The following is a 72089-nucleotide window of genomic DNA, read 5'->3' as shown; positions in this document are numbered from 1 at the left end:
CTGTGGATTCTTTCTATCTCCAATTTCCCTCTTGCTTGAGAATGTTGGAGCAGTTTTATTGGATGATTTCCTGTAGAATGATGTCCAGACTTTTTCTTTTGTCATGATCTTCTGGTAGTCCAAAAGTTCTTAAGTTGTCTCTCCTGGATCTATTTTCAAGGTGTGACATTTTGTCAATGAAGTGTTTCATATTTTCCTCAATTCTTTCATTCTTTTTATTTTGTTTTATTGATTCTTGTTGCCTTGGGAAGTCATTTGATTCTAGTTGTTGGATTCTAATTTTTAAAGACTGAATTTCATCCCTTGCTATTTGGTCATTCTTATCCTTCTAGTCTGATTTTCTTTGTAAGGTTTCTTTCATCTTCTTTGCCTTTTCTTCAAACTGGTCAATTCTGACTTTCAAGTCACTATTTTCTGTTTCAGGTGACATATTTTGCTTCTTAAGTTCTTTTTGCAAATGTCTTCAGCCTCTCTTAATTGTTTTTTTAATTGTTTTTTGAGTTCTTCCAAAGACTATATCCAATTCACTGGAGTTTTTATGTTTTTGCTTGGCATTCCTTGGTCCTCCTCTGTTACATTTGCTCTTTGTTCATTACCTGGATAGAAGTTGTCGATTGTAATTTCTTTTTTCTTTTTCTGTTGTATACTCATATTTTTTCCTTCTTTCCTCACTGTAATTGGCTGTGATCTTACTCTTCTGATTATTTTCTGGAACTGTGGGTTTGGGCTATTCTGTCCTAAGGGGGCTTCTTCATTGCTCTGCTGATTGACTAGGTCAGACTGATGGTATTGATAAGCCCTGCGGTCAGATCTTTCCCATTTGGCAGCAGAAGCTAAAGGTGTAGGTGAAGGGAGCTGTGCTTCCAGCCCTTTACCCTGGGATCAGAGTCAGCTAGATTCTTATAGCTGCTCTTAGTGTAGTCTATGGGGGAGGAGTATGGGAGCTAGAGCTTCCCTGCCCTCTGAAGGCTTCTTATCTGCCCCACTGATAATATTAGGCCAGGGAAGAGTTGATCTGCACAGCTGAATGTTCCTGAGGCCAAAACCTGGAGAAAAGGGTGAGGGTAGAGGGCCATTTTGGCTACATCTAAACTGCCTTCTCTGGGATTCTTCTCCAGTTGCCTCCCTGCCACCTGTGTTTAACAATCAGCATTCTGGGTGGGGGAGGGGTCCTGGGACCTTCCTTCTTCCTTTTCCTTGGACCTGAGAGTTTAAGAATTCAGGCTTTTTGGGCATACCTCTTCAGTTGAATCCAGCAGGAAGACCCCCCAGCTCTGTCCTGTTGTTAAATTTGGTTTTCTGTTCCCTCAAACCATTTTGGTTTTGATTGGTGTGGAAGGATTTTCAGAGGTCAAGACTTTTTCTGCATCTAAGCCACCATCTTGACTCTGCCTCTGCACCCACCAATTTGTGGACCCTGCTGAAGGGACTCCCTAAGAGCCTGTGCACACTAATCTCTGCTATCCAGATTCATAGAAAGTTACCCTTAAGGGGAGGGACATACTTTATTGTGTCTGTCCAAGATCAAGAGCTGGAAGGAAGCTCAGAGGTCATCTTGACCAAGGCTATCATTTAAAAAAAAAAAAAAGCCAAAAACTTCTGTCTTAGAATCAATATTGTATGCTGGTTCCAAGGCAGAAGAACAGCAAAGAGAGTTAAATGACTTGCCCAGGGACACACAGACAAGAAGTATCTAAGTCCATATTTGAACCCAGGTCCTCTCATCTCTAGGCCTCCTTCTCAATCTGCTGAGCCACCAGTAGTTGCCCCTGAATAGAGGTCACTTTGCTCCCATTTCTCTCCACCCTACATCCTCAGCCCTTGAGTGAAAATTTGAGTTTAGAGTTCTGGTCTACTTCTCTCTAGCATTTCCCCTTTATTTAACCCAATACACCCTGCTTCCTTCCATCTCTTCCCAGTTTCATTTCTTTTAAGTCTTTTGAGCTGTTCCTGGACAATATCCAAAGGGAGAGCATGGAAGAGAACTGGGAGAGGAATTATCTGGGGAGGGCAAGAGGAAGGGGCAGGTAGCCTTCCTCCTCAGGGAGAGGTGAGGTGCCTTGCTCTATTCACACCTATTCAGGGCTTTAGAAAATTGGTAAATGGAGACAATTTATATGATAAATAAGGTGAAATTACTTTTGAAGAATGAGGTTGGGGAGTCACTTGGATAATAGAGCAATGCAATGACCATCCCTAATTCTATGAAGGGCTATTACTTGTAGATTGGATATTTTCCATTTCCACTGAGGACAGAATAAAGGAGAAACAGACTCAGGAGGAAGGGAGGCTGGATCTAAGAAAACATTGTTTCATGTGGAAAGGAGTTGCAAAAAGGTGGGTCAATTTGACAATCATCTTTGGTACAGGAAACACCCACTTCTAAATATATCAAACCCTAGAAGCCCAGAATGGCAGTGCAGGAAGGATCCTAAAAGACTATCTTATGCAACCCCATCATGTTACAGATAAAGAAACTGATAGCCAGAATGGGCAGATCACACCCAGCACTGAGAACCTTGATTCTTTTCTCTTACTCTAAGAACTTAGAGAGCAAAGTGATATACTTTTAATTTGAGCAGTGTCTTCTCTTTAGGTATATAGATTATATATAGAGGACTCTAACATATACAATTCAATATTATTGTGCCTTAGAAATGACAAATGGAAAAGCCTTTGATAAAATACAACACCCATTCCTATTAAAAACACTAGAAAGCATAGGAATAGAAGGGTCATTCCTAAAAATAATAAACAGTATATATCTAAAACCAACAGCTAATATCATCTGCAATGGGGATAAACTAGATGCATTCCCAATAAGATCAGGAGTGAAACAAGGATGCCCATTATCACCTCTACTATTTGACATTGTACTAGAAACACTAGCAGTAGCAATTAGAGAAGATAAAGAAATTGAAGGCATCAAAATAGGCAAGGAGGAGACCAAGTTATCACTCTTTGCGGATGACATGATGGTCTACTTAAAGAATCCTAGAGATTCAACCAAAAAGCTAATTGAAATAATCAACAACTTTAGCAAAGTTGCAGGATACAAAATAAACCCACATAAATCATCAGCTTTTCTATATATCTCCAACACAGCTCAGCAGCAAGAACTAGAAAGAGAAATCCCATTCAAAATCACCTTAGACAAAATAAAATACCTAGGAATCTATCTCCCAAGACAAACACAGGAACTATATGAACACAACTACAAAACACTCGCCACACAACTAAAACTAGACCTGAACAAATGGAAAAACATTAACTGCTCATGGATAGGACGAGCCAATATAATAAAAATGACCATCCTACCCAAACTTATTTATCTATTTAGTGCCATACCCATTGAACTACCAAAATACTTCTTCACTGATTTAGAAAAAACCATAACAAAGTTCATTTGGAAGAACAAAAGATCAAGGATATCCAGGGAAATAATGAAAAAAAACACATACGATGGGGGCCTTGCAGTCCCTGACCTAAAACTATATTACAAAGCAGCAGTCATCAAAACAATTTGGTACTGGCTAAGAAACAGAAAGAAAGATCAGTGGAATAGACTGGGGGAAAGCGACCTCAGCAAGACAGTATACGATAAACCCAAAGATCCCAGCTTTTGGGACAAAAATCCACTATTCGATAAAAACTGCTGGGAAAATTGGAAGACAGTGTGGGAGAGACTAGGAATAGATCAACACCTCACACCCTACACCAAGATAAATTCAAAATGGGTGAGTGACTTAAACATAAAGAAGGAAACCATAAGTAAATTGGGTAAACACAGAATAGTATACATGTCAGACCGTTGGGAGGGGAAAGGCTTTAAAACCAAGCAAGATATAGAAAGAATCACAAAATGTAAAATAAATAATTTTGACTACATCAAACTAAAAAGCTTTTGTACAAACAAAACCAATATAACTAAAATCAGAAGGGAAACAACAAATTGGGAAAAAATCTTCATAGAAACCTCTGACAAAGGTTTAATTACTCATATTTATAATGAGCTAAATCAATTGTACAAAAAATCAAGCCATTCTCCAATTGATAAATGGGCAAGGGACATGGATAGGCAGTTCTCAGATAAAGAAATCAAAACTATTAACAAGCACATGAAGAAGTGCTCTACATCTCTTATAATCAGAGAGATGCAAATCAAAACAACTCTGAGGTATCACCTCACACCTAGCAGATTGGCTAACATTACAGCAAAGGAAAGTAATGAATGCTGGAGGGGATGCGGCAAAGTAGGGACATTGATTCATTGCTGGTGGAGTTGTGAATTGATCCAACCATTCTGGAGGGCAATTTGGAGCTATGCCCAAAGGGCGACAAAAGAATATCTACCCTTTGACCCAGCCATAGCACTGCTGGGTCTGTACCCCAAAGAGATAATGGACACAAAGACTTGTACAAAAATATTCATAGCTGCGCTCTTTGTGGTGGCCCAAAACTGGAAAACGAGGGGATGCCCATCAATTGGGGAATGGCTGAACAAACTGTGGTATATGTTGGTGATGGAATACTATTGTGCTAAAAGGAATAATAAAGTGGAGAAGTTCCATGGAGAGTGGAACAACCTCCAGGAAGTGATGCAGAGCGAGAGGAGCAGAACCAGGAGAACATTGTACACAGAGACTAATACACTGTGGTATAATCGAACGTAATGGACTTCTCCATTAGTGGCGGTGTAATGTCCCTGAACAACTTGCAGGGATCCAGGAGAAAAAAACACCATTCATAAGCAAAGGATAAACTATGGGAGTGGAAACACCGAGAAAAAGCAACTGCCTGAATACAGAGGTTGAGGGGACATGACAGAGGACAGACTCTAAATGAACACTCTAGTGCAAATACTATCAACAAAGCAATGGGTTCAAATCAAGAAAACATCTAATGCCCAGTGGACTTACGCGTCGGCTATGGGGGGTGGGGGGGAGGAAAAGAAAATGATCTTTAACGAATAATGCTTGGAAATGATCAAATAAAATATATTAAAAAAAAAAAAGAAATGACAAACGGGATGATTTCAGAAAGGGCTAGAAAGACCTTCACGGGTTGATTCAGAGTAAAATAAGCAGAGCCAGGAGAACTTCATACGCAGTAAGAGCAATAAGGTGGAATGATCAACTGTAATACATGTAGTTATTATTGGCAATAAAATGATCAAGGACAATTCTAAGGGACTTAGACAAAGAATGCTATCCTCTTCCAGAGAAAGAACGGATAAATGTAAAAATGCAAATGAAAGCAGACAATTTTTCACTTTAATGTATTTCAGATTTTGTTTAGGGGATTTGAATTTGATTATTCTCTTACAAAAAAATAATATGGAAATATATTTTGCATGAAAATCCATGTTTAACCCAGATTAAATTGCCTGTCAGCCCTGGGATGGAGGAGAGAAGAAGGGAGGACATGTAAAAATAAATGGCAGACTGTAAAATAACAAAGCAATTAATTTATTATTGATTATAAACTGATTTAGATACTCTGCTTGCTATGCTCATACAGTATCCTCAGCTTATATAAGTGAAGTGAAGATCATAAATGAATTTCTCTTTAGGGCCAGGCACAAAGAAACTAAGGAGACTCTTGTTATAAAAAAAAAAATAAAATATTTATTGAAAATATAAGGATAACTCTAAGGATTCTAACTCCACCCAAATAATACTCCCTGGTTCCACAAAGAACCACTTCTCCTGTTTTCACAGGCTACACTAATCCTTCCTGATCTGACTAACCCAAATTTTTACTATTCTAAATAAACTAACACAATTATCCTTAAAATTCTTAAATTCACTTCCAAGTTATAAAAATAAAGACTATCTGGTTGAGTCTCAACAAGAATCAAGTTAGGACTCTGAGCCTTAGCAGACTCAGAGTCCAAACCAAAGACCAAATCTTCTTTGGTCTTCTCAGAGTTAAAACAATCTATAAAAATAATAATACATAGTCAATAGTGTTTCACAAGTTGGAAAAAATAAACACTAAGCTCAGAGCTCTTCAGGTATTTCCCTCCTTTCTTTCTATCTCAAACAGGAGAAAGAGAGATAGGCAAAGATATTACCTCCTCAAAGCCCTCAGAAAGAGAGTCTAACTCTGCCAACTGCCAGAGATCAACTGTCCCAGAAAAACCGTTATAACTGTCAACATTTAAATTTGACACTGTCTCAGCTCTGCTTAAAACTCCAATTCTTTCTTAAGCCATCTTCTCTACTTCTTATCTCTAAACTAATATAACAAGACTTATTTTTCTAATATCATCCTTATAAGAGACAATTTGAATCATATAACTTCAGAAAACTTATACAGAAATTTATTATGTATAATTGGTAAAAAAAATAAAATATCTTTATAATAAAAATAAAATAAAATATAATATTGAGGAAAGGATTAAGAAAACTTGATCCTGAGCCAGTAGATCACTGAACACAGTAACAACAATACTGTACAATGATCAACTGGGAATAACTTAGTTATATAAAAATCCAAGACAATTCTAAAAGACCCCTGATGAAAACTGAAATCCACCTATAGAGAAAGAACTTAGAGTCTGAATGAACATCAAAGCATAAGACATTCTTGATTTTTCTTGTTTGTTTTTTGTCTGTTTTCTTTCATAACATGACTAATATGTAAATATGTTTTGCATGACTTCACATATATAATCTATATCAAATTGCTTATTGTTGTAAGGAGAAGGGAAAGGAAGGAAAGAGGGAGAAAATTTGTAATTCAAAAGTTTTTTTAATCAAATGTCATTTTAATATGAAATTGAGAAAAATAAAATACTAAAATAAAAAATTGAATTTTATACACTTAAGGAAGAATACCTGTTTCCCCTCACCATCTAATTGTAATAAAATTATTTGGTTTATTAATAATAATATTTATTTATTTGGTTGATATCAATAACAAACAATTTCTACAGTATTTTAAGATTTACATAGGATATATTCCCTCCTACCTCTGATACTCTATACTGGCCATACTCTCTAACTTGGACAGTCCTGACATCTGACCACCAAATTGATTTGGCTCCCACCTGCCAAATACTACTTGACTTACCTTCTGTACATGAGACAAAGTAATATTAAGGAAAGAATTCATAATTTTGAGTCAGAAGAGTTGAAAAAACCCAGTTCTGCCACTTCTATGACTTTAAATAACCTACTGGCCTGGATAAAGCTAAGTCACTCAGTGGATAGAGAGTCACTTGTGGAGACTGGAGGTCCTAGGATCAAGATACTTCCTAGCTGTGTGACTCTGGACAAGTCATTTAACCCCCTTTGCCTAGACCTTATCACTCTTCTGTCTTGGAACCAATAGATAGAGTTGATTCTAAAATGGAAGGTAAGGGCTTAAAAGTAATTTATTCAACCTCAATGGACCATGATACTTTCCTGGGGAAAATGGTACATTTCATTTCTGAAGTGCTCAGTTATATCCCAGGCTCAGCTATAACTACTTTATAGTTCTTTAAATGTTGCTTTATGAGTGTTCTTAAGTCTGTTTCCTGGCTTTCTCCTTTATCTCCCCCTATTAGATTCAAAGCTCAATGAATGCAAACAGTGTCTCTCCCTTCAGAGTGGGATCTTCCAAAAGGTTGACTCTTTTCCTTTTTTCCTCTAGTTTGCCCTCCTAGCAAGGAATCACACAGGGGTTCAGTGTGGGGCAATGACTGACTATTCTTCCTTTTCTCCCTGTATATGTTCTATATCACTTAGAAGGATGAGAACCTCAATGTTTTGGCAGCTGCTGTTATTACTTCTGTATTCCCATTTGAAGAGATTTTAGACAAGTTTGCTCCTGTGCCAGGAGCCTTCAAAGACCATGCTGTTTGACACAGTCCCCAAGAAGGATGGAAACACCCACTGAAACCCCACTAAGTGATTTTCATTATTAACATCCCCTTGTTATTGGAATTGCTATGGTTATTATTCTTACTTAGCCCCAGGAAAAATAGATGAGAGCAACATGCTTGCAGGGTTAATACAGATGTCCCACTCTGTCCCCCCTAGGATATTACCAGGAGAGCCCACTTACAAAATTAAACCTAAGGATTCTTATATACCCACTTAGATAGGACCTGCTTTTCTAGGTATAAAAACTTCTGACAAATCTGTGCTCTGAATTCCCTAACCTGTATCTGGATCATGTTGATTCTACCCACTGATCCTGTCCTTAACAAAAATGTTTCTTTGACTATCTCCCTAGGCTTCCTGTCTGTTGTTAGGTTCTATGGAAACATGTATGTTGAGAATTAAACTGTGTGCCAAGTATATGTGTGATCATGAGGGTATAAAATAAAGCCAGGCCTCAGCCAAAGTGGAGCAGTTTATCCTGTGAAACCTGTGCTGCGGGATGCATGCAAAAGCTGTTTCCCATCCGTCATTTCGCCAACACTCTCCCACCTCCAAGACCCCATCCCCTGTGGGAGACTGGCCAACCCCACAGAACTCCTGTTGAGAATCCTGGACACACAGGCACAAGCTAACTGAGGCAGGAAGGTGGGAAAGATGGGAATAAAGATCTCTGAGTGCCTATTAGGTTAACAAAAAAAGTTTCAAATTGAATCATCAGATAAAAATTATAACATCATCCTAAATATAGAACACCTCTGAATAGAAGTTGACTCTATATACTCATATAATATATAACAATTTCTCTGAAGTCAGTAACCTCATAGCCTTTGTGGGGCTTAAAAAAATATGTACTCTTAATAGACATAAGTGGCATTAAGATCAGTGTAGGAAGAATCAGCTAAGTGGCTCAGTGGACTGATAGCCAGGCCTGGGTTCATATCTGACCTCAGATACTTCCTAATAGTGTGACCCTGGGCAAATCACTTAACCCCCATTACCTAACCCTTACCACTCTTCTGCCCTACAACCTATACACAGTGTTTATTCTAAGATGGAAAGTAAGGATTTTTTTTTAAAGATCAATTCCAATGATACATGTATAGCCCTGGGGAATTGCTTGTCAGCTCTGGGAGGAGGGAAGAAAGGGGGTAGGGAAAATCATGAATCATGTAACCATGAAAAAATATTCTAAATAAAAAATAGATCAATTTAGGTTATTAAAATCTGATGTCATTTTGAATTTCTCTGGTGGAGAAACTGAGTCCCACCTATATTCTATGACCTTAAAGTCAGAAAGTAAAACAATTCAGTATCAGGACCAGGTTCTAGACTGGAAGTAGAAGGTAAAATAGTCCATTAGTGTGGTTCATGTCTAAAAGAACTTCTTGAAATGAAAAGAAGTCAACTCCTAGGTTGGATCCCTCCTTGGCTGCTTATTTGTTGGGTTGCTGTGGATTTCACTCTGTCCAACAGGAAGTAGAGAGAATAGCACCCCCCACACATACCTCCTAACTGCCTCATAATGCAGATAAAGGAACTAAGGCTTAAGGAAGGGTAATGATCTATCCAAGGCCACAGGTAGTGGTATCAGAGCTAGTAGCCAAATGTATGTCCTCAAACTACAGATTCAGTGGTCTTCTACTCTATCACCCAGTCTCTTAACCCTCACCCCAAATGGTCTCAGCACTAAAAACAATGGGAACTAGATCAACAGGGTTCTTCTATAGACAATTACTTCATAACCTAAGAGTTGGGTGCTTTAGGATAGGATTTTTCCCTGAAAAGTAAGACATTCCTCTTAGAGATCCCTTTGGGGTTTGGGGGGGGGGGGTTAAGTGTGTTTGCAACCATGGCCCAAGACTTTCCTCCCAGTGGCCTGCCACACTGGGCATTTGCCCATTGTGTGGAAAGGCCATCCCTCCCTGGATTTTCTTTTCCATCTGAGCCATCTCAGAGGGTAGATAGAGGTGGACAGGGAGAAGCAGGATGGAGAACTTCATTAACTCTGGGCCATCCTGACTCTCTCACATCTTCATCACATTCTTCATCACAGTATTGGGGGAGTCTGGACTTAGAGCCATCAAGAGTCAGTCATCCTCCCCCTGCCACACACACAGAGTTCTCATTTCAACTGGTCTTACTACAATTGTTTGGAGCTATTGTGTGAAGACACTGGCAATGTTGTTCTTCCTACCAAAAATCACAGGAAGCTTAACAAGCTCTCAGATGTGAAATACCTCCCAAATAAGCCTCATTAAGCTTATCAGCTGAAGGGGGAAATGAGAGAGGGAAAGAATTCAAGTGAAGGTCACCTAGATAATTCAATCCATTAAGCAATGAGATCGCCTATTGGGGCTCAGCAATTACTGTAATCAGAACCTTTGGGGAGGTGGTGGAGTCATTGTGGTTATCATTTCGCTTCTATTTTCAGAAAGATTGAGGAATTTACCAGAGTGATTCAGCCTAAGAGACAGGGTAGTGTATTGAAGTAGAAGGAGCTCTGAAATAAAAGTCAAAAGACCTGAGGAGGTGATTTGAGCAGAAACAATGGGAATCTGGGGCAGAAGAAGGAAAGGAAACAACCATGGCATCTTAAACCTTGTGATAGGAATGATAACTTGGAAATAAATTCAGAACTTCCAAGTGGTTAGAAAACCCGCTCTTTAATCAGGAAAAAGGGATAGCCTTATCATTTTGGTCATTACACAGAGTCAAAAGCTAAATACCATACAAAACCAAAGGCCTTGAGACTCTGGGAATCATATCCCTGGGAGAAGACAGAGCTCTAAGTGCCAACTCCTCTGAAAGAGAACACCCTGCTAGATGCTTTCTCCTCTGCTGGGAGAGAACACTGGGCTAAGTGTCAACTCCAAAGAGATACTGAACCTGAGGGTCTCTTTATACCTTTTGGGAAGCCTACAAAGAGTAACCACAAACTGGTGTGTAACCCTCCTTGTAGTCTACAACTATGGTATTAAGGAACAGTCAGCTGCAACAAATCAAAGGCAAAGGTCAAACTAAGAAACTGGACTTCAGGAGAGGAAAACATTCATCCAATAGAGAAACCTTTCAAAAGAAACAGGTACTTAACTTTCAAACAAAATAGGTGTGCTTGGTACTGGAGTTTCTCAAAGTGCAGAGGTAAACTGAGTCATCCAAATATTCACAGTGACAAGAGAGACTGGTCAAAGTCATACATGAAACTTGGATTTGGAGAACAGAGATTTCAGAGGGTGTGGAGAAAGGATAGCTAGGATTCCAGGGTCTAAAATTCTACAGAGGAATCTAGTAGAGATGGGAAACTCAAGAGAATAAGATTCTGAAGACACGGAGAGAAACCATTTTTGATGAAGAGGAAAAGGGGAGGTTCCAAAGAGATTCACATGGATTCACAGAAAATTCATAGGCCAACTTAAATATATTTTTAAATATATAGATGACGAGGGAATCAATAAAAAGTAACCTGGAGGTAGGAGAGCCGTGGCTTCGAAGATCACCTCTTCACTGCACTGGATGTATATGATGATACTTATTGACTTACAGGACATGTTCCATTCAACCAAGGCTCCAGGGAAGGGCAAGGTGGGTTTTGGTTCATTTCACTTTGTAATTGTCATCATTACTATTTCATTGTAGGTCCAGCATTTAATACAGTTTTATGGGGCACATGGTAAGTAGTAATAAATACAATTTGTGTATAACTGATTGACTGGGGACAAAGAAGAGACTGGACAAACGTATGATGAAGGCTGTACTCAGGTATGCCTAGTATAGCTCAGATATAGCATTTGAATGTGCCTTAGATATGATCTAATGTAAGATAAGGGGTGCTTAGGTAGCTCAACAGATAGAAAGCCAAGTCTGGAGATGAAAAGTCCTGGGTTCAAATATGGCCTCATACACTTCCTAGCTGTGCGACCCTGGAAAAGTTACTTAACCCCCATTGCCTAGCCCTTACGGCTCTTCTGCTTCAGAACCAATGCACAGTATTGAGTCTAAGTTGGAAGGTAAGGATTTAAAGAAGTTTTGTTTTGTTTTTTAAGTAAAGGAAAAGGACCCATATGTAGTTCTGAGACAGAAGGCAAGGGTTTGTTTTTTTTTTAGAGGTAAGAGAAGACTTAGAAAGACCATTGACTGACTGTTGTACAAAAGGCTTTACTGCTGCTCCCCATTCTCTGCCCCCTCCCTTTTTGGAAAGACTCCCCATATTTATTGTTGCTCAGTTTGACTCCTTTCCAAGTCTTTGTGACCCCATTTGGGATTTTCCTTGGCAAAGATACTAGAGTGGATTACCATTTCCTTCTCCAACTCATTTGATAGATGAGGAAACTGAGGCAAATAGAATTTGGTGACTTACTCAGGATCACACAACTACTAAGTGTTGTAGCAAGGGAGAAAATGATTGGCAGGCCTTGAGACATGGAATCTTGAATGAGCTGGTTGAATCAGAGTTCCAAAGAACAGTTTTGCTAACTGCCACTCTGGAGCTGAAAGGTGAAGGAGGAAGGTGTATAGCAGAGACATCCTGGAAATCCATCCATCAAGCAACTGGCCTTTGAGGATCTACTGACTGGTGAGAGGAAATCTCCAGTCTTCTGGTGGACAGTTACTGGAGAGCAGAACTCTACTTTGCTGAGACTATCTGAGAACACCATGCCTGAGATTCCTGTAATCTGATCAACCATTGACTCTGTGTGTGAGATTTGGGTTTTGCCGTGGGATTTAGCCTTGATAGTCTTTAGATAGATATTCAGAGTTAGCTTACTGGAAATTTCCTCTCACCAATCAGTAGATCCTCAAAGGCCAGTTGCTTGATGGATGGATTTCCAGGATTTCTATGCTATATGCCTTCCTCCTTCACCTAACAGCTCCAGAGTAGCAGTTGGCAAAACTATTCCTTGGAACTTTGATTCAAACAGCTTAGGCAAGATTCTATGTCTCAAGACCTGTCAATCATTCTCTCCCTTGCTACAATGTCTGAGGCTGGATTTGAACTCAGGTCTTTCCTGACTCCAGGACCAGGTCTCTATCCACTGTACCACTTCAATGTCCCATCAGTTCAAACATAAGTACATGCCAATAAGTGTTTATTGATTGACTGGTGTAACAAAGTCGGCGTGAAGATCACACATTCCAAGAGAGCAGGAAAAGCTACACCAGTGAACGCTTTCGTGCTTCTCATCCTCCTCTCCCATTTGACCAAACTAAGAATGGAGTTTGTCAGAAAGAGGTAGAGGAGACTCATGGGAAAATAAGACAAGACCAGCAGAGAGTAGGATTCAGAGACCTGCATGATGAGACTTCCTCCCATCTCACAGTCTCCATCTGTGGGTAAATCAGAGACCAAGTTGGTCCTTGATTGTCAGAGGTCACCAGGGACCACATGGTTGGGGGTTTCAAGGATCAAGAATGCAGATGGACTCAAGAAGGCTGATGGCATGCAAGAGGCAAGTTTATTGAGGAGGATAAGGATATTTATAGGAAATCGAGTTGTTACTATTTTTAGCACCCAGTCATGGAGGATCATAAGGAACAATACTGCCTGTCATAGTATTGATCTATTAGTACAATCTTCTACAGTGATTGGAGGATCTTGACATATACAGATGATGTTTTCTCTACAAGTCCAGACTTGTCCAGGCATATCTTGGTTCATGTCCATGTCTATGTCAGTTCAATCCTAGGTCACTTAGGCTTATTCACTGTACTAGGCTTATTCCATGTGCTATCAATCCTTACTTAGGGACCCAATATCTCAGGGACCTATTGATTCCCCATTTTTTTATATTTGAAAAAGAAAACAAGGGAAGTGTGTACATAGTTTGTATGATTTATGGAAAAGCTAGAAATTTTTCTTTGCTAGGTTCTATTTGCTTGGAAATAAAGCTTTTGAATATTTTTTTTTATCAAGGCCTTTTAGAATGTGTCTCAGATTTTGTTGTTCGTGCTGACCATAGGGATTTGTCCTAGACAAAGGAAAGTTGTAGGCATGTCTGACTGGCTTCACATGGAGAGCTGAAATTGTTCATAGCTCTTGCCCAGTGTAAATAGCCTTAAATTAGGAGGTCCTATCCTAGGGTTACCAAGATCACAGTCCCAATAAGGGCCCTTCCTAAGCTTTTGCATAGCCTTGGATGGTTAGGCTTGCTATAGCTGCCAAGGAAACTCAAGCTTCTTTGCCTTTATGACAAACATCATCTACCACAGCTCAGAGAGCTACTCTTGTTAGCCTGATTCTATTGGCATCCAATTCTTTGTTCCATAAGCCAAACAAATGTCAACTTTTTTTAGTGCTAATGTTGCTAAAAATCATTCTGTTCTGTTGTATCTGTTTTCCCAATCAATTCTGATTTTTAGAGTGTAAACTAAGTGTGGGTTGACTATGTTGCTCCATCTTCTGGTGGAATAAGTGTGAGGTTAAATTTTTGTCTGTATACTAAGGTTTGGGAGCATAATGAATAGCTGTTGTTTCAGAGATACAATTCAATCAGGTACATGAATAATAGGAGAGAAATACAATTAAAACTCTTACATTTAATACAGGAATAATTGTACCTAATATTGGAATATAATACTGTACATCATTACAGGTTATACTTTTCAAGGTAGTTGAGCAACAATAATAGCTGGACTGGGGTTAGTATCACTATGAGCTATTCTGTTGGCTTGTCTCCAAATCATGGACTTGGTAACTCAGGTTTTTGCTGTGGTCCTCTGTGTTCTCTATAGTCTTCTGTTCTTCAAGAGTCCTTTTCTGTAGGTGATCATTTCCCATGTAAGTAAATACAAAGACCTCGACCCAAAGAGGAAACCTCAATTTCTATAATTTTTTTTCTTTTGTAAAAGATTGATAAATTTTGGATAAGTTTTTGGTCAGGTGGATAGATTTTTGTTCCTTTCAACTATAATACCCTAATTATCCTTTTTGTTTTTAAATGTATGTTCTAAGTGGTTAAGCTATGATGGATTGTCTAGCTGAGTGTTTTAGAGAAAGGGTCAGAGTTTTAGGGAAAATGGAAGGTGTTTGGGGCTTCTCAAAACTGCTTCCTCCTGGGGGGAGGAGGTGGGCGGCATGGATGATTCTCTCTTGGCAGATGATGTTCTCATGGTCCAGTCTCTGTCTACTCACAGAGGTTAGTATTGTAAAAAGGATCTAGTGATCTAATTTTTATTGTTTAATTCAATTAAGCAAGGATTTTATTTTTCTAGTCCTTTTTAAATTTCCTTAGTCATTGATAATGCTTAATTTATATGGGAAAAGGTTAATACTTTTCCTGGGAGTTAGATTTTTACTGACATCAGTTTGATTAATGGTGGGTTTAACTCACTATTATTTAAAGAAGCTTTTTCACTCTTGGATGACCACAGAGATAGATTTATGGCTTTAACTGGCTAGAAAAGTTTGAGCTGCAAACTTCAGAGTATTACTATTACAGTTTGCAAGCAGGAGCTGGATAGATGGTAACAAGAAACACAGTATATCCTATGCAGGGATTTTCTAAGTTTTGCACAATTAAGATGTTGCTTCCAACATTTAGGAAACATTTCTACATAATTGATTAAATTTTACCAATACTACGTGGATCTAACATTCCTGGTATACCTTTTGCAGTTGAGGTTTCACTCTTTGTCTCTTGTACACTTATGGCAAATAGAGGAGAGGTACATAGTTTGCATATCACATTTGTACACATAATAGGCATACATTGTTTTTACACACAATTTCATTCTTACAAATTATATTTCAATGCATGCCAATCTTTAGATAGAGAATTCTTTTTATTCCCTGAAATTTCCTTTGAAAGTGACTAATACCTATGCAGGCATTTCATTGTCTGCAATATTCCAAAATCTCAATAGCTGTAGTACTTCACAATAGCAGATTGTCAATTTTTAAATTTCTTTCTCCATAACATCTTTATTTTTTACATTTAACTTACAACTCTAGTTTAACATTCTTGGCATGTTCAGACCATCAACAAAGCATGCATTGACTAAGATTTAGTATCTTAAATTTTAGTTTAAAGTTGCCACCATAAATATTAATTTTTATCCTTTGTAACATTTTAGAGGTGAAGATATTGAACCAAATTTTTGTATAGGATATGTCATCATTTTCTAAATTGGGTGTTTAACAAATTGTTCATTTTGGAGATTTTTGAAAATGTAGAAAACTTTAGGATATTCCTTAAAAAATCTTTCTAAATAATTTATAGTCATTAACTATCTCTTTTTCCTCATTTATCTTCTCCATTCTTCCTCATTTTCATTGGCAAACCTAAAATGTTTAAATTATACCAATTCTTTTTGGTGTTTTACATTTTTTTACCATTTATTAGTGACTACTTTTTAAATTTAAATTTGCATCCCAATTGTGGTGAATTAGGGAAACCTGCATTTTTTAAACAATATTATGGATGTCATAAAGTTGATATTAACTTCTTATTCAATTTTACACTTTACAGAGCTTGAGTTGGCACAAGTTTCTTAAGCAATTATACGCCCAAGTGGTCACTGTACTTCTGTACACGGCTCTGAATCATTGCTTTCCAGATAGCTGTCTGAAAGTTGTTTAGCCGCCTTTCTTAGATCACATTCTAAAATAATTTGTGATTTTCAAAAACATGTCCCTCAGTATTTAACCTTTAATAGTATTTAATTTGGGGATCAAATCATCCCTTTTCCCACCCTTATCATTTCTACATTTCCTTCCTCATGGCCAGAGAGGAATGAAAGGGCAAAATGTTTGGCAGATTCGTTTATTTGACTCTTGCTTTAATAGAAGCATAGAGTAAGATTTTTTTTCTTAATCACATTAAACTAAGCTTTAGAAAACTCAAGATTGCTAATAGTTTCCTGAAGTTTCCAAACAATCTTTTGTCTTTTTTCCCCATTGTTCCCAGGGTACTGAGAGAAAAAGAGAGGTAGAGAGGTGCAAAGGACCTCTTCTTAATTTTCCTAAAATTAACTCTCCCAGTGCCCACATATAGACAACATATAACATATACTCACGGCACAGACATTAGTTAAAAGACAAACATAAAACCCAAGTCTCGTCAGGGGATTCTGAAGTCATTGCTGGTTTATGTCCGTCTCCAGTCATGGCTGCATCAGTCATACATAATTTAGATATTTAGATAGTGGGATGGTAGTTTGAGAATGAGTCTAACCTTGTGAGGGTACTGCTATCTGTCTATTAGAGGAATACTGGTTCTTTCTTCTCTGGTTTATTTATTTCTCTACTAATTGAGAATATAAGGGGTTAGAGGCCAAAACAAGGCAGCTCGGGATAAATCTCTTATAGGTTCTCTTTTTCTTTTTGTTAGTGGAAAGTCATCTGAGGGGGAGCTGCCTCCATTGTTTGGTGAGGCTGTTGTCAGCCCTTATAAGGAAGGGCCCGGCCCATTCGATCAGTTTGGGGTTTACACTGATTTAGCCAATGAAAACCCAGCTGTCATTTGCAGCAGACCGAGGTGGGGAGAGTCTTTTTCTGTGCGATCAAACAGGTCTGAGAGGCATTGGGAAGTAACCCAATATTTTGCACTGCTGTGGCAAACGCTACACCTTGAATATGTGAGGGTCCTATGTCTACACAAAGCTTTAGATAATCATCTAAGAAGGCTTTTTCTCGGAATGGTTGGATGGCTGCCTCACAAGACGAATTAACGTGTTCAAAGGCAAGTTATCTGAGTAAAAGGGTTTCTGCTTGGGGGTTCTGAACAATTCTAGAGATTATTTGCTTTTTCGGGAAACAAATTCTAAATAAGATTCCTCTGGTCCTTGTCTGATCTTGTGTAGTTCCTGGCTCTTACTAGTGGTGGGAAGTCTATGCCAGGCTTGCAATGCAATACCATTAACTTGCTGGTATGCTAGTGAATTATAAGCCAACTGATTTTGAACTACAGCATAAGCTCCTTGCCCAGTAAGCATATCATAGTCAATTCTGAGCTGAGCATTCCTATTGTTTTCTGCCTGAGCCTTTGCTTTATCCTCATAATCAGACTTCCATAACAAATATTCTCCTCCTGCAATCATTTTCCAATCTTTTGGGGGGAGCTGAGGGGGGGAGGGAGATATATTCAGAAAGGAACTCCACTACTCTCAATGTAAATGGGGCAAAAGGGCCATATTGAGAAGTAGCTTGTTTTAATTCTTTCAAAAATTTTAGTGGCACAGGCTGATGCATTCGTATAAGATTTTCCTCTCCATCAGTCTGCTCTCTTACTGGGAAAGAGAAATACTTTAACATTTCATCACCTACATCATCCTACATTTTGGCTACAGTCTGTTGTAATGGGGAGAAAGCTCTTGGAGCAGGGAAAGGAGTGGTTAGGGCAGTATAGAAGGAGGAAGACAATTGGCTGCCTTTCTTAGTAATTCTATGCTACACTGGCTCTGTTTTTTCTGTAGGAGCTCTTGGTGAGTTTCCTGCAGAACCAGTTCCTCTGGATGAGGTGATTGTGAAAGGGGACTTTCTTTAGGGGGTAAGGAAAAAATCTTGTCATTTTGAATTCATCTCTTAGGGACGCTTATGTTTGAATTCTGTTTTCTTTCTCGAATTTTGAACCGAGGTCTACTTTCTGAAGTTTATAGTTGGGATCTAAACAGTGACTTATCACTTTAATCCTCTCTCCCACTTCTTTCCAGGCTTCTATGACATAATCAAGGAATTTAGGAAGTGGGGCATTGTTCATTTTGGTGCCTTTTGCCTGTAGCAACTATTTCAGTACCTGCCAGAGCAATTCTCTTTCTTTTGACTTAGCTTGTCTGGTGTTCTATTCCTACCTATTATTAGCTTAAGGTCCTTCTGACCTGGTGAGCCCTCCTGGCTGTTAAACCTTCCTGGCTGGACTCCTAACTAGTCCTTTTTACTCTTCCAATTTTTCCCATGGTACCAGGGAAGGTTTTTCTTACCTGTACTCCCTCAATGAAGGGTCTTTGCCTGGGAGGCGGGAGGGGAGGAGGGTGTCCCTGTTCAGGTGCCAGTCCTGATGGAGAAAACTACTGGGTTCCTTGACTTTCATAGAAGGCCATGTGCATTTACTTTTTCAGGTACATGAAGAAACAATTTTTGACAATTATTTTCTAACATTTTAGGACTCAGATTTTCCCCTTTCCTCTCCTGTCCCTCCCCAAAGGCAACAAATAGTCTGATTTACATTACATCAGTGCTTTCATGCAATACCTATTTCCATATTGCTCATGTAGCAATAGAAGACACATATCACACCATGCAATAGAAATAAAGTGGAAGGAAGGAAATAAAGTGGAAGGAAGGAAATAAAGTGGAAGATGGCATACTTTGACCTGCCTCATACTCTACCAGTTCCTTCTCTGGCTGTGGATAACTTTTTCATCATGAGTTCCTGGTGGGGATCTTGGAGACTTGCTTTGCTCATAATAGTTTAGTCCTTCATAGTATATCATTGTATTACATTTCTCTTACTGTATACAGTGTTTTGCTGGTTCTGCTCACTTCACTTTGAAAGAGGTCATGTAAATCTTTCCAGGTTTTTCTGAACTCATCCTGTTCATCATACCTTGTGGCACAATAATATTCCATTACAACTTGTTCATCCATTCTGCAAGTAACAGACATCCCCTCAATTTCCAATTCTTTATCACTACAAAAAGAACTCCAAAAATATTTTGGTACAGGTAGGTCCTTTTCCCTTCTCTCTTATTTTTTTGGGATACAGACCCAGTAATGGTATTAGTAGGTCAAATAGTAAGCACAATTTAATGGCCCTTTGAACCTGACTCCATAATGCTCTCCAGAATTAACTTGCTAATTCAAGAGGAAGCCAGTTCTATTACTGACCAGTTCTTAGTTATTTAAAAATCCATTCTTCTAAAGAGCTAAAATCCTACAACCTCCTTGGCCTAATTTTTGTTGTCTAGGGCTTAAACAAATCAAGCACCCTTTCTTCTCCATGTTAATGTTGTTGAGTCATTTCAAGTGTGTCTGATGCTTCAAGACACCATTTAGGGTTTTCTTGGCAATGATACTAGAGGAGTTTGCCATTTCCTTCCCCAATTCATCTTACAGATGAGGAAACTGAGACCATCAGGGTTAAGTGGTTTGCCAAAGGTCATACAGATAGTGTCTGAGGCTGGATATGCACTCAGGTTTTCCTTTCTAGGCCATTTATACACATTCACAGGTTTTTAGAATTGGAAGGAACTCTCCAGGTCTTCTCATTCAACCTAGTCAATTTACAGCAGAAGGAACTGAAGACTCGGGGAGTTCAAAGGATAAGAGACCAAGAGCTAAGAGAGACTTTAAAGGTAATCTAGTCCAGCTACCATATTTTACATATGAAGAAACTTTTACCCAGAAGGGTAAAAAAATTGTTTTGTTCAAAGTAATACAGATATGGTAAGTAGCACAGTGGATAGAGTGTAAGGTCTACAGTCAGGAGGACCTGGGTTCAAATGTGACCTCAGGCGTTTTCTAGCTGTATTACCCTGAATAAGTAACTTCACTTCAGTTGCCTCATCCTTGCTGCTCTTCTGTCTCAGAACTAATACTAAAATAAAAGGATGAAGGTTTAAAAAAAAAGTCATATAGTTAGTAAGTAATACTTAATAAAAAAAATCATATAGTAAGATTCAACTATAGCTTTCTGACATGAAGTCCAGTGCTCTTTCCACCGTATCATAATGTGCCAGATCTTTCCTGACTTCTCCTAGCAGCACCAGGCAGGGTAGAACTCTGGACAATGACTGTGGGAGCTAATGCTTTGGTTCAAAATAATATAATGATTCACTTGAATACCTCACAGAGTCAGAATGAGCATGATTAGGCAAATTGCTTTGAGACTTTCTTCTGCTTCAGGAAATGGGATGGATTTTTAAATTGTGTTATTTTAAGTATTTTCTCTCTTTATTTTTGGGGGGTTGCCAATCATGTGTACCTGAATTTATTTGTGCTGATTTTGCATAAAATGAGGTCCTGCTGTAAAAGGAAAACATATTTGACATTATATGCAATGTTCCAATTAATCGAAAAGCATTAAGTGTCTACTTTATGTCGAGCACTATGTGCAAGCACTGAAAATGGAAAGAGAAGGAAAAAAATTATTCTTGCCTTTAAGGATCTTATATTCTAAATGGGAAGGGGAGAAAACAGCATGAACAAAGAAATATATAAATGTATATATTTGTATGTATATAATACAAAAATACATGCAAGATACACAATAGTTACAAGGTAACCTTAGAGGTCATGGCATTAGTAGCTGGAATGCTAATAGTAAAGTGGAACTTGTAGAAGATCAGACATTCTTAGAGGCAGAAGTGGCATGGGAAGCATTCTGGGTATGGGGGGAGGGGGGACAGCAGAAGCTGAAATCAAGGAGCTGAATGAAGGTGTGTGAGGACTGGTGAGTGGTTAGCTAGACCATGGAGTATGGAGGAAGGAATGTTGTAGAAGGAACCCAGAAAGACAGGAAGGGGCCAGGCTATGTGAGCTTGGGTACCAGACCCTCCTTTCCATCTCTGCCCACAGTAATCTGGGAAACGCCTTTTAAAATCCTTTCTTTGGGACCAAGATTATTCTTAGTAGTTTGACAAAATTCACCCCACAAAACACAGTTTTGTAATTACTTTCTCTATATTGTTGCAGTCATGGTCTATCATTTTACCTGACATTATTTTGTATCAGTTCACATAAATTTCTTCATGCTTTTGTGTATTCATCCTGGTTGGGAGGTGAAAACTAGTTTGTCTAATATAACCCCAGACGTCCAGGATACTAATAAACCCAGAAACTGGGCATGAACACTTTTTGGCCTCTTGCTGGAATAGAACTATTAAGGTCAAGTTGCCCACTTCCCTCTTTCCTTGCTACTCATTCTTACCTCCTTTCTGTCTTTCTTTACTGTCTTTTTGGTTTATAATTTTCTTTCTCTGTGTTTGCTCTTTCTGGTTTTGATATCAGCATCATATTTATAGCATAAAAGGAGTTTATCAGGAATCCCTTCTTTACCAATTTTTCTAAATAGTTTATTCAATATTACAATTAGTTAATCTTTAAATATTGGCAGAATTCTCTTGTAAATCCATCTGGTTCTGATGGCCTATTCAATTTCTCTTTCTAAAATAGGTATCTAGATATTCTTTTTCCTCTTTTGTTAGTCTAGGCAGTTGATATATTTTTGTAAGGATTCTTCCATTGTTTCACTTCAATTGGTAAATCTGTTGGCATATAATTCAGCATAATAACTACTAATAATTGCTTGGAATTCATTTTGATAACTGAAAAATTCATCTATTTCATTTTGGATGCTAGAGATTTGGTTTTCTCCTCTTTTTCTCAATCATATTAAACACTGGCTTATCTGGCAGAAAAATAGGTATAGAGCCATATCTTAAACTATTTATCCAAATAAAGTCAAAATGGATACATGACCTAAATCTAATGGGAATTAGAAGGACCTGGAACACATTAGCTTTCAGATTGATGGATTGGAAAAAAATAATGTATAAATAAGAGATAGACAATATTGCAATGTATAAAATGGATAACTTTGCACGGACCTCTGTGATGTGAGTAGCACTGTTGCTCAGGAGGGACAGGTTGGGAATATGCAGAAGGGATGGGCAATATTTCTTGCTTTTCACAATGCATGTTTCCATGTTAATGACTTTTTGGGTAATAAGAATCATAAGGTACTGGAATGATATCAACATGTACAGGGTCCTTTTCCAATAAACCTATATATGATCCAAGTATTTGACAACTAGAGTTGTTAAGTCTGATTATATATCACTGTGACAGATTGTGGGCTTTTCAGAGGGTCTTAACCATGGTGTAACTTAGTTTCTGAAAAAAAAGAAAAAAATTAAATTAAAATGTTTTTGTACAAATAAAACTAAGAAAACCAAGATAATAAGGAACTTAAAAAATGGAGAGAGCAATTTTGCAGATGATTTCTTGTATAAACGTTTTATATACCTAAAATATAGCAAGGATTTTGTTAAACTTATAAGAATACAAACCATTCCCCAATTGATAAAGGGTCAAAAGATAGTAACAGACAGTTTTTGGATCAAGAAATAAAAGCTATATATAGTCATATGAAAAAAACGATCTAAATTATTACAATTTAGAGTAATACAAATTAAAACAACTTGTTTTTTCTTTAAACCATTACTTCCTTACCTTCTATCTTAGAATAAAAACTAAGTCTCAGTTCCAAGGCAGAAGAATGGTAAGGACTAGGCAATGGGAGTTAAGTGTCTTGCCCAGAGTCACATATCTAGGAACTGTCTGCACTCAAGTTTGATCCCAGGTCCTTCCAACTCTAGGTGCGGTACTCTATCCACAGTGATACTTAACTGCATGAACCTCAAATTTCTGAGTAAAGCCAAAGTCTTTTGGTAAGAAGGATGGAGAAAGGTTTAATATTGCTGCTAATATTGTCAAAAGACAGAAGGAAGCCCAATTTGGGGTACACCTATAAAGGAACTACTGTTGGTTTTCATAAAGGAGTATCCCCTATAGAAATGAGAGGGAGAAGCCATCAACAGGGGGAGAAGGGAACAGAACTGGGAGCCTGGGAACCCCAGAGTTTCCCTTCTATGTTTAACCCACAGCTTGGTATTGCTCAGAAAAATCAGCATTGAGCCTGGAGGGTTTCCTCTGCATTATAGATGGGGAAATTAAGATCCATAGAGAATAATGAATTTCCTCCAGTTACCTAGTACAGTTATACAACATAATTGTGAAACAATCAAGACTGAGAATACTTCTGTGGTCTCTGAAGGATGAGAAAACCTCAAGGGCTATGGGCTAGGAGAGGGAGCCTAGACCTGACAATTCAGGAATGTGTATTCTGGCTTCATTCTCTCCTGGACCCACTGAGGGTTTGTTTTCCCATCTCATTCCTGAGGTCACCTACAGCATGGAACCCAAGACAGGCTGTGATAACAGTGTGACAACTTTGTAGACCTGCTGACATTACTGAGCAGTGGTCTACTTTCCCACCACCAACCCACCCCATCTTTCTCCCTGTTGCCCTGACTAGAAACAGGTGAAATCAGGCTCTGTACCAAGGGTTAGCCCTCAGCTGGGGATTTATTACTCCTGTCCTTCCAGGCTATAAATCAGAGGAGAGGAGGATCCCAACTAGAATTCAGTAGTATATAAAAGCAAAGGGAGCCTTGGAAAAGAACAAGCAGCCTCGATCCCAGGCCAGACAGACAGATAGACCAGGATGGATTGCTGGGAGCTCCTGCTGGTAGCCTGGATCACTTGCTTCTTCAGTCTGCCCAGTGATGGCTTACAAAGGTAACACCAAGGCCAAGAGGAAGGGGGTTAAGGGGAGTCTGAGCTGACTAACAGCATGGGAAATAATGTGACCAGAGAACCTTGGGGAGGAGAGGACTTTCCATATGATCATCAGGAGGAAAGCAACATCTGTGGGTCAATAAGCAGAGGCAAGGAGTTCTCTGTCTAGGTATAGGCAACAGGGTAGTAAGCCAATAGAAAGAGCAGCTAGTACCTAAGGCTATAGATGATAAGGTCCAGGGATACCTGTTGACTATGTCAATGTTCCTTTTCCCTCAAAAAACTGGAATGGCTTCCTCTTACAGATGGGGAAACTGAGACCCATAACTACTTGCAAAACTGACAAAATCAGTCCTTACAATATGTGTGCCAGTTTCCACAAGGATAAAGGTGGGGATTTGGGGAGAGGGAGCCATTTTGAAGGAGGAAGCCATTTGTGTTGACAGAACCATTTGGAAGGACAGAGTACTTCCAGCCTTCAGTCATTGCTTCAGAAACAATAATGAGAATTGTAGCTTCTGTCAATCAACTAGGAGTTACTTTCAGATGCAATTCAATTACACAATAAATAAACATTTATTTAGCAGCTACTGTGTACTGTTATATGGGTATTTGGGGGAAGGGAAATTTTTAAGGAAGGGATCACACAATTGTATAAAGCAGTTTTATTAACTATAAGGGTAAGGAAATGCAGGGGTTGAGGGCCAAACTTACTATTACACACCCAGATATTTAACTCACTAAGGTTTCTAATCTAAGCTTAACTTAACTAACTAAAGGGTAAATAAAAAATAAAGTCCAAAAGAGGCACAGATTCACAACTCCAGAGTCCTTGGTAGTATCAGACTAAAGAATCCAGATGTAGGGTCTTTGCAAGATCCAGGAAGGGAGGAAGTTCATACCCAAAACACTTCTGCACACCAGATTAAATGGGGAACTCACACTCAACCTTTTTTCTTGAGGATAATCCAAGTCAGGCAGTTTCAAAGATGATTTCTTCAGGGAGACTCTCAGACACAGAACCACTGGGTGTGAATCCCAGCTTCAGAGAGACAGTTATTAGCATCCCAACTGTTTGAGAATCCTGACCCAGCCAGCTCTGCAGAATATTGGCTTGAGGACTCTTAATCAGCTTTGCAAATTCCCTAGCTACAGTCCCCCCTTTGCACAAAGCCACAATTGTGTTAAAAAACACTATTTTGACATTTGTGCACTAACATACTTACATATTACTTAAACTAAAATATTTACCCAAAATAACAATCTATACTCAACTATCTTATCCTATCTAATACTATCCTATTCTAGGGATTTAGTCAAGAAAAGGAAAAAGGGAATTAAATAATGAACAATTACAAATTTCAAAATAGAGTTCAAACATATGCAAAAACACAACAAGCAAATACCATCAAAATCAAAAGATAAACACAACTTTCATGCAAAACATTAAAATCATAAAATTCTACTCTTATCAACCAATACAGAAACTTATACTACTATTGCAAAGCATAAACATCAAACAGAGAAAAATTTTTGGAAAATACAATAAACACCACATTGTATAAGTTTTATAAAAAAATTAAACCAAACCATCAAATTCACTTATGCAAAATACATTTAGCAATAGATAAAACTAAACATAAGTGATATATTTACTTAAATTTTACATATATACACATATGACATATACACATATGCTATACATATACATGTATACTTCATATTTACATATGTGTTACATATTTGTTACATATACATGTTATAATGCAATTAATTTTATAATCCTGACTATTATATATACTATTTGCATATATGTACATATGTATTTTGTAACAGTTAAATTAATTTCTCTACTAAAAGTTTTTAGAGGTTTATTAAAGATTATTAGAAATCAAAGATACAAATCAATAAGCCACGTTTTTAGGGCTGAATAGCCCATTCAATTTCACTTACTCTACATCTTGAGAGACGCGTGTGCTTAGAAGTGGACGCAGAGAGAGCAAGTAGGCAGTACAGTCAGTTTAAATGCCTATTTTGTTCTCTGCCCAGGTGGGTATCTCCAGTGAGATTTTAGGGCATTCTGAGAAGTGCCAAGGACTTCTGGGGATTGAACTCTGGGGTTCAAATCTCCATTTTTACATTCCCCTGTTTGATCCTTATTGGGAAAGGTTTACCCAAAAAGGATCATGAAAACATAATCAACTTAAAGATTACAATAATTTGAGGATAAGGAAAAAAAAAAGCAAAACCAATAATTGCTAGATGCATTGACAAAAAACCAGTTGGGGGCAGTCCCCTTTGGCATGAAAGTATACATAGAAATAAATGTTCAATCAACCACACCCAAATTTCATTCTTAATCTTCTCATGCAGTTTGTGGTCTGGAGACATCTTCATGGTGTCTTCTCCAAACAGTTCAGTTTCTGGATTCGGAAAGGTAGCATGTTTCTTAACCTAAAATTTCTTCTCAAAAGGAATTTAAAATAATAATAATTTTTACATTCCCCCCTTGAAGAGGGTGATTGAAAAACACAGGGACTTTTAGGGATGCATGGCTGAGTTATGAGGTATATGAATTAATTAGCAAGAGGAATTAAAAAGACATCAGAAAAATCCAAATAAAAAAATAATTTCTGGATGAAAATATAGACTATCAAAGTCTTATGTGTAAAAATTCTAAGCAAAGGAAAAATAAATCTATAACAGGTCCTTGAATCAGGGCCTAATTAAAATGATATAAGCAAATAAGTATTTACCTAGTCAGTAGCCAGGACTACAGAAAGTTTGCCACACTATGAAAGACAGAAAAGGGTCTAGATTATAGAAGTCAAGTTAGGAGCCAAGTTTGGGATACTCGTCTGTAAGTATTTTCACAAAGAGTGTGAATACAAGGAATGCCTATGTCTTAATATGTGTTAAGCATCGCAACTTTGAGTCTTCACACTAGGTTCAAGTCCTTTGTATTGGCTTAGAAGTATATCAATCATTCCTGGATTGGTTTCTTTGTTGACCTGTGTGCTCTTTTGGCACAATTCAGGTTTATCGTTGCTTCTTTGGCCCTGTGAAATGGCTCTTTTGAATATCTTGTCCTAGAATCAGACAGAATCATTAAGCAAAGTCCCATAATTTTTTTAAATAATTAGTGGCATCATTTTTACAGTCTCAAGCTTTTTGGTTATGCATTGACATTAGGGCAAATGTATTTTAAACTTGTATTAGTGTGAAATAAAAAAAGTTAAGAAAATCTTAATACTGGTGACGTGCTTCAAATATAAAAAGGAGAGATAAAAAAACTGAAATAGTATATTGCACATGCAAGAAAAATATAATAATAAAAGAGTTTTAAAAATAAAAATATAGCTTATAATCATTGATATACTGTGTCATCTAAGAAAATATAGAATACAAGGCTTTCTCACCAAAAATGAGATCCATTTCCTCGTCATATCTGGCCATGATCCACTGTGAGTACAAGCAAATGAATTTTACAAAGTAACAGGTTTTTTTATAAAGAACAGTAGTAAAAATATGTAGATATCAATATCCCCAAAATTCTCAATAACCCAATTAATTACAATAACAAACAAACAAACCCACTATCATATTTCACATAAGTTGCTGTATGACATTTATAAAACCTATGACCTGTTGGATATTTTTCACAAGTTTTACAATCATAGCAAATCTTTCAACCTTTGTAAACATATTTTTTAAACAAAGTAAAACTTATTTTGGGTTTAGAACATCATCAAGAAATCTAGATATCATTCTGGTGGAAGTAAAATGAGCTGAAAAGTTATAAATGAGAGATGTTCCTCTTCTGGGGAGCCATCCAGGGATACCCTGGGATTAACTTCCCAGCTTCCATTCACATTTTTATAAATGTGGGAGGTGGGAGTTATAATTGTATTTCACTTCAGCCACTAAAATGGGCCTTACCTCCTGTTAGGGGCAGGCAAAAAGATCAGAGATTGTTAAAAAAAATTCTAAAAGTGATGTCTAAAGAGCACTTTAAATCAATTTGAGATATTTAGCTCATTAAATTTTCCAAAAGAATAATTGTAACAATGTTCTGATGGAGTCCTTCTATCTTCTATGTGACAATTTACAAAGACAAAACAGAAAATCTATTTTTATATGGGCTTTAATGTTTTTTTCAGTATAGTTATAGGGGGAAAGCAATAGAATATAACAGTAGTTAAAACCCAGTACATTAAAATGATTCAGTGTAACAGAAGAGTATTGAATACAGCAATATATTAACTTAAAATCAACAAGATTAAATCTCAAAACAATCAGCAAAATGCAATAGAATACAGAGATTTTTATAAAACTATTAGAGTGTGAAATGCCTTAAAAATATAACCTCCAGTCTCTTTAAAGTTCCTTGGGGTTTTGTTTTTTAAATTATCCATTTAGATGCCTATTGTCAGAAGGCAGAAGATTGGTAAGGGGTAGGCAATGGGGATTAAATGACCTGCCCAGGGCCACACCACCAGGAAGTGTCTGAGGCCAGATTTTAACCCAGGACCTCCCATCTCTAGACCTGGCTATCAATCCACTGAGCCACTGAGCTGCTTCCCCATAGTAAGGGTGGGTTTGGGGAACCTCAAATTTGGCCAACAAATTGTAGGGAATTGAAATTCTCTCCTGACTCCCAGGTGAGATAAATGAAAATGTCAGTACACTCAAAAGATATCATCTTAAAGCAGTCATGCTTGTAAGTTCCTGTTTGGAAAAGTCTCTTCCTTCTCTTCTCCCCCCCCCAATACCCCTATTCCCTTTGCCAATCTTAGCCTAAGGAAAAATCACCCCCATTGTTTTACCAACTGTTTTTTTTTATCCTGAAGCAATTGGGTCTGCTACCAGCAGCCTGGGTCCTGGGGCTAGGCCTGAGGCGATGAGCCATCTGGGTTGGAGACCAGAGTTGCTGGGGCCAGGGTGGGCAGGACTGGGACCAGGTGAGAGAGAGAAAGACCAGGAGCTCGGAACTGGGAACTGGGAGCCAGGAGCTGGAAAGCAGGCAGGCAGGAGTGAGATGAGTCAAGAGGCTTGCTAAAAAATCCTTGGAGAAACATGGCTTAGAAATCATTATCTAGGCTATCTTTTTTTTTTAATTGAGTTTGTCCCATTTGGACGCCAAAACTGTTCGATTCAAATTTAGGGTTAAAGACTGATTATATTAATTATAGGTCGCCAAGGATTTCACTTATAAAATCCTAAAAGAAACACTCAAGTCATAATGGAGTTTTATGGTGATTTAATTACAACAGGAGAAAGAAATTATTAGAGGGAGAGAAGGAAAGAAGTTTAACTCAGAACCACTCTGGCGCAGGCTGAGCCAAAGTGGGAGTTAAGGCCTTGGAGAGCCAAGGCAGAGAAGGGAGTCAGTCCTTATCACTCACGTGACCAATCTGAAGAGAAACTGTCTGCAGGACTCCTCCAAGCTCCAGCATAGAACTGGCATCCAGCCTTCTCCACGGGAAGTGAGGAGAACTCCAGAGGCTGTTCTCTATCTCACTTCCTGCATCTCACATGTGCCAATGGTAGCTCAAGCTTGGCTTAGGACAGCCCAAGGGGGAAGTTAGATGTTTCTAATTTGTCATTAGCTAGCACATGCCTGTGTAGTGTGGGTGTGCATATTCTTGGGTGCTAGACTAAGCAAGATGGAGGGAATTTAAAAATCACAATTTACAATTTTGTGTGATATGTGATGTTATATCATTTGTGCTATATAATTTTACTTTTTTGTATGTTTGCAATGTATTTTGCAGTGTAATTCAGTACCTTATATTATCTATCTTAAATTCTAATCTATCAATCTATAGCCCTATTTCCTAAACCCTCCTAAAACTAATCTCACCTACTGTACTAGAGGAGGATCAGGAACCAAAGCTTGACAGGACTAAGAAAGGGAGGGAACAAATAAAGAGAAGCACCACTTCCTCTCCCAGGCAGAGCTGTCCAAGAGAAAGTGAAGTTGGATCAATGTCCAGAGCTGAAAGGTAAAAGGAAATCCCCTTCAATCTCTGGTTTCTGTTCTCTTCCCTGGATGGATATTATCTTGACACCCTTAGTACATTTGAAGAATGAGATATTCAGTTCTTCTGTAATTTATAAGATCTATTTACTGTTTGGAGATTCAGGATTGGTAGGTTTTGGAAAGAGGGAAAATAGAAAGTCCCTATTTCTTTTTTCAACTTAAATTCCCTTCAGGGGTTGAGGGTTCAGGTCTAATGACCTGGGTCCCTGAGGACCGCTGTAGAGTCAGGCTGGTATAATTTCCTAATATAGAGAGATACAGCTTTTGAAGATATTGATGGGAGATCTTCTGGGTGGATAGTCTCTTGTCTTCCCCAAAGGGAAAAAGTCTCTATTCACCACTATTAAGGAAAGAATGGTTAATCTAAGTTCTTCAGATCGATGAGGGATTATCACAGGTTAAACTCAGTGAGATGATTTTCTTTCAGTTCAGAAGAAATAAGAACTCCTTTTCAACTGTCCATCTGCTTTTCTTGGCTGGAGGTTCCAGTCCTATCCCCCATTGTCAGTTAAAGTTCCATTTCCTTCCTGCATGAGGTTTCCTTGTAAAATCAAGTCCTTGCAATGCAATGTGTACCTCTCTTGTCCACAGTGCCTATATTCCTATGTTACTACTGTGCTAAACTAATTAGCTAACTAATTTTGTTAGTAACTGACTAATTAATAACTAATTATAATATTGTTAGTACCCTGGCTATACATTGTTTCACTTATTCAACTAGTGATTCAATGTAACCTAACCATGTTTATGCTTTTATGTATATGTTTTTGTTATGTTGTTATTCGTGCTATGTTATGTTGTTTTGTTAGTTATGTCAGTGTTACTGTTATGTTAGTGTTGTTACTGTTGCATGCAATATACTTACCAAAACTTCAGATTTTCCTTCTCTTCTCAACTTGCTTGGAGAATTTTTCCTCTCCATTATCTGTGATAGTAAAATGTAATCATAAATGTTTGTGAATATATATTATGTTGTTTTGTGTTATATTAAATTATCTCAAATTCCTTAAAACCATTAGTCCATTAATCATTTGATCCTTTTCATTGAAAATTCCATTCAAAGTCTTTATCTTAATATTTATGTCTTTCCTGTCTTTTAACAATGCGCATTAATTTCCTGGATTCTCCTCTTCATATGCATTGTCTTCTTCCATCCAAATGTCCTCTTCCACTGAAATGGTCCTCCCCTTACTGATCTTTTTTACTTCAGACTCTATTTGCCTGATGAATCTCAGCTTCCCATGATTTATTCTTCTTCATTTTCTTCTTCAAAAATTTGTACACTTTTATTACTAATACCATGAGTTAATTTTACATGTAAACAATGATACCATGAATCTCTACCTAATACTTTTACTGAAGATGGAGAAACTAACACAATTATATAAGGGCCTATCCAAGTCTCTTGTGGTGCTGATCTTTTAGCAAAATTTTTTACATATACCATATCACCTGGTTGGAAATTATGGAGAGAATAATCCAATGGACCAGATTGGATCAATATTCCCATATCATGTAGTTCTCTAAGCCATTGTTGCAATGCACTTAAATATGAAGCAAGTTGACAATCTCCTCCTAAGAGAGATGTATACACTGTCTTACAAGTTTTTGTCTGCAATGGAGCATGTCTGAAGAACATTTCATAAGATGATATATGTGAATCTGCTCTTGGTCTTATATGTAGGTAAAACAAAGTGATGGGAAGAACATCTGGCCATTTTAGATGAGTTTCAGCACAGATTTTCCCCACCATAGTCTTGAGTTCCCTATTTACACACTCCACATAACTTGAACTTTGTGGGTGATAAGGAACATGATATTTAGGTGTTATTCCTAGATTCTCATAGACTCTTTTCAGGATATCCTGGGTGAAATGAGATTCTTTATCAGAGTCTATGGTAAGTGGTACACCAAATCTAGGAATAATTTCCTTAATCAACACTTTTACCATAAAGCTAGCTGTATGTGTATTTGATGGAAAAGCTTCAAGCCATTTTGTTGACCTGATCACAATTACCAGACAAAACTTGTATCTTCCAGCTTTTGGCATGCTGATATAATCAATTTGCAAACTCTCAAATGGACAATATGCTAAAGTTCTACCACCAAAACCTTTGTTTCTGGATGCACCTTGATTGAATTTTTGGCAAACAGAACAACTTGTACAGATCTTATTTGCAATAGTACTTATTCCCGGAGCTACCCATTGCCTTTTTACAGAGTCTACTCCAGCTTAGAGGACCAAAATGACCTTTTGTGTCGATGGCTTGACACAAATAGGTATACAAATCTTTTGGTAACAGTGATTTTCCAGTGTCTGCAACCCATATTCCATGTCATTTCCTTACTCCAAATTTCTCCTTCCACTTCTCAATTTCTGAGTCTACATAAGCTCTTTCTAGATCATCAGATTCAATAGTTGACGAAGTCATTACATACACTAGAGCATTCCTGGCTGAAAATTTTGCAATGATATTTACTCGATGATTTCCTTTAGAGACTGAATCTCTGCCACTAGTATGATTCTACAATCGATCACTGGTAGCTGTTTAGGTTTTTGGATAGCATCTAACAACTCAGTTATTATTTCTGCATAAAGCAATTGGTTTTCCTTATGGAGTAATAAAACCTCATTTCCAGATCTTCCCTGTAGCATGACATACAGAAAATGCATACCTCAAGTCTGTATAAATATTTGCACTTTTACAATCAGCTAGAAGACATGCTTGCTTTAAATCCACCAACTCTGGCCCTTGAACACTAAGGTTACTAGGTAATGAGCCATACCACATTGTCTCAAATTCTGTGACATTTGCAGCACCTGTACATCTAATTCTATTACACAAATATGAAGAGCCATCAGTGAATAACACAAAGTCTGGATTTTCAATAGGAATGTCTTTCAAATCCATCCTAGGCATATCCATTAAATCTACTACTTCTACACACTCATGTAATGGTTCACCCTTCTTTGACTAATCAGGAAGAAGTATAACTGGATTTAATACACTACACATTCTCAACTGGATGTTCTCAATACCCGGGAGAATAATTTCATACTTAGAAATTCATTGATCTGAATATGCTTGAATAAGAAATTTTCTCATTAGTGCTTCTATTTGATGTAAACAATCTACAGTCAATGGACATCCCAAAACTAAATCTGCTGATTTCTGGACTAACACAGCAGCAGCTGCTATACCCCTTAGACAAGGAACTGTACCAGCAGCTATTGGATCAAGCTGACAACTATAATATCCAATTTGACGATAACTGTGTCCTAAAGTCTGTGTCAGTACACCAGAAGCAATACCTTTTGTTTCATTTACAAATAGTTGGAATGGTTTTGTATAGTCTGGGATACCCAAAGCTGGGACAGATAAAGTGGCTTCTTTAAGCTTACTTAAAGACTTGGAGATGTTCAGGCTTTAGTTTCAGAGGTTCTGGTTCTATATTCCTGGTTAAATCTGTTAGACATTTTGTTAATTCACTATATCCAGGTATTCATTGTCTACAGAAACCAGTTGTTCCAAGAACAGCTCTGAGTTGCATTTTGGTCTTAGGAGCACTCAATTTCTGGATATATACTATTCTTTTCTGTGTGGTACTTCTGGAACCTTCTGATAACACAAATCCAAGATATTGCACTCAAGGCAAAACCCACTGTAATTTTGCCTTGGAGATTTTATGCCCACATTTATATAATTCTAACAAAAGAATCTTGCTATCTCTTAGATACACTTTAGCACTTGGGGATGCAAAGAGAATATCATCCACAAAATGCATCAATTTGCTTTCTTTGAATGTTATAGTTTTTAGATATCTATTTAGAATTTGTGAAAATTGACTCAGTGAATCAGTGAAACCCTGTGGAAGACAAGTCCAGGCCCACTGGGCTTTTTCCCCAGGTAAAAGCAAAAATCTTTTGAGAATCCTCATGAATTGGAATTGAGAAAAAATCTGAGCATAAATCTACCACAGGGAAATATCTTGCCTGGCTTGGAATGGAAAAAAAATATAGCAGGTGGACTTGGTACAATAGGATGTGTCTTTATTACATAATAATTTACAGCTCTTAAATCCTGTACAAATTGATATAACACTTTGCCATTTTGATCTAACTTTGGCTTTTTGATTGGAAAAATAGGAGTATTAAATTCTGAGAAGCAAGGTATTATGATCCTTTGTTGGAATAGGAATTCAATGATTGGTCTTATACCCTCAATTGCTTCTTTACTTAAGGGACATTGAGGTACACAAGGAACTGGTCCTTCCTTAGTCCTCACCCTTACAGGAGTAGCTGATTTTGATAGACCTACATCTATGGAAGACTTTGACCAAAGATCTTCAGGGATATCTTCATGTATAGGATAGATTGAATCTAAATCATCCTCTGTACTGACTGAATCTAAGAACAGCGATGGAAAAACTTTCACAGATTCTTCTGGTAGCTGCAATGAGATATCACCAGTATCAGTACATTGGATTGTTGCTCTTAATTTACATAGTAAATCTCTACCTAAAAGATTCATTGGACAGTCTGGCATACAAAGAAATGCATGTTCCACAGATAAGGGACCTAAAGTAATCATTTTTGGTTGTAATTTTGCTACTCTCTCTGGTTTACTAATAGCTCCTATTACTTCCATTGTATCAGCATCTCTACAATTCTTAGGAAGACTTTGCCAAACTGATTTACTAGCTCCATTATCAATCAGAAAATCATAAATCTGGTCTCCTATAGTTACAGATACATATGGTTCTGTGCTATTTAGTGGTTGCAATGTTTCCAACAGTGATGCAACCACAGTAATATCAGTACAAAGCTCGGTCATTTCCTACCCATCCAAATTTACATCTGCTTGAATTGCATGATATTCCCAGGATTTAACATCTTTAACACCATCATCTGCTTTTTCACTACTCCCACTGGTCCTTATAATCCATACCTTGGTATCATTGCTCTCATTTACAATCACATTATCTTTATCCAATTTATATTCTTTACAATTTTCCACTATTACACAATCACTAGAATTGTCCACTAATTTTACATTACAATTTTCTTTTTCCACACTAGTTACATCATCCTTTGATTTAATCACATCACTTATAATGTCATTAACCTTATCACCATTAAAATAATTTCATTTATTTCCAAATAATTTCCCCTTGATTCAAATACAGAAGAACTCTGGGTACACCTTCATAATGAATATGTCTCTTTGTTCTGATCACCCTTAACTACCTGATTTTATTTGGATCCTGTCCCAGATTTAACCCACTCCTGCATGGTGTTCAAATCTGGTGCTTGAGCCTCCTGGCAGCAAGCATTTGGGCATGTGTTAATATTATTTCTCCTTTGGTAATTGTTCCTATTATTATTATTGTTATCATTATGATTGTTTTGTCAACTGAATCCTCCATTTCTATTCAGTTTTCTTGAAAATTAACCCCTGAACCACTATTCCTTAACAATAAGATTGCACAAGAAACACCTTTGGGGACCAGATCTTCTTTCCCTGGGCTTATATTGGTTTCTAGGTTGCAAGGATGTTAGAGATGTCAGCCTTCACTTTTTTTTTTTATTTCACTGTCCCTAGCTTTGTTTTCTGTTTCCTTTTTAAATCTTCTATCACGGTATCCTTTTCCTCATATTTGTCTTCAATTATCACAACGCAGATATGTTGCCTTCCTTCTTAAGTCCTCTAATCCCATTTCCTCCCAATCTGGGCAGTTATTTTTGCAAAACAATTTGATTTTTAGGATTGTGTTCCTTACAAAAATCCTTTTTATATGTGTGATTGTTCCTTCTCTAAAATATCCATGCTTATATATGTTTCTGCAGCCTCTGTAATACATTCCAGGATGTTTGTAGGTGTTTCATTTCTTTTTTGCTTAATACCCTCAAATTTGGAGCATGCATTATGTCTTTTTGTGTGTCTTTTCATTAAATCCATTATTGACTGTCTGACCTCTTTCATTATTACATATTCAGATTTATTATTCCTATCCACATCCTGGAAATTTTCTGGCCATAGAATCAATAATGGGTCATTCCTTGTCTCATCAATAAACTTATTCCCTTCCATTTTTGTCAACAGTTCCTTCATCAATAAATAGAAATCACCATAATCTGGGTCAAAAATGTCTATAGCTCTCTGAAATTCTCTAACCACCTTGTTTGGTTTTTCTAAAAATGATGGAGTTCTATGTTTTATTGATTCCAAATTCTCTGATGTAAAAAATTTGTATGTTTTTAGTTTAAATATTTTATCTTGGGATACTAAAGGGATTTTCCTTAGAGTAAACAAGCAAACTTTGTTTTTAATGCATTCTGTCTCTTCTTATTGTAATCTAGTTAAATTTTTACTATTACCATCATTATGCTTCAAATCATTTCCAAAATCATTTGTAACAATCATTCTTTCTTTCATGCATGACTCCATTTCATCTCATTTTTCCTTCATAAGTATAATCATTTCTTTTAACTCTGAATACTTACTAATCCACAATATAATAGCTTTAAATCCATTACCAATAGTAAACAAAACTCTGCATTTGTATAACACAAATAAGCATATAAACATTAAGGGCATATCAGAAAATTTAACTTGCACAGTAAGACACATAAATGGTTTCATCCATTGATACCCCAACATAGCAAAACATCCTTTAGGAAACAAATTAAAAATTATGTAAAAGATGTGTATAACACAATCCCAGAACAAATAAAATAAATTATTTATCATGTCCCCTGACATGTTTAAATTAAACATCAAACCAATATATGATACAGAATCTGTTGTGTTATACTCCACTTTGATTTATATTAGTTAACACACAATAAAACAACAAGAAAAAAATCAATAAAAATTCAACCAAAAAAATCCAAAATGGCTACCTAGTGGGCTTTAATTGTTTAAATACCCCTCAGAGTTTAGTCAGAGTCCCAGAATTCTATTGCCACCCCACTGAAAGATATCAAGTGTTGAAACTTCCAATGAATTCTCTAAGCTAACTCTCTGTCTGTTTGGTTTCTAACTGATTTTCCTATCTAAGGTTAAAATTTTTCTAAGTTTTTACCTATCTGGCTCAGCCAAAATTGCTTTATTGGGACTGGGGGAAAGGGAATGTATTTAAGGAAGGGATCAAACAATTGTATAAAACAGTTTTATTAACTATAAGGGTAAGGAAATGACAGGGGTTGAGGGCCAAACTTACACACCCAGATATTTAACTCACTAAGGTTTCTAATCTAAGCTTAACCTAACTAACTAAAGGGTAAATAAAAAATAAACTCCAAAAGAGGCACAGATTCTCACAACTCCAGAGTCCTTGGTAGGATCATACTAAAGAATCCAGATGTAGGGTCTTTACAAGATCCAGAAAGGGAGGAAGTTCACACCCAAATCAATTCTACCCACCAGAGTGAAGGGGGACTCACACTCAACCTTTTTCTTGAGGATAATCCAAGTCAGGCAGCTTCAAAGATAATTTCTTCAGGGAGACTCTCAGACACAGAGCCACTGGGTATGAATCCCAGCTTCAGAGAGAAAGTTGTTAGCTGTCCAACTATCTTAGAATCCTGACCCAGCCAGCTCTGCAGAATCTTGGCTTGAGAGCTGCCAATCAGCTTTGCAAATTTCCTAGCTACAGTACCAGGCACTGTGCCAAGATGGAGAGTTAGAAAGAAAGGTCTCATCTGAGTGAAAAATGTAATAATAATAACATAATGAGATGACATGCAAACAAATATGAATATATATGCATATATATATATACTCACATGCATATGTATTACATAGAGAGAGTATGTAGACAAAGTGGATGGAAGATAATTTCCGTGGACAGCCACTAACAGAGGAGATTGTAAAAGGCCTTTTGCAGAAGATGGGATTTGAGTTGAATCTTGAAGAAGTAATTCAGAAATTGGGTAGCTAGGTTATATAGTGGATAGAAAGTCAGACCTGGAGTCAGGAGGACCTGGGTTCAAATTTGGCCCAAGATACTTCATAACTGTCACCCTAGGGAAGTCATTTAACCCCCATTGATTAACCCTAACCACTCCTCTGCCTTGGAACCAATACTTAGTATTGATTCTAAGACAGAAGATAAGGGTTTACCTAATAAAACAAGCAAAAATCTGGGTGGAAATTTGTAATTGCATGTAATTGGTAATACATTTTTTTAAATGTATGACTTGGGGAAAGACAAATAAATATTTTTAAAAAGAAGATAAGGGTTTTATAAATAAATAAATTGTCTATTAAATAGTGAATCAGAATGAGAGAAATAGGAATGAAACGGAGGGAAGTAGTAGACTTGCCACTTATGGGACCATTCTAGCAAGAGGCTGAAAAGGATTAATGTCCAATCTCTGGGTCTCTTAGCATATGGGAACCTGAGCCATACCATGCAAACTTGTTTTCATAGGTAGGCAGAATCCAAGAAGTGAAGGCGAAGTAGGGAAATCTTCCAAGCATGGGGTCCAGAAATGCAGTATCTTACGTGAGGAACACAGAGAAAACAAGTGTGACTAAATCATAGGGAATATGGCGGGGAGAAATGGGAAGACTGGAAAGATGGTCAGGAAGGACTTTGAAAGCCAAGCAGAGGAATTAATATTTCACTTATTTCTCTAGTGTAAGCACTACATGTTTTGTTTCACAACATGAAGAACAGAGAAATGTATTGTATGACAATATATGTACAACCTTTATCATATGACCTGCCTTCTTGGGGAAGAGGGGATGAGAGGGAGGGGGGAAATGAGATATAGGTTTATGGACATAGCTAATACAGGAATTTATTCCTCTTAGATAAGGATATTTTTATAATCAAAGGTATTATATATTAAAAATGAATGCTAACTCAAAAAATTTTATTGTGGATGTAACTGTAAGGCCTTCTAGAATTTATTTAGTAGAGAGGGTGACATAAAGGGCATTTAAGTGGCACAGTAGAAAAAGAACTAGACTTAAAATCAGGAAGACTCATCTATTTATGTTCAAATCTAGGTTCAGACATATATTAGCTGTGTGGCCCTGGGCAAGTCACTTAATCCTATTTGCCTCAGTTCTGTCATCTATTAAATGAACTGGAGAAGGAAATGGCAAACCACTCCAGTATCTTTGCCAAGAAACCCTGAAATGAGGTCAGAAAAAGTCCAAAAGGACTGAGACACCCAAAATAAGAAGGGTGACATGCTTTTGGAAAATCACTTTGGCAACTGAGTGGAGGATGACTGGAGGGGAGAGAAATTTGAGACAGTAGGATTATCCAGAAGGCTATTAAATTAGAGGTTATGAGAGCTTATACAAGTGTGATGGCTGTATGAGTGGAGAGGAAGGGGAACAAATAGAAGTTCTGGGAATTTAATAGCAAGAGTTGAAAAGATATTGACTATAGTAGAGAGTAAGTACAAGAAAAGAATTGGGAATGACACTGAGGTTGGGAGTCTGAGTAAATAGGAGGCAAGTGGTACTTTGGGCAGTAATAGGGAAGTTTGGAAAAAGGGAGAGCCCAGAGGAATGGGGAAAATAATGGATTCTCTTTTGGACATGTTGAGATCTTTGAAACATCCAGTAGAAGATGACCAATATGCAAGATGGACAAGTGACCCTTGAGATCAGGAGAGATGTTCAAACTGGATGAAAAGACTTGAAAATCATCTGCATAGAGGTGATACTTAAATCAATGGGAGCTGATGAGATCACCAAAGTAGATGGTATATAAAGAGAAGAGGGCCTAGAACAGAGCTTTGGGAAACATCCACCATTTGTGGGTGCAAAAATGGATGAAGATCTAGTACAGGACACTAAAAGAGAAGTCAGGCAGGCAGGAGGAGACCCAGAGAGAGCAGTATCATGAAAAGCTGAGAAGAGAGACTAGGTGAAGAGATAAATAGGGTTGTGCTAACACTGTGTTCAATGTTACAGATAGAAAAATGAAAATAAAATGGCTCTAACCTTCCAGAGGTTGACATTCAATCTGGGAGGGAGGTTAGTCCTTAACTCATTTATTAAAAAAAAACAAACAAACAAAAAAGCTCCTCAAAAAAACAACCTTACATTCCATCTTAAAATCACTGTTAAAACATTCATAGTTGATCATTGCACTTTATTGCTGTTATTATGTATACCATTGTCCTGAATCTGCTCACCTCACTTTTTAAAAAACCCTTTTTCCTCCACCTTAGAATCAATACCAAGTATCAGTTCCAAGGCAAAAAGAGTGGTAAGGGCTAAGCAGTGGTGGTTAAGTGCCTTGGCCAGGGTCACATAGCTAGGAAGTATCTGAGGTCAGATGTGAACCCAGCACCTCCTCTCTCCTAGCCTGGCTCTCTATTCAGCTGCCCTGACTGGCCCTTCATTATAATTAATTTTTTAATTATAATTCAAGGTGAAGAGTGAAAGCAGCAAAAGAGAGATCACAATGCTCTGGGAAGGTTGAAGAAATAAGAAACTAACTTGGGCGGAATGGTTTGGGAAAGTTTCATGAAAATGGTGGAACTGGAGCTGTTGTTTTTTTAAAAAATTAAGTATTATGGACTTCTGGGTAAACATGGCTGCAATCTAGACATGACTCTCTTCCCCTCCCCGGCACCGAACGAAATAGATTACCTCAAAAGAGCATAAAAATCACCTTTTGAAGAATGGAAGGACTCTCCAGTACCCCACAGAAATGAAGGTATGTGGGGTTTGAACATTTCCACACTACAAGAAAGAGGAAAAGCTCACACAAAAACGTGAACTGAGCCACCCCTCCCCCCCACCCCACCAAACCAGAGTAAGCTATCAGAGAGCTCACTGGGACAGCGAGGGAGTGAGGAGCGTCTCAGCCGGGGGGGGGGGGGCACACCAGGGTCCTTGGGATCTAAAGACTGCAAGGAAACGACCTCTCAGGGCAGTTTCATGGGAGAATCCTGCGCTGAGCACAGGGGGCTGCGGAACTGAACTCCAGGGTGGTTGTGCTGAGCACCTAGGCAGAGCTGAACACCTGGGCGGGCTGGGCTAATCGCCTGGGCGGATGGGCTGAACAAAGGGACCTGCTCTCTAAGAAACCTCAGAAGCTGGGAAGAACTAGTCTGAGGCAACCTAAATTCACAGAAAACCCGCCCATATCACCAAGACCCCAGACCAAAAAAAGAAAGTGGAATAAAACCACCAAAGGGATGGCTCACATGTCTCAAAATCAAGCCTCCAAGAAGAAAGGGGGGGGAGTGACTATTGAAAACTTTTATGGAGGGAGTACCCAAGGAAAAGAAGAGAATGAGGATGAAATCCAAACAAAATCAGAACATGCCTCCCAAAATGGAAACTATCCACAAGCTCTGGAAGTTCTCAAACTGGAGCTTACCCAAAAGATGGAAATCTCTTGGGGAAAAAACTGGGAGAAAGATCAGCAGTCTGATAGACAAGACTTCACAACTGGAGAAGGAGCTGGAAGCATCTAATAGAAGGGCAGACAAAGCTAAAAAGCAAAACCAGTCCCTAACGACCAGAATTAAGCAACTGGAAGACAGCGAGCATACCCAAAAGATGGAAACCTTTTGGAAAGAAAAATGGGAGAAAGAGATCAGCAGTCTGATAGACAAGACTTCACAATTGGAGAAAGAGCTGGAAGCATCTAATAGAAGGGCAGACAAAGCTGAAAAGCAAAACCAGTCCCTAACGACCAGAATTAAGTAAATGGAAGACAGCGAGATTACAAAACAGAAAGAATCAATAAAGCAAAGCCAAAAAATTAATGAATTAGAAGAAAACATGAAATATCTCACTGAAAAGGTCACAGACTTGGAAAACAGAGGAAGAAGAGACAACCTCAGAATTATTGGTCTCCCCAAAAAACCAGAGATAAACAAAAACCTCGATGCTATTCTACAGGAGATTATAGAAGAAAATTGCCCACGTGTTCTGTAGCAAGGGGGCAAAATAGAAATAGAAAGGGTTCATAGAACACCCTCTATACTAAATCCCCAAACGACAACCCCCAGGAATGTAATCGCCAAATTCAAGAGCTTCCAAGAAAAGGAGAAAATCCTACAAGAAGCCAAGAAGAGGAGCTTCAGATATAGGGGGGATCCCATAAGGATCACACAGGACTTAGCGGCTAACACACTAAAAGACCACAAAGCATGGAACACAATATTTAGAAAGGCAAGAGAGCTGGGTCTCCAACCAAGAATCAACTACCCAGCAAAACTGACTATATACTTCCAGGGGAAAGTATGGGCATTCGACAAAATAGAAGATTTCCAAGCATTTGCTAAGAAAAGACCAGAACTTAGTGGAAAATTTTACATCCAATCACAGAAAGCAAGAGAAACATGAAAAGGTAAATATGAAAGAAAGGGAAAAGGAGATAAATCTTATCTTTTTCTTTAAGTCAAAAATTAAGTATTATATTATGCAGTAATATAATTTCACTCATTCTGCACTTTGTAGCTTCATTTGGGGTTTTCTTGGCAAAAATAATGGAGCATTTGGCCAATTCCTTCTTCAGCACATTTAACAGATGAGGAAACTGAGGTAAACAGGATTAAGTGACTTTCCCAGGATCACAAAACTATTAAGTGTCTGATGCTGGATTTCAACTCAAGTGCTCCTGACTCCAGATTTGACAACTCTATTCATAGTGCCATCTGGCTATCTATTATATAGTACAAAAAGGAAATTCTACAGTCATTTAAAGGAATGACAGGACACTGGGAAGAAAAGTTGCCTGGGAAAAGGCTTCACAAAAGAGCCAGAAAATGGCAGATCCTTGTAGAGTAGGTAGACTTTCAGAAGGCAGACAAAAGAAAGGAGCATGCTGAATTCTGGGTAAGGGAAATGTCATGAGTAAATCATACAGGCTTCTTAGAGATGATGGTTAATTTTCAAGGGGAGTATCTACGCCTCTGAAATTGGTAAAACTACAAATCAGACCTCGATTTCTTAATTTATAAGTGTCTATAAACTTAAGAAAGTGATAGAGAAAATGTGACAAATGCAGATTAAGCTTAAAATGTTGTCTTCTGCCCATTCCTCCCCTGGAGAGCCAGTTGTTAATCATTTACCAACACATCCCTGTGTGAATGTATATTTGGGTTGAGGGTATTTGGTATTAGGATGCCATTTTGGGAGCATTCAGCAATAAGGATCATCTTCAAACAGGAAGACTGTGCTGGGAAATAGGAAAGCCCTTAATAAAACTTGGGACTGGTGCAGTGGAAAGAGGGCTTGAATCTTGCCTCCGATGTGACCTTGGGCAAGTCTCCTGACCTCAGTTTCCCTACCTCTAAAATGGAAGGCTGGGCTGGAGGTCCTACAATACCCCTTTGAGCTAGAGCTCTCCTTGGTCATCAAGGATGCATCTCGTCTTGAGCATAGCAGTCGGAACAGCAACACTGAGGTGGACAGATAGGGGCAAAAATCCTTCAGGGTCCTCAGCAATAGGACTGCTGACTCTTCTCCACAAGACTCCACCATCATCTTGTTCCCTCTATACCTACCTTGAGGTGTCAGTTTCTAGCTGGGCTGCTGTGAGTCTCTGCTGCTACCTACCGTTTGCATGTAGCATTACCTCCTTCTTAACTCCCTGATCAGAACCCCATCCCTGGTCCCTTCCCCAGCAGCCCTTTAGCCCTTTAGACTTTTACCTGTGCTGCTACCTTACACAGTGGTTAGAAAACTGACCCTGGAGGCAGGAAGACCTAGGTTCAAATCTGTCCTCAAACATTTACTAGCTCTGTGACCCTAGGCAAGTCACTTTTACTCTGTTGGCCTCAGTTTCCTTTTCTGTTAAATGAGCCCAAGAAGGAAATGGCAAATGACTCCAGTATCTTAGCTAAGAAAAGCCCAAATGGAGTCACAAAGAGTCAGATGTGACTAACTGACTACCTAACAACAAGTGGTTTTCTTAGGACTCCAGAAAATCACTGAATCTCAGAGTTGGAAGGAAGCTTTCCTGACTTCTAATTCAAACCTCTCCTTTAGCCTTAGCTCTTCTTCTTCCCAGTCCCTCTGCCCAGCCACCAACATTTGTCTAAGAGATCAATAAGGATACTCTGCCCATGCTTGGGGCAGATGGAAATTCTATGGCCATGCCAGTGATAAGAATAAGTCAGGCTCTCTTGTTTCTTTAAGCCTCCTAGTGCTGAGTGTGTCTTTCCCATTAAAAAAAATAAATAAATAAATGATAGGAGGGCAGATTTAGATCTGGAATGGACCTTACCTCACTAGTCCAATTCCCTCATTTTACATATAAGGAAACTGAGGCCAAAGAAGAGTATCAGTGGATCAAGATCCTACAGATATTCTAAATTCAGATCTCTTTCATACCACCCCATGGATTGGTATTATTTTTTTAGGCTTCTTGGAGAAGGCAAGAAGAATAGATTCATAAAATATATAATTCTGCTTTACTTAATTTTGTTAATGTTAATTATATAATTGATGTGCTTAATTATATATGGAAGGATTGTGGTGTCTGATATAATTAATGGATTATAATTACTTTTAATTAATTAAAGTTATGCTTTTGAACAAATCATTCCCCACCCTACTTCAGAGAAAGTTCTCCCTTTTTACAAAACATGATATAGAAATCTTGTCAATAATTATAATCAGTATTACCATGTGCTTTAAGATTTCAAAGTACTGTGGGCAGCTGGATGGTTCAATGGATTGAGAGCCAGGCCTAGAGATGGGAGGTCCTGTGATCAAATCTGGCCCTAGGCACTACCCAGCTGTGTGACCCTGGGCAAGTCACTTAACCACCATTGCCTAGCCCTTATCACTCTTCTGCTTTAGAACCAATACACAGTACTGATTCTAAGACAAAAAATAAGACTTAAAATTAAAAAAAAATTTTTTCACAGTACTTTTGCTATGTTGTGTCATTTAATTAGCACAACTGTGTGAAGTATATACTATTATTATCTCCATTTTATGGACATGAAGAGGTTAAGTGACTTGCCCAGAATCACAAAACTGGTAAGTGTATATGGCAGGCTTTAAGTTCAAATCTCCCTGAGTTAAAGTCTAGCACTCTACCCATTAGAACCTCTGGCTGGCCCCAAATGTCTACAGCACTCAGCCCTAGTAGCCACTCATAGGTCAGTCATTATGTGTGGAAGAGTTTTGTTTTGTTACCTTGTGAAGAAGTGGCAGGGGTGTATGTGTGTGTGCGGAGGGGGTCGGGGCATTGCAATAATCATCTAAATGCAGAAAATAATCTGGGGGATTAAGGTTAAATGAAAGAAAAAGTTCTTGACCAAGAGGAGCCAAGGAAGCTTTTAGACCAGTGGTGTCAAACTCCACTAGAAAAGGATTCCTCTGAGTCACATATTGACTTGGAAAATCAGAAACCTTCTCAATGTTTCATTATGCTTTTATTTATTTTGTGAAACATTTCACAGTTACATTTTAATCTGGTTCAGGTAAAACTACCCATGATACCCGGGCCCCAGAATTTCCTGGGGTCTTAGAAACAGGTGCAGCTCTCTACTGCGTGGTCTGAAAGGTTGGGGTAGTCTTAACTGGGGGCAGGGGAATGAGTGAAATAATCTTAAGGGATTGAGTAGGGGACCCTGGGAAATTCTAATATGCTTGTCTTTTCTTTCCTCTATTCCTGGTCAGGATTCCCCTCAAGAAAATGGCCTCAGCCAAAGAGAGCATGAAGTTGAATCGCAGGCTCTTGGGGAAGATTAACAGAGAAGACAACTTCTTGTATAATAAAATATTCTCTGTTGTTCTCACCAATTATGAGGATGTAAGCTCTCCACTACTGATTCTTACCCTTCCCTCCCCAAAGCTTTCCAGGGCACAAATTCAACTAGAATCTCAGTCAATCTCTCCTTTTTATGCCCACAGACCCAGTATTATGGTGAGATCAGTATTGGCAGCCCATCCCAAAACTTCAAAGTCGTATTTGACACTGGCACTTCTGATTTTTGGGTGCCCTCCATCCTTTGTAGCCCATTCAACAAAGTGTGTGGTAAGATCCTAACCCTTGGGCACCAAGGTCCCAGTTCTCCTGGTTTGGAGGTCGGACTTTGTGCTTGGCCCCCAAACCAGCCTAAATCTAATTCATTTCTCGTCCTGTCCTCTCATCCACCCATCCATCCTTTCAATATGGATAGGGATAATTATCACCTTCTAAATAGTGGAAACAAAAACTCAAAACTATCACAACTGTGTATAGAACCCAGGAATCCTGAATCCTAGCTCCTTGTTCTTTCAACCAAAAAAGGTAAATGATAATAATGGGAAGAAATACAAAATCAAATCTGATCCCCTAAAGAAACATTGACACCCTGGCCACCCAAAGGATACATCTGGGTCTTCCTCAGCTTGGGACAAGTCAGAATTCCTAAGCCTCTCCTCACTCCAACCTTGACTTTGCTTCATATCCCCATGCTTATAGCCCCCATTCTCATCCCTTGCCTTCCATTTCAGATTCAATATTGTATATTGGTTCCAAGGCAGAAGAGAGGTAAGGGTTAGGCAATGGGGGTTAAGTGACTTGTCCAGGGTCACACAGCTAGGAAGCCCCATGGCTTTTAACAATGCCCTGCCAAGGACTAGGTCCCTCTCATTCCCTACATTTAATTGCCCTCTCTGTCCCTTAGCCCTCCCTCACTGACACTTAGACCTGCTCCATCCTTGGCATTTAATCTCCATTCGAGGAGCTCTCATGACTCCTAGCAATTAGATCTCCATCAATATCATTTTAGCATCTCTCACAGGTTCTTAGCCCTTATATCTGATAATCCATCAATCAGCAAGTATTTCTCCAGTGTACATTGTGTACTTCCTGTCTCCACCCCCACCCCAAGACTAGAGATGCTTCAAGCTGATTCATTTAAAAGATGGAACAAAGCTCAGGAGGAATCTTAAACAGAGTACAAAGGCTTGCCTAGGGTAAGGCAAATGGGGCTTAGGCATATACTGAGAGTCCATTCAATCTTCAGCAACATGTAAATACCAGCTAACTGCTTTGGTTAAAATAGGAAGCTGACAGATGACAGGCTAGAGGAGTCCTACTATCCAGGTCCATCCAGGAAGTTCCCAGAAGGAACTCAGCTACCCCAGAATCTCTGTGTTGCTAATAGGGTAATTTTGGGGTGTTCATCCCAAATGAAAATCACCCTTCCTGTTGTTTGCAGCAGGCTTTGGTTTGCAATATATGAAAAAAGAACAACAAAACTGAAACCTAGTTTAGGCCCTGACAGAGTTTGGGGCACATCGCAAATATCCGTCATTTTTACATTTGTAAAGGTTTTCTTGAGGGGTACAGGCTGACCTGGGATTTCCTTGAGATGGGTACTCCCAGGTGAAGAAACCCCCTCAACCAGCACCCATGGGCACCTTCTCTGTGACTTGGGGTCTTAGCTAAGCTCTGGAATAGTAAGAGACTTGTGAAGGGTCACCAGTCTGTGTTAAAGCCAAGTCTTCCTTGTTTTGGACTCTTTCTATTCAACCACCTTTAGGCACATCCTTTATTATTTTTTTAACCCCGAACTTCTGTCTCAGTAACAACTCTAAGACAGAAGGCCAAAGGCTAGGCAAATGGGGCTAATTGGCTTGCCCAGAGTCACACAACTAGGCACATTCCTAAAACTTTTAACCTTACCCACGTGTGCTTCCACCAGTGACAGCAGATTGCAGAATTGTAGACTGTTAGGAAGGATGTTAGAGAGCATCTGTTGGCTCCCTTTCTGGACAGAGAAGGTCACTTGTTAGTGACAGAGAAAGGGCTCCAATCTCTTTCTGATCTCAGTGCACTCCTGCCTTTACTGTCCTGCTTAGTTTCCTATTCTAATACCTGCGTCTTTGTATCTTCCCCAGAGTTTCACAATCGATATGATGCCTCAATATCCTCTACTTACAAAGAGAATGAGTCTGAACTCGTCATCCCCTATGCATCAGGCTGGGTCGAGGGCTTCCGGAGCCAGGATATACTGACTGTGAGTCCCCTCCCATTGGAAATAATGCTCCCCTTGGCAATTTCCCATAATTTAGAATCCTGAAGGAATCCTTATGGAAAAGGAGAAAGGTTAAGGAGAGGTGATGGATGTCAGCCTACTCGGAGAATAGATGGATCCTGGGAAACAATGGAGTTCTATTACTTCCCTTTGGTCAGTAGGGAGCAGTAATAGAGCCCACATACCAATCCTAGAAAGTGGTTCAGCTACTGCCTCCAAAAGAAAATCTGGATTATTTGCATGGAATTTTGAATGTAATTTGCATGTGATTCACTTAAGGGTAAAATGCCTAGAGGTTCTAGTCCATTCTTGTCCTTTTCCTCCTGTGATATGATTTGAGAAAAACAAAAATCTCTCTTCTATACATCTCTTCCTTTTTTCTCCAAGTCCTCTATCCTCATTTCCCTAAGGGAGGGCACTAGCATTGTGACTGGGTCTGGGCATTACATTAGCTTAGAGGATAAACCACAGACCAATTAGTGGTAAAGAAGGACTTACTGTATGAACCCATGCAGCATCCTATTGACTCTCAGCTGAGAGAGAAGATCCTTGGAAAAGAATCACCTGGAAACAGTTTGTTTTGGAAGAGGTACATTGGGGGTTGTGGGGGCAGAGTACAATCTGAAGCTTGGACCAATACCGTGGGACTGTAGCTGGGTGGGAATCTGTGGGAGTAGAAGGAAGGCATTAAGGATGTCATAGGGAGAAGAAGGGGCTAAAGGGGGTAGAGAAATAAGTGAAGGACAGACTAAGAGATTGATCAATGGGGAGACTAGTCTCCTAAATTTATAGTTGGACTGAATATATTTAATTGGTCACCAGGGATTTAATTACTAAATCCCAAAAGTGAATTACTAAAGTCAGAATGGAATTTATGGTAGTTTTTTTTACAATAGAGGGAAGATATTAAGGAAAAGAGAAAAGGAGAGAGAGAGAGAGAGAGAGAGAGAGAGAGAGAGAGAGAGAGAGAGAGAGAGAGAGAGAGAGAGAGAGAGAGAGAGAGAGAGAGAGAGAGAGAGAGAGAGAGAGAGAGAGAGATACTGAGATACCTTCTTCTGAGCCAGGTAGAAATTCTAAGGCCCCAGCCAGGGGAAAGAAGTCTCAAGACTATGGGCCTTTCCTGGAGGCACACGCTTCCAGAAAGAGCAAGGAAGGAAGTCAGCCTTTACACTCACCACATTGTCAATTCAATCAGTAGATTCTTTTATCAGCTTCAACTCCAGCAGGCTCCACTCCAAGTGTGTCTCTTTCAATTTCCCAGAAGACCAACCACCAACAACTCACAACTCCCAGAAGACCAACCTCCCTCAGGCCCTTGTCTCTTTTTTTTTAAGACCTTTTTTCTTGCATCACTTCCCCTAATTCCACTCTACCCATTACAGCTGATGCTCTGCTGTAAAAATGAAGATTTGAACCCTAGACTTCAATCTTCTCAATCCCCCCCGATAATCATTGGGAGACTAGTCTCCCCATTGTACATCATTGCAATGGCTGAGAAGCGAGAGGGAGCATGGGAGGCATTATTGCCAGTTAAATACTAATTTTGATCTCGCCCAGGTGGAGACTCAAGTGAGATTACAGGGAATTCTGGGGAATACCAAGGACTTCTGGGGATTGAAGTCTAGGGTTCAAATCTCCATTTTTACACTGCTCTAGGATTGCCCAGAAGGCAGTTAGTTGATTCTAATTTGTTAACCACTATTGCATAGGTGGGTCAAAGACCTCCCACTTTATGATTAAGTGGGACATTTACACCCTTAGTGATCAGATCTAACATGGACAGATCTTCCCACTCAACTTCAAGTACTGTGCTTACATTTCTGTGGATTAAATTAACAAATAGACAGGGGATTACAATTCAATCTTCACAATCAAAGAAGAGCTAAGTATCTTCATTGTTACATCAGGAGATAGCCAAATACAATCTTCACAAGATCCAACTTACTCCAGTTTGGCCCAAAATCCAATCTGCTCCTCTCTAACCAGTGTTTCTCCAGGTCCTCATCTGTTGGGTTGACTTTAGGTCAGGTCATTCCTGAGAGAGAAGGCCCAGGACAACTTGGGCTATGTCTCCCACAACTTCATGAATAGTTTTATCTAGGTGAAATCAGGTTTTGATGAATCGCAAGGCCATCCTGGAAGAAGATAAGAAGGCAGCCTGGATCCCAGAGGACACATAGGGAGTGGTGAAGGGGTTAGGTTGTCATGCAACCCAACTCATGGGGTAAGGGGAGTGTTGGCTATAGCCAGAGAGGATTGGGGTGGAGCAGGGACTCTTGTGCTTACTGTGAGACTTTGGGCAAATCATTTAATCTTCTGTGCCTCAGTTTCTTCACCTGTAAAATGAAGGGTTTGAATTAGATGACCTCAATGATTCCTTTGAATTTAAATCTGGGGGGAAGAGTCAAGATGGTGAGATAGGTGCAGCAAAAGCCAAAACCACTCTGACTATCCTTCCATACCAATCTTTAAAAAGTGCTTCAAAAAGACTACATTCTGAATTGATCTTCAAACTACCTACTTTTCTTCTTTTTCTTAACTAATTCCTCCAAATCTAATAATGGACTGCACCCCAAGCTAGGGACCATGCTGATTTGTTGGGGCCTATGGTCAGCACCAGGTCAGACTGTTAAAGAAATATGCCTGGTCAGCCAGCTTTCTCCTCTGGCTTCTTAAACCCACAGATTGGTGGAATGAAGGTGACTCAGTTATTCCTTGAGGTCACATCACTATCCCTGATACCCTTTGGACTGACTCAGTTTGATGGAATCCTTGGCCTGGGGTACCCTGAGCAGGCGAGGAGCAAAATCACTCCTGTCTTCGACAACATAATGGCCAAAAAGGTGTTGAATAAAAATGTCTTCTCTATCTACTACGACAGGTGAGGCTGTTCTTCTGGGATGGGATTCCTGGGGAGGAGGAAAGGAAGGGAATTGTGCCCATGACTGTTCCCTCTGCTGGAGCAAGAAGGGCAGGATAACTCACTTATAAAAGCTCTATGGAATGCCTCAGAGAGACAGTTGAACACTTAACCCATGTTAATGGGAGGGAATCCCACAGCCCAAATAAGATATCATGGGAAATTATTTTTATTTATCTTTAGAAAGCATTATTTTGAATTACATATTGAATTACATACAGAGGTGTATGTAATCTGACATTTGCCTAAACTTTGCACTTTATAAAACACTTTATAGCTCTCAATTGCATTTGCTGTGATTAATGTGACATAGATAGGGCATGATTATTATACTCATTTTATAATGTTATAAAATAATTTTATAATTATAATTTTATAATAAAATGAAGTTTGTATAGATGAAGCCAACCAGGATTGTAAAACCTAGAACTGGAAAGAACTTAGATGATCTAGTTCAGGGGTTGTTGTGTTGGAGTCCATAAATGCTCAAGGATTCTGTGGGTAGATTTCAGGGGATTCATGAATTTGGATGAGGAAAAAAAGCGTTAATTTAGCATTTCCTTCAATTATCCAAATACATTATTCTTATAAGGAGTCCTTGGGCTATGCCAGACTAACAAAAGGGTCCAGGTCTTTAAAAAGGTTGAGAATACCTTGATCTAATCCAATAGTTTAATTTTACAGATGAGGAGATTGAGGCCCAGAATGGGAGAGTACCTTGTTATTATTGTTGTGTGTGAAGTGATTTGGGAACTATAAAGTGATATGGAAACAATTTTGAGCTGACAAATGATTCTAACAAGATTATGTTTTGTGGGATCTTCACAACAACCCCATGAGATAGGGGTTATCCTAACCCCATTTTACAGATGAAAATGTTGATATTCAGAGAGGGTAACTGTGACCTGTACCTGCTCAATCAGCTATCATACAGCTATGAGATGATAGACTAATAGAATCATAAATATAAAGGTGAAAGGAAATTGAGTGGTCATTGAGTCCTAGGACCCCTTCATTTTACATATGAGGAAACTGAGCCCAAAAGTTAGGAAAGGTGGTTTAAGAATGAACACTTGTGATGACAAATACCAAAAAAAATTAATGTGTTTATTAAATAAATTACATGAGATCACACTGGTTAAGTAAGGTACAGAACCAAGACTCAAATTGAGAATCTCTGACTCCGGATTAAGTATTCTTCCACTATTCTATGTTGCTATTTAGTCACTTGAGTAGTAACCAAACCCATTTCTTCTCTAGTCCTTCCTACACTGCCCCATAGGTTTTCCCACAATTGAGTAGAATATCTAGGATTTGAACTCAGGACTTCTGATTGAGAATCCAGACTTTTTGGCCTCAGACACTTTCTAGTTGGGTGTCACTTACCCCACATTGGCTAGCCCTTACCACTCTTCTGTCTTGGAAGCAATATATAGTATTTTTCCTAAGACAGAAGTTAGAGTTTAAAACAAAAGAAAAGAAAATCTTCTTTCCATTGTACCTTGTTGCCTTTCTTTACCCAAAGTGAGGACTAACATCCGGGGCTTCCAGCCCCAAGAACACTGCTTCCCTGCATATATGGGAGAAGTATGAATCAAAAAGACATTCTAGGCAGTGAAATTTTGTGATATTTTGTCATCTCTCTCTATAGACATGTGAGAGGTAACATAGTAGAATGGATAAGAATGTTCGCTTCTAAGTAAGCAAGACGAGGGTTTAAGACTCCTTTTTGCTGCCTTTTCCTTGACTAAACAAGTCATTTTCATCTCTAAGAGAGTGATGAGTCAATGCCCCAGATTGTAAGCAAAAGGTCGATTGCCAATCTGCACTAATACAAGGATCTCTCTCCCTCCACCCAGAGCTCCCTAGATCAATTAAATCATGGCTCTTTAGCACTCTCTTTACCCCCTGAAAAAAAAAAACAAAAAAAAAAACTCCAAAATATAGGGAGAGATGAACATAATGTTCCACTAGAAGGTGTTATCATGTCTTAGATTCACAGGCAGCCATTGGACTTTTTTTTTTTATTGAGTATTTATTGAGTATTTACTCAAGGTCCCAAGATCTAGCAGAAGGCCCTCATTTCTGCAGGGAGAAATCTGCTGGTTCATGAGAGGGCAGGAACAAAAGTGAGAATGTTGGGATTTGGGATCCATTTGAGATTTATTCTGTGCAGTTGGAGAGAGCCCCCACATTGATGAGATCACAGAGCCTCCTAAATGTCAAAATAATCCTAGAATATCTGATGCCACCCTGCCAAAAAGAGGCCCAAATAACCATCTGGGTGAAGTAGGGCATTACTCGAGTTACCAAGGCCAGTCCTGAACCAGTGACATTTGTGAGTAAGCCCTATAGAAGCATATGTTCATTTCCTACTGGTTGGCACTGGGTAATATCTGATTAGGAAACAAACTTCTTAAAGTGACTTTTGGTTGACTGTGTGGGCAGCAGCTTCAACCTCCTCCTCCTGTCTGACTCAGGCTGAGACTGAAGTCAGGATTCATTCTCTAAGCCCACACCACCTGGAAGGTAGGTGCAGGTAGTTTAAGACTGAACATTTCTGATGACAAATACAAAAAAAAATGAACAATGTGTTTATTAAGAATTGAATTGAAGGCAGCTAGGTGGAAAGGACTGAGAGCCAAGCCTAGAGAGGGGAGGTGCTGGGTTCAAATTTGACCTCAGATACTGTGTGACCCTGGGCAAGTCACTTAACCCTCATTGCTTAGCCCTTACCACTCTTCTGCCTTGGAACCAATACACAAGAAGGGTTTATAAAAAATAATAATAATAATTGAATTGGATGCCTTAATACAAAGCAGGAGCATTGAGAGAAGCCACATGATGTAGGAGAATTTTAGCCTCAAATGAGGAAACGCTGGTTGTAGTTGACTCTTCCACTAACTCAACCTTCTGTCTGTAAGCAAATCCTTCCCCCCTCTTGGCTTCACTTTCCTCCTCGGTAAGATGAGGGTGATAAGGATGAGGTGCTTTCTCCTAATGGATGAATGGACCCTAATAAAGATAAGGATAAGGGGATCTTTGAGGTCCCATATGCTTCCAGCATTCAATGAATCACACAAAGACATATGAATTGCCAGGGTACAACCCTACCGCCAAGTGCACACATACACAAACTCAGGCCTATATTCAGCCACACAAAAACCAAAGTCCTCTCTGAAACCAATAGAACTCTTCCCCCGTCCCATCACCCTCAGTCATCAGAGGCATTTCTACCAAGTCCTGAAGAAGCATGCTATAGGGCATAGAGCACTGGCTTGTAATGGAAACATCTGCCTACAACACTTATTAATTCTGAGATCTTAGGCAAACCATCAAACTTCTCTGAGACCTAGTGGCTTCATCTGTAAAATGGGGATGCCGATGATAATCCTTCCAGTATAGAATCATTGTGAGAAAAGCTTAATCAGCTCTAAAAACTGTGAGGTTTTAGGATTCTATTCACTGAGAATCTAAAGACGTATCCTTCTTTGAAGAGCAGAATAAGAAGACATCCTAGCCAGGATTAAAGGGTTCACAGTCCTAGAGAGAGAGACATGGAGACCCACCTAAGAGCATAGATTTTTCACCTGGGAGGAATTTTAGAGACTATCTTCTTGGGTCCTTAACCCAGGGTTCCTGGACACAGAAGGGATTTGTGAATAGTTTTCAATAGATCCATGAATCTAGAATAGGAAGAAAATATTTATATTAATATAAATGGTTTGCTTTGAAATCTTACATTTGTTACATAGTTAAAATATTATTTTGAGGCCCAGTTAAGTAACACAGTGAATAGAATGCCAGGTCTGGAGTCTGGAGGCCCTGGTTTCAAATCTAACCTCACATATTTCCTAGCTGTGTGACCCTAGGTAAGTCACTTAACCCCAATTGCCTAGCTCTTGCTATTCTTCTGTCTTAGATGTCATACTAAGACAGAAGGTAAGGGGTGTATGTGTGTCTAGAAGCTGCCCTCCTCTCTAGGTGTTTTACTAGCTCCCATTTTACATCAGAGACTTGTATTACCAGAAAAGGTCAAGTCATGGGAATAAGGGATAATGAATGAAAATTCCAAAGGTGTCCATGTAAGTTCTGCAGATTGAGAGGGAGAACAAGGAAGGATCCCCTGAGAACTCCCCACAAATGTCCATGGAGCATAGTTGAATGGGACATGGATGACTTGGGGGGGGGGGGTGACCAACATGGGTGGGAATATTCCCTTCTCTATAATAGATCACTTATCAAATTAAGTCGGAAAGAGGCTGAACACTGAGAGTTTGAGATGCAGAAAAGAGGAGCCTACAGTGGTTTATATGGCCAGTAGCAGACATATAACACACACGTGCACACATTTATTTGAAACCTGGCTCGTTTAATTTCTTAATGTCTATCACTCCAAACTTGGGATCACTAGCTAATGAGATATGTGCTGAAGTCAGTAAGGTTCCACATTGTTTTCTTTTGCTTCATTTTTAACCATTACCTTCCATCTTGAAATCAATATTGTGTATTGGTTCTAAGGCAAAAGAGTAGTAAGGGCTAAGTAATGGGGGTGAAGTGACTTGCCCAGGATCACATAGCTAACAAGTGTTTTGAGGTCAAATTTGAATCCAGCACATCACACCTCTGAGCCTGATTAAAACACTGCTAGAGGTATCCTGGGGATCTAATGAAATGTTAAATGTGAAAGGGATGGGAGATGGGAGCAGCCATATAATTCCATCAATTCTTCCCTATCTCTTTTCAGGAAACCCAAGTGAGGATACAAGCTCATTCCTACATAACTCCAGCTTCCCTGTCCATGAGCATCCTTAGTAACATGGCCTAAAGGCACACACTCTACCAGCCCAGAGAGGCCCCAAAGAAGCCCAGGATCATTGGAGGCTGACTGCTGATATTCTTTGCACCAACCCCCCCCCCCTTTTAGTCACAATCCCGTGCATTCCTACCCTTACCTTCCTCTCATCTTTCCCAGAATTGTTTCCCAGGTGCCAAGCCCCACTCTTTGGGGCCTGGGCCTGACTCAAAGTACCTACATCAAGAGAATGGGTGCCAATTTGCATCTCATTTTCATAGAGCTCATTGGCACATCCCCATCTCTCCTCCTTTCTACTAATTTTTGCAGTGACTGCTGGGTCAGGTTGGGCTGACCCAGCCTGGAAAAATTAGAGCTGTCCAAAAATGGCAAGGACTGATTTGGGAGGAATTGAATTCTCCAATCATGGGGTCTTACAGGGGAGGCTCAGTGACCACTTGTGGGGGCCTTGGAGAGGAGCTCCTTATTCAGGGATGTAACCGGATGTAGATTCAAGGCATGAAGGGCCTATGAGGTCCCAGTATGAGATCCAGGAAAGGAGGAAAATGTACATCCCCTGGCTTTGCTATCCCACAGTCACATGCCTCCTATCTCCCATGGCCTAGTCCAAAGCTTAGCCTAGCCCCTGACACATAGTAGATGTTTAATGAATATTTGTAGACTTGACTGTCCCTATTCTCCAAACCCCTCTCCCAATTTCCCTTTAGCCCTGAGTCCTCAGACCTCAGGGTGAAAAGATTGTCATCTGCCCTCCAGGACTTCAGGTCAGAAAGCTGGAGAGCTGATACTGGGAGGCAGTGACCCCAACTATTACAGAGGGAGCTTTTACTACGTCAAGACCAGCCGGCCACACTTCTGGCAGATCCAGATGCAAGGGTCAGGAATCACCATTGGTTCTAATTCCATTCCACCTCCTAACTCACCCTGAAATCCAGACACATTTAACATTGGCCAACTCCAAGAATTTTGTCACCCACTTCCCTACATTCAGATACCTCTGTAATTGTTTCTATCTATCCACTAATAATATCCTTCCCTAGGGACCAATGCCATTGAGTACTTTTTTAAATCCTTACTTTCTCTCTTAGAATCAACTCTAAGACCAAAATGCAAAGGCTAGGCAAACAGGGTTAAATGACTTGTTCAGGATCATACAGATAGGAAGTGTCTGAGGCCAAATTTGAACCCAGGACCTCCCAACTGTTATAAACAAATGAGCAGGAGGGGCTGCTGCAAAGGAAGAAGCAAGAAGGTTCCAGAATTCTGGAGAAGTGTCACTTCTGGAACCTTCCTGCTTCTTCTGTTACAGCATCTCCTCCTACTCATTTCCTCATAACACATTTCTTGGTCTTGTTCACAAACCACTGAGTCACCTAACTGCCTCCCATAGTTAACCTATTTTCCACCTATATAACACATTCTCTGAAATGTCCTTTCCATGTATTATTTGAAGCATCACATCCACTCCCTCCTCAATCCAAATAACAACTCCGTGAAGGTAAGGATTGTATCTGTTCTTTGCTCTGTCCCAAAGATCCTAATCTGAGGCTCTAAGTCTCTTGAGGCAGAACAAGTGGCTGACCCTGCTGGCCTATTGTAAATCTTGAAATTTCTCAGACTTGTGAATGTTAATTTCCACATTGAGGAATCCTCCATTGGAACAAATTCCCTACTGAGAAACATTCCCCATTCTGATGTGAGAATTCACCAGGATCAGAAATGGGAGGACCTCTACTCCACCCATACTTAAGACTGCTTTAGGGGAGAAAACTCCTTGCTAAACAATGAAAGTACTTGGATCCTTGCTTATGATGAGGCAGGGAGTTCTTTGAGTCATGTCTGTTTTTAGAATTGATACAATGGGATGCTAGGTACCTAAAAAGGTCAGGCAGGTTTTCTCTTGATGGGATTAGTTGACTCAGCTGTGTTTTCTTTGGTTCAGACTTACTGAGGGGATTAGTCGACTTAGCTGGAATTCAGATGGGCTGTCTTTTAGAAAACATCTAAGGTGATTGGTAGATGGAAGAACTTAGGGGAGGTGACATAGGAAAAAAAAAACCCTATATAAGAAAAGGAATCTCTTGAGCAAGAGAGGCTTGGAGATAGGATCCTTGGAGATAGATCCTTGGATCCTTGGAGATAGATCGTTTTGGAGGAGGCCCTTTGAAGATCTCTTGAGAAGAATTCCCTTGGGAGGCTGACTCTGGCTGGAACTCCCTCTGGGGAGACTCTGTTCCCCAGACATCCTTGCTTAAGACAAATCTTGTGGTGAGTGGTTTCTCTCTTAAGGCTTAGGTCTGGGTTGGCCAGGCCTGCCCTGGGTCGACCTATTCTTTTTCCATTAATTCCTTTTCTCTCTCCTTCTCCTTTCTTTGATTACTCATTGTATTATAAATTAAAATCTCTATAAAATCCAGTTGACTTGGATATATTCATAATTGGGAATATATTCCCTGGCGACCACTTTATATTTGGTTTAAAAACCAAGACACTGTAGTGAAACATATTTTCTGCGGTCAAATTTACTCACCCTCTCTTATATCTATCATAATTGATATTTTCCACCATTTTAACTCACTACAGTTTACATCAACCATTTTAATTCTTACAGTTTATGTCTCTCCCACTCTTTTAAATGCCACAGTTTATGGCAGACAACTATTTTAATTATAACAGTTTAAGGCTTCACCAAATTTAAATCTTACACTATCAACCTTCTTTCTGCCTCTGACCTTCCCATACAGGTTAATTGTCAGGTCTCATGTGGTGTCCTGTGAAAATGGTTGCCCTACAGTTGTGGACACAGGAACATCCTTCATCACAGGTCCATCCAACTCTATATGGACACTGATGATGGTAATTGGAGCTAAGGAAAAGGACAAAGAGGTAAGCAAGCCAAACTCTGGGAAGAAGAAGAGAGTGAGGGGTTACCAAGAAGGGCTGGATAAAAACCAGGATCCTGAAGTTCCTTTCCCAGAGAATGGAAGGGCCATAAGGGGGCTGATTCAGAGGTGGTTATCTCAAAGGTGGTTGTCCCATTTCAGTCTGCCCCACTCCCTGCAAATGCAATAATTACTCAGAGGGTAGCATAGATTTCAGAGTTGCAAGGACCCTCAGAAGTCTTCATTCTACCCTGTTCACAAATTCCCTGCACAGCATTCTTTACATGTATTCATCAAGCTTCTGCTGGAACACCTCCACTGATAGGGAGATCACCACTTTACACAAGATAGACATTTGTATTTATTGCTATGAAATTTGACTATTGGCATCATTGAGGTGACTCAATGCATAGAGTGCTGGAATCAGAAATATTTGAGTTCAAATTGGACCTCAGAGACTTATTAGCTGTGTGACCTTGGAGAAGTCACTTAACTTCTGTGTGCCTAATTTGCTGGAGAAGGAAATGTCAAACCACTCCAGTACTTGCCAAGAAAACCCCATACCAGATCATGAAGAGTTGGATGCAATTGAACAACAACCAAAAATTCAACTGTTAGAAAATTCTCCCTGAGATAGAGTCAAATCTGCCTCTATAATATCCAGTTATTGGAATAGGTGGAATTTACAATTTAAAAAATTTTATATATTATATACATAGGCATACATTTTCATTTGAAGGATTATCCACTAGAAGAGAAATAAAAATTAGTTCTACTTATCCCCAGAGGGCCAGAACTAAGAGCAAGGCGTGGAAGTAAAGACAGATTTCAGCTCAATGTATGAAAAAATGTCCTAAAAATGAGGGCTGCCCCAAAATGCCATTCCACTTTGGGCTGCCTTGACAGAAAATGAATCCCCTATTTCCTAAGGAAGCCAGTGATCATTTGGTGATCACCTGATGCCTATGCTGGAGATGGAAGCTGGCAAATGTTGAAAAGAAATGTTTAACAAAATAGACTTTTCTGTTTGACACCAGTGCTATAGAGGCAGTTGCTTAGTCATCATCAGTCCTGTCCAAATCTTCATGATCCCATGTGGGGTTTTCTTAGCAAAGCTTCTGGAGTGGTTTTGCCATTTCCTTCTCCAGCTCATTTTACATATGAGGAAACTGAGGCAAGCAGGGTAAAGTCACTTGTCTGGGATCACAGAGCTAGTAAGTATCTGAGGCCACATTCAGGATCCTGACTCCAGGCCCAATAGTCTCTCCTCTTGCTACCCCCATAGAGGCAGAGGAGCTCCCTGTTCAGATTAGAGGTGAAACTCAATGACCTCTGGGGCTACTTTCGATTCTGACTGTGTAAACTCCTGAATCTGGACTAACACTGAGAAAGGGGGCCCAGGTGACACTTTAGCCCTTCCTTACTGATCTGTGCCATGTGAGGTCTAGAATGCCTGGAACTCACACATGCTTTGGGACCCTTTATGTCCACAGTATTTTGTAAAATGTAACCAGAAAAAGAAACTCTCAAGTATCTCCTTCAAATTTGATGGCAAGACTTTCACACTCCAAGGTTCTGACTATGTCTTACAGGTAAGCTTCTGGATCATTCTCTTTCTCTTTCTCTGTCTGTCTCTCTGCATCTCTTTCTCTTTGAATCTCTGACTCTCTCTTTGTCTCTGTCTCTGTCTCTCTGTTTCTGTCTCTCCGTCTCACTGTCTGTTTGTCTGTCTCTCTGAAGGAAGGGGCCATGGGAATTAGGACTCAGCTACACAACTAAGAACTGGGGTTGGGGGTGATGAATATAGAGAGTTAAAGGTACTCCTATGCTTCCTCCATAAAAGGGGGTTCATTTACTAACTAGCCCCAAAGTGTTTGGGCCATCAAGTATCTGTATCCCAACAACCCTAGAAAGTTGGTAGTATATAAGTTTTATCCTCATTTTACAGATAAGGAAACTCAGGATCAGAGACCTAATAGGATCATGAGGTCACAGATGAAGAGATCTCAAGACATCTAGGCAAAACTCTCATTTTACAGATAAAGCAAATAAGGCTCAGAGAATTTAAGTGAATTGCCTGTGGTTATAAAGCTAGTAAGTGTCAGAGATGGGAATTGAACTTAGATTTTCCTGCCTCTAAGTTAAGTGCTTTATTTGCTACACAGAAGAATGGGCTAGTAGAAATAAGTATTCACATTTCTCCCAACAACCCTGTAAGGTTGGTTGTATATATTTATCCCCATTTGACAGATGAGGAAACAAGCTCAGAGACATGAAGGGACTTGCTAAAGGTAATACAGCTAAATGGGGAAAGAGCTCTGTCCTTGTCCTTCTTATCTTTCTATACTTTCACTTTCCTTCTCCAGTGGATTAGGCAAACAAAAGTTAAGTGACTTGCCCAGGGTCACTGAGCTAATGAATATCTGAGGCTGAATTTTAACTCAGGTCTTCCTGATTCCAGACCCAGCACTTTATCCACCTAGCCACCTCATTTTCTATACATTCTCTAATCTCAGTTCTGGGCTCAATTATCTACATTCTTATCTTTATAGTACATTAAGGTTTATAAAGTGTTTTTGATTATCCTAGTGATTGGGCATGTCCTCTCATTTGTCTCCATCTAAGATCTGTTTGATCTTTATAATTTTGGTACTTTTCTTAACAGTTATTTTCTGTCTTAATAATAACTCTAAGACCAAAAGGTAAAGGCTTGGTAAATAGGGTTAAGTGACTTGCCCAGGATCACATAGCTAGGAAGTATCTGAGGTCAACTTTGAACACAGGTCCTCTTGACTCTAGATCTGGCTCTTTCAGGGTATTAAAAGATAAAGTATGTTGATATTATAAAATAAAATGCATATATACTATGTATTTCTGTTTGTAGATTTTTATCTATGACATCAGTTGCCTTTCCCATGATGTCTGCAGATTCTTCAAAACTCCCTCAAATTCCCATTTAATTTCTTAGACTGATATGTGCTATATCAAAACCACAATGGGGAAAGGACACCTGTATATGGGGATTTCTTTCTTATTGATGACATCTTGGGGTATTATAAACCCAAAAATAAAGTCTCTGGTTTAGAGAATATGGATGTTTTAGTCACTTTCTTGAATAATTCCAAATTGATTTCCAAAGTGGTTGTACCACTTCGCAGCTTTACCAACAATGGAGCAGTTCTGTACAACCCCTTTGACATTGACCATTGTCATTTTTTGTTATTTTTGCCAAATTGCAGAATATGAGCTGAAACATTGGGATTTTTTTATGGGCATTTCTCTAATTAGTAGTGATTTGGAGCAGTTTTACATATATTTGTAAATATGTTGCATTTCTTTAGAGAACTGTTTGTTCATATCTTCTGACCATTTATCTGTTGGGGAATGGCTATTAGTTTTGTATGTATATAGTAAATATAATTCTTATCAGAGAAATTTTTCCCATTCAATTAATTCCCATCATATATATGTATATACATGTTACATATATACACACACATATAAATACATATATATTAAACTTTTACTTTCTATCTTAAAATCAATAGTAAGTATTGATTCCAAGGGAAAAAAGTATTAGGGGCCAGGCAATTATGGTTAAATGACTTGCCTAGAGTCATACAGCTAGGAAGTGTCTGAGGTGAGATTTGATTATTCAATATACACTAATGTCTGTACAAAAGCATTTTCAGTTTCAAGAAATCAATGTTATCTATTTTATATTTGCAACTGTCTTTATCTCATTTTTGAATAAGACCAAATCTCCTACCTATAACTATGAGAAGTATATATTTCTCTTCTAATTTTTGTACTGTTTTTATTTGGTGTATCTTTAATATTAAGTTTACATTTCCATCTGTTGTAGAATGTGGTGTAAGGTGTAGGTCTAAACCTAACTTCTGCTAGTTTGTTTTCCAGGTTTTATCAAAAAGAGTTTTCCTCAACTCAATTTATGATATTGCCCTGTGATTTTTCTTTTTGTGTTTTATCTTTCCTTGGTTTAAGTATTAAGACTCTATTTGTCTCACAAAAGGATTCTGGTAGGGTACTCTCTTCCTCAGTTGTTGGAGATAATTTGTAAAGTATGGATATTAAATACTCGTTAAAAGGTTTATAGAGTTCAAGGCAGTCTGGTGGCTCAATAGATAGAGTGCCACATCTGGAGTTGGGAAGACAAGTTAAAATCTGGCCTAAGACACTTCTTACTGTGTGAACCTGGATAAGTCACTTATTCCCAATTGCCTAGCCCATACTGTACCTTGAAACTGGTACTTAGTATCAACTTTAAGATAGAAGGTAAGTGTTTAAAAAAATGTTTTATGGAATTCCCCTATGAATTCATCAGGAATAGGAGGTTTATTTTTTCCTTTTGTAGTTCATTTATAGATAAATCTATTTATCTCCTGAAGATGTGGGTATTTCATATTTTTGAAGGCATTCCTTTATTTCTTTTGTGTCCTCAGTTTTGTTAACATATAACTGTGCACCTTGTGTTCCTTTTATTTCTATTGATTTTGCTGTGATTTCACCTTGCTCATTTGCTACCTTATTGATTTGATTTTCCACTCTCTAATCAGATTAGCTAAGGGTTTATCAATTTTATTAGTCTTCAGTTTTAGTTTTATTTATCATTGTTGTAGGGGTTTTATTTCCAATTTATTTTTCCCTTCTGTTTTTTAATATCTGTTCTACAAAGCCTCTTCATTGATCTCTTTGGTTCTAGTCTCATCCTTCTCCAATATGTTATTCACCACTACCAAAATTATATTCCTAAAGCACAGCTCTGACTCAGCCATGCTTTTGCACAAAAATCTCCAATAGCTCCCTGCTTCCTCTAGGATATTAGCATTTATCATGCCTTGTATAAACCTTATAGCCTACCATACTGCCTCTCTAATAAAATGCAGGCATCTCAGTGTGACTCCCACCTATCTTTTCCAATCTTAGTGCATAGTTCACTCCTGGACCAACTCTATTGTTCAGCCAAACTGGAAACTCCAAGATCCATCTCATGCCTTTGCAGATTCAGTCTCCCATGGCTAGAATTCTGACTCTTTCCAATTCCACCTTTTAGACTTCTTGTCTTCATTTAAAGCTCACCTCAAGTACAACTTCCTAAGGGAAGCTTTTCCTTCTCCTCTCCAGTTGTCAGTGTTTTCTTCTCAAATTATCTTACATCTGTTCATTCAGGTATGTGTAATGTTATCTTCAGTAGAATGAGGACTGGGAGGGGGGTGCAGCTGGGTAGGTCAGTGGATGGAGAGTCAGACTCAGGGATTGGAGATCCTGGGTTCAAATCTGGGCTCACACATATCCTAGTTGGGTGACTCTGGGCAAGTCACTTAACCCTCATTTCCTAGCCCTTACCACTCTTCTGCATTGGAACCAATACATAGTACTGATTCTAAGACAAAAACTAAGGGTTAAAAAAAAGGAAGAAGAAGAATGAGGGCTCCTTAAGGGCTGTTCTGGTTATTGTTTAGTCTTTGTACTGCCAGCACCTATAGCATAGTGCAACAATTGTATATGCTTCAGGTTTGTTGAAATGAATTGAATTAAGAAACCTGGCTTCTAGGGGCTGCTCTGTCACTAGTCATCTGACAATTCATTTCCCCTCTCTGGTCCTCAGATTTCTTACCTATAAAATAAGACAGTTAGCCTTTATTATCTCTCGAAATGCTTCCAACTTTAAGATTCTACTAAATAGGGGCAGCCATGAGATAGAGAGCCAGACCTGGAGTCAAGAGGTCTTAGATACAAATTTGACCTCAAAGGCTTCCTAGCTGTGTCACCCTGGGCAAATCACAACCCCGAGTGCCCAGACTTTTCTGCTCTCCTGTCTTGTTTTAGAATTGGTACTAAGACAGAAGGTAAGAATTTAAAATTTTTTTTAAGATTCTTTTAAATAGCTTTCTTTCCCAGAAATTAAGGCTATCCATATGGCAGGACAAGAGAACTATAACCATAGTGTGGTAAAAAGATTGTTGATCTTTGATTCTCAGCAAGCTGTTTAACTTCCCAATTGTCCCTGGTTTCTTCAATATAAAGTGATGAAAATAATGCTTTCATTAGCTACTTCACAGCATATCTGAGCATTGAAGTACTTTGGAAAGGTACTTAGTACTCATATTTCATAATATTAGGCATTTATTATATTTATATTGATGATGATTATTATTATTGAGAGCTTCACCATGGGACAGCTTCAAGAACTTCTTCTGAAATGTCAGTGGTTCATTTAAAATGAGACTAAGCTGCCTCCAGCTCCTAGGGTAACCCAAGTACCAAAGAATTGTGAGGCTGGGGTGAAGGACAAAGTAGAGGGAGACCTGATCAGGAAAACATCTGCCCAAAGATGTCCCTGGTTAAGAGTGTGGAGGTGGTCTCCTTCTTGACAGGGCCAGTCACTCTAGGTTCTATTTCCTCCTGGGCCTTAGTGTTCTGACCTTTTCCCATCCCAACTAGAAGAAAGCCAGATGTGTATTTCTGGAGAGTATTTGTATTTCCCATCCTGGGGGAAATTATAGGAAATAATGAGATTTATATGTCCCTTTAAGAGTTATAAAGCTCTTGATATTTGTTCTCATTAGTTGAGATAGCTTTAGGCTGGGAATTTTTCTGGAGGATACCCCTAATAGGGGACCCTCAGTAGGGTGTGGAATGGGGTTAGGGGTGGGGGGTTGATCATCAGAAATGAACAGCAGGGGATAGCTAGGTAGCAGCACAAAGGATAGAGCACCAAGCCTGGAATTGGGAGCACCTGGGTTCAGATCTAGCCTCTGATACTTTCTAACTGTGTAACTCTGAGCAAGTTACTTAATCCTGTTTGCCTAGCTCTTAAGGCTTTCTGCCTTATCTATTCTAAGAGAGAGGGTAAGAGTTAACCAAAAAAAAAATTAAATGAATAGCAGTGTCTGAATTTAACAGCTTGAAAGGAAATGGGAAGAGAGTGAGATTTATGGGAAAGGGAGAAGCCCAGTTGGAAGAATACTACTTGGGTCTGGAAAGATGGTTTGGTGAAGGAGGCAGATGTCATAAAAGCAAGGGATCTCTGGGAAAGTATAATAGTAGGCATTTAATGTTTGATGAATTGATAAGTGTTAGGAAAGGAAAATGTGAGCACATCTCAAAGAAGCTAAACATCATTAGAAAGAAGGAACCAACAAAAAGAGTTTTTATAAAGTCTGGAAATGGACAGGGAGTTGGATTACTTTAGTGGTGTCCAATTTAAACAGTAAGATTCTTATGGGACTCATTGACTTCAAAAGAGATAAATTAGCCTTGTCTATATGTTATCGTATATTTATTTATTTAGTTAAACATTTCCTAATAACATTAAAAAAGGCTTTTTACCTTCTATCTTAGAATCAGGTTCTAACAGCAAGGGCTAAGCAATTGAGGTTAAGTGTCTTGCCTAGGGTCAAATGGCTAGGAAGAATCTGAGGCACATTTGAACTCAGGACCACCCATCTCCAGGCATCTCTATCCATTGAGCTACCTACCTGCTCCCAATTACATTTTTATAATGTATCTTCCATCCAAAAATTTCACTTTCCATCTTAGAATCAAATCTGGGCATTGCTCCCAAGGCAGAAGAGTGATAAGCAAATTGTCCAGGGTCACACAGCTAGGAAGTATCATGAACTCAGGACCTCCCATCTCCAAGCCTGGTTCTCTATACAGTGAGTCACCTAGGTACCCCTAATTACAAAAAAAAAAAATTTAAAAACCCCTCCTCACTATGTTAGAATCAATACTCTGTATTAGTTCCAAGGCAGAAGAATGGTAAGAGATAGTCAATGGGTATTAAATGATTAGCCCTGGGTCATGCAATAAGGATGTGTCTAAAACCAAATTTGAACCCAGGGCTTCTCATTTTCAGTTCTGACTCTTTATCCACTGAGCCACCTAGCTTCCTCCTAATTACATTTTAGTTCAGTTCAGGTAGCACTGGGGTCTTTATATGTGGTCCACAGCAGTGGAGATAAAATGTGAAGTCTTTCACACAGGTTCCAAAAATCAACTTCCCAAGTGCAAAAATGGGGTAGTTTGACAAAAAAAAAAAAAATCAGAGAGATTCAGTGACCTGTACACTCAGAATCAGTGAACAGGGTGATAGAGCAAGGGAAAAAGCTGATTCCATTTTAAGCTACAGTGTGAAGGCAGGTACTAGCTCTGCTGCATTCTGTTCTGATCATAATATCATGGGTGCTACATTTAGTCCTGGATGTTACATTGGTGGAATGACATTGATAAGCTAGAGATTTCCCAGGGGAGGACAAACAGGGTGGTAAAAAAGATCAGTTTAGGATACTGGGGATGTCTAGCTTAGAGAAGAGTTTGGGGGGAGCGCTGGTGGTGGAGTTGTGGTGGAGGAAGTGATCATTACCTTTATGTACTTGAAGGGCTAACAGGAGGAAGAAGAATTGGTGTGTTTCTGCTTGACTATAGACAGAAGAGCTAGGAAAGATGGGCAGAAGGTTAAAGAGGTTGAATAAAGCTTATAACTAGCAGGATTGATATAAAGAACAATCTCTTGATGCTAATAGCTAACCCATTGTGAAATGGGCTGACTCAAAGCAATGGGTTCCTCTCTTCTAGATTGCTTTTGGCATAAGGCAGGATGACATTTGTCAAGCATATCATATTAGTTCTCCTTCGGGTTGGACTAGATGCCTTCTAAACTTCCTTCTAACTGATCCTCTGTGATCTTGTCATCCTCTTCCTTCCAGTGCCAAGATTCTGTGATTTTTATCATAACTAGGAGCTAAATTGAGTATTTGCTAAAAGCTGGGGTCAGAGGAAGAGGATGAAGGATCATATAGGTTTGTTAAAGGGCATCAGTCCAAACTAGTCTCTCCTTACAGGCTGAAAAGCACAATGATAAGATGTGCATGGTGGCCTTCCATGGCAAGGATATAGCTAAACCAGTAGGACCTCTGTGGATCCTGGGAACAACCTTCATCCAAAAGTTCTACACGGAATTTGACCGGCACAACAATCGCATTGGTTTTGCCTTCGCAGTCTGACCTGTCTCTGCCCACATCCCTGTTGGATCCCACTTTTTCCATGTTGTGCTTCAGTCCTTGGGACAGAGGCAAGTCCCTCCATCAAGCTCTCGAATCCTGGAGACCACTGTTAATCTTCTGCCTTAATGGAGAATAGAATAAAGTTTCATTGCTCAAATCTGCATCTGTCTTTTAAATGAGAATGGGGTATAGCAGGAACTGGAAGAAGCACAATGTCTCTTCAGAATGTAAAAGGCAATGATCCTGCTATATAGACAAATCCATATAGGCTCATAAACTCTGAAGTCCAAGTGGACACATGTATCACCCTTTGTTATATAATTGCAATTCCAATTGCAATACCTTCTTCTTCTTTTACTCCCTTACCTTCTGCCTTAGAATCAATACTAAATATCAATTCTAAGACAGAAGAGTGGCAAGTGGGCAATGAGTGAAGTGACTTGCCCAAGGTCACACAGCTAGGATGTGTCTGAAGTGAAATTTAAACCCAGTATTTACCATCTCCAGGCCTGACCACCAAGCTTCCCTGCAATAGTGTCTTTTTTTTTCTAAACTTAATTTTTTTTCAATTAAATGTAGAAACAATTGTTGAAGATTATTATCCAACATTTTGCAATTCAGATTCTCTCCTCCCTGAGGCAGTAAAGAGTCTCATAGAGGCAATACCATCTTGCACATTACTCACCCACAATAGATTAATTGTAGCATTGTCCCTTCCCCCTCTGTACAATGTGCCATTTGAGTTGATTTTTCTAGCAATGAGGAAATATTTTCTTGGTTTCATGAGCTGTCAAGGCCAAAAAATGGGCAGCCTAGTGGTGACTGAGCTTACCTAGAGCTTACATCCTTACCTAGACTCAGGCTTTGGAAAGCAGACTCTGTTTGTTGCCACACTCTAACTTAACTCTCCTTGCAACCAAGGGCAAGCATTTGCAAACCAGCTAGTCCAAGCAAAGGCTATAATCAGCGACTGGGCTGTCCAGCAGCAAAAACCTCAGTGGCTCATCCAGGGATTATCCATGACCTTGAGGCTCCATAGAACAGAGTTCTCACCAACTGAGTTGATCAAGCCCAGACACTTACAAATGTATGAATATACACACCCATCATGCACACAGAACCAGAGACAAGCATATGCTGATGCAAAGTACATGTCAGTATAGAAGGATGTATAATGTACCCTCGCGCATTCATGACATCCAAAACATAGGACAGTTGACAACTTTTAGGGGTGATACCTTGCCCATATAGACTCACAGAATTTCCAGAATTCAGAAATTATCTGGCCCAACCTCTTGGCTAACAGGAATCCCCTCTACCCTGAGAATTTTAGATCTGTGGCAAATACATAAACTGCACTGGGAACAAACAGCACCGAATAGGTGCCCACAGTTGAGGCAGAGGGAGGGAAAGGGAAGTCTAGCCCATGACAATCAGACAGAGCCCCTATTATATTAATGTGAAGCTAAGCCAGAGAGGCTGCTACACAGAAAAGAATAAGGCGAGCAGGGTAGAAACTTTCCCTGAAGAACCATCAGTTTGAGTTTATTTTAAAAGAATTACTTTTGCTCAGTAGGTGCTAGATTCTATTATTTCTTAGACTTGTAGGCAAAAGGACTACAAGTACTGTCAGTACCTTCCAAATTTAGCTCCCTGAGACAAAGCCTTGTGTCCTCACCTTAGTTGTGCATCTGCCTTATCAATGAGCTGGTTACAAAATCATGTGCCAAGAACCAAACATCCACAAGGACACTGGAAAAGGCTTTTGTAGGTTCTAAGTAGAATTGATGGATTGTGGCTCTGTGTTACTGTCCTCAAGGGGGCTTGAGCCTTTCCTATAATATGTGTGGCTTAAATGACATCGCAGAAACACACCTTTTGGCCATAGAGAACTGAATTTCCAGGCATTGGCATTTTGTACAATCACAAAAAATGATATTGAGAAATCTATCAAGCTGCTGCATGTTGTGTCCTATCTTTGACTGATGCCCAGAATGCAATACCCCAGAGGATCAGTCACTTTCTCATTGACATGGATGCTCCCTCTAATGATGTATGATGTAGATCATCCATACTTGCACTACTGGTTATGCCCTCCCATAAATCCACTGCAGGGATTCTGCCTAATGTGCTGGGAGCCTTTTTCTCATTCATTTGACACTGCATGAATATAAATGGAGCATGAGAGCTATTTGGATTAGGCAGAGGAAAAGTGGCTGCCTATTTTTCTTACTTTGAAGCCTGGATGCTTTAGACAAGTACACAGATTAACAGATATTAGCCCAATAACACAGGGAGCAGTCATCTCTGGAAGATATGAGAACAGATCTATCCTGATGACAATCTCTTCTCTAGGCCTGTCCCCCACCTTGTGTCTCTCTTTCTCTCTGTCTCTGTCTCTGTCTGTCTGTCTCTCCCCCTCCCTCCCTCCCTTTCTCTTCCTCTTTTTCTCTCTTCCTTTCTCTCTCTCTCTCTCTCTCTCTCTCTCTCTCTCTCACACACACACACACACACACACACACACACAGAGCTGGGGCTACTGTTCTCATTAGGTCTGCCTAGCCTTTACCATTCTTCCATAACAGATCTTGTTACAACTATCCTTGTAACAACTATCTTGTGACAGATACTTTGTATCAATTCTAAGAGAAGATAAGGGTTTCAAAAAAATAAAATTCATTTAACAATAATTCAGTATATATTGATTATGTATCTGTTTGATCAAAGATGTGCTTGGCACTGGGGGTGGGGTGGGGGGTATTAATAAAAAGTTTAGAAAACATAGATTCCTGAGTTAGTCTGGTTGAACAGTGGATAGAGAACCAGGCTTAGAGTGAAGAGGATCTGGGTTAAAATTTGACCCCAGACACTTACTAGCTGTGTGACCCTGGGCAAATCACTTAACCCCAATTGCCTAGCCCTTACCACTTTGCCTTGAAACTGATATTTAGTATTGATTCTAAGACAGAAGGTAAGGTTTGTTTGTTTTTTAAAGAAAATGAAAATATATGTTCCTACACTCATGAAGCTTACAGCCTAATAGGGGAAACAAACCCAAACACAGATAACTACCATAAACATGACATAATATAATTGAGATTCAAAACTAAGTGATCTGTCAAGTTCCAGATTTTCTAGTCAGAGTTCTACCAAAGGGGAAGGGAAAAAAAGAGGGGACTTCTCTGGAATAAATAAAGCTCAAACAAAAGGGTAGAAATAGAAGAATTGTAGCTCAAGGGACATGTCTGGAAGGCTTGGTGGGCACCTGTTTGAAAGGCCAACAAACGTGGGCTAGAAAAGGGGAGGATGTCTGAGGTCAAGGGGGGGGGGGTCTCTAAAGGGTCCCAGAAGTGATTAGTAAAATTATCTCCAGATTACCAGTCACTCCCAAGGAGAAAGTGAAATGCCCCTTCTCCCTCCATCTCTAGAGGATGTAAAGCTGAACGAGGTTTTTCTGTTTTCTTTTGAAATATACCTTCTTCGCCTCTATATCCCCCACAACCCTCACCCCGCCAATCACTTTAGTAAGATTGTGGAGGGGCAAAAACTTGTTCCTAGGGCAGGGAGCTAATGGGCTTGGCTATGGAAGTGGGATGGCTCTTCAAGAAGACCAGTAAAGGGGAGAAGGGAGCTGGGGGGGGGGGGGGGAGGGAAGGGCAGGGACTACTCAGAGAACTTCAGAGAACTTCAGAGTGGAGTTTCCCCTGCATGAGGGCGGGTCCCTCCAGGAAAAAAAAAAATTTGCTGGATGTGTTCAAGCTGACCAGACTGCTAGACAGAAAGCTCGTTCTCCGGCCCTGGTCCAGGAGTCTCCCGGCTTCTCTCTCTTCTCTACCCGGGCCCCAGCAGCTAGATGCTGAAGCTGCTAGGGATGCAAACCGAGAGAGGAGGCGCCAGTCCTCCCGAATCCGAGAAGTAACTTTCTCCCTTCGGGGTCAAAGGGAAAGTGGGCTGGGAGTCCAAACCAGGTAGGGAAATTCTTGGAATCAAGGGACACCCCCGCAAGGGAGGGGAGAGAGGTGGAGCGGGGGGGGGGGGTAGGGGGGGGCGGAGAAGTCTGGACAATACATGCCCCTCCACCACTCTGAGGGTGGTTGCTGCTGTTGGAAGCCCGCTGCAAACCCAGTGAGACCATCCACCATCACAGCGAATTTCTTCTGGCAGCAGGGACAGGCGCTTCCACGGCTTCTCTCCCGCTGTCCCTTGCTCCCTGACCCCGGGCTTGTGATGTAACAATCATACCCGGACCGAACGTTC

The 72089-nt window shown here is 39.2% G+C and overlaps 1 protein-coding gene across 1 annotated transcript; it reads left to right on the top strand.

Annotated features, from left to right (window-relative positions):
- The first annotated feature begins 45853 nt into the window (after positions 1-45853).
- On the top strand, positions 45854-67989 carry LOC100016857 (renin-like). The gene is made up of 8 exons (XM_056815769.1): positions 45854-45970; positions 46072-46195; positions 48049-48167; positions 50870-51066; positions 55853-56797; positions 58666-58807; positions 60297-60395; positions 67671-67989. Exons 1-5 carry the CDS (start codon positions 45854-45856, stop codon positions 55863-55865), a joined length of 570 nt encoding a protein of 189 aa, XP_056671747.1. The 3' UTR covers positions 55866-56797; positions 58666-58807; positions 60297-60395; positions 67671-67989.
- Positions 67990-72089: the final 4100 nt, after the last annotated feature.

This window comes from Monodelphis domestica, chromosome 2, assembly GCF_027887165.1.
Source record: "Monodelphis domestica isolate mMonDom1 chromosome 2, mMonDom1.pri, whole genome shotgun sequence".
NCBI lineage: Eukaryota > Metazoa > Chordata > Mammalia > Didelphimorphia > Didelphidae > Monodelphis > Monodelphis domestica.
Note: the sequence above shows the minus strand (reverse complement) of the source record. Positions and strands in the feature narration are given on the sequence as shown.

Coding starts and splice junctions, on each gene's coding strand:
- LOC100016857 (XM_056815769.1), top strand. CDS start 45,854: ATGGCCTCAGCCAAAGAGAGCATGAAGTTGAATCGCAGGCTCTTGGGG. Junction 46,196..48,048: donor CCCATTCAACAAAGTGTGTG/GTAAGATCCTAA, acceptor TATCTTCCCCAG/AGTTTCACAATCGATATGAT. Junction 48,168..50,869: donor GGAGCCAGGATATACTGACT/GTGAGTCCCCTC, acceptor TTAAACCCACAG/ATTGGTGGAATGAAGGTGAC.